The following is a 72,089-nucleotide window of genomic DNA, read 5'->3' as shown; positions in this document are numbered from 1 at the left end:
TATGGGAGAAATTTGTTTGGCACTCATTATTTTTGGTACTCATTGTGCCTCCTGGAACCAATTAACAAGTACTGAGGTACTATTTAATCTGATTCAAACACTTGGTTTGAAAGAAATTTTATGTACTGCATCTCATATTTTATTGTATCTCAAAAGCAAAATATAAAAGTCTGAATATTTTTTAAAATATTCATTTACAAGAAACATCATTCATAAAACCCTAAAAACTTAAACTGCATTGTTCTTTTTGTTTATATATTATATAGGCAAATTCTGTGTGAACACAAATGTTCCCCCCCACCATTTTGACTAGCATGACCTGAGAACAGAGAGAGAGAAAAATTAATCCGGTATAAATTACTCTCTTCAGTTTCTAAACTTGCTCCAGAGCCAAAACATAATTATGTGCCCAAATGTTATTTTTCCATATTTTGTGATGCCCATAGCATCACACATCAGTTTAGGAGAATGTTTCCCAGTTGAAAAGAGGGTTATGGAGAACTGTGTATGTTATAAACACTGCAGGAAAATATACACATATTCTCCTACAGATTTTGATATTTCATGTATTAATTCATAAATTGCCCCAAGGCAGCATACTATTGGAAATTAATAAAACTAAAATTCTTAGATTCAGCTGTCATAGCCAAGAAACCATTAATTTTATTTATTTATTTGTCATGTTTTTATGGCTTCCCATCTTAAATAATGACTCTTGCCTATATTATCTAATTAACAGTTAGCCAGGATGATTTTAGCTTCCTTTGATTCATTTCCTTATATAGAATCCCCCATCTCATTTGTGTCAGAAGCACTTTTAAGGGAGTTCCATGTTGAAAGGATTAGCCAATAACGTCACTTTGCATGGATGCCCAGTTGGAGCCACCTTTCATGTCCTTGTTAAGGAGCTGGAGCAAATGACATGAACTCACCCCACCATGCAGCAACAGCAGTCAGATCTCAAACACAGGCTTCTAACTTCCAACCCAGCATCCTAACTATGTGAGCCAATGTGTGCCTTTCACTTATATTGAATGAAATACCATGATAAAAAAGTATATACCTTAAAATATAACAACCTGGAATCAATATGAGGTAATTTTGATGTAAGTGCTAAAATGTTACATTATTACACTAGATTTTAAGGATGAACTGATAATATTTTTTCAGCATATTGGATGTCCAAGAATTAGTTTAGATTTTGGGTGAATTATGAGCTTGGCTCATACAATTTACATCTTAATGTTTAATAGATTTTGCTTATTTCATAATAGGAAACTATTTATAAACAAAATTAGTGCCATCATCAGTTTGTAAGAAAATCAATTAAAAATACTGTCTATTTGTTGAGGATAATAAACTACATAAATCTTAAATGATTCTGCATCAGCACAGATAAATGGCTACATTTTCTCACTTTGTCTAGGCGTCTGGGAGGAAAAAAATGAATTATATTTCTGTAATAATGCACCCAACAAAAGCCACTGAAATTCAAAGCAAATATAATGCTAAGCACTTTGGTATGAAGATATCAACAGAAACAATTACATTAATAGTTCCAATTTTAAGGACATTTTGGTATTTGGTAAGTTTCATTTCATCCAAATTATACCACCAGGTTGAAAAAAAAAACTTGAAGTAACAAAGAGTATTATTTGTTTTCAATCAATCAATCAAAATAGATCTGGAGGGACCTTGGAGGTCTTCTAGTCCAATCCCCTGCTCAAGCAGGATACCTTATACCAGTGATGGTGAACCTTTTCAGCACCGAGTGCCGAAAAGATCACATGGAAACCACGTGCGTGCTTGTTGAAGCTGCACTCCAGAAAAGTCAAACTTCTGGGTTCTAGTGCACATGCACACCCAACAATCACCTGGCCAGCATGCCCACGACAGGCTGGTTTTTAGCACTGTCGCATGCTCGAAGGGATTGCGCTCTGGAAAAGCCAAACTTCCGGGTTCTGGTGCACATGTGCACCCAACAATCAGCTGGCCAGCGCACATGCACACATCAGTTTTTGGCACTACCAAGCTCATGAAGGACAGCTGATGATCTGGCATGTGTGCCAGAAACCCGGAAGACAAACAGGCAAGGGTGCATGTTCCAGGCAACATGGCTTCACGTGCCACTCTGGGCACAGGTGCCATAGGTTCGCCATCATGGCCCTATACCATTTCAGACAGGTGGCTGTCCAGTCTTTTCTTTAAAACCTCAAATGATGAAGGACCTACAACTTTGAAGGCAAGCTGTTCTACTGGTTAATTCAGTGGTAGTCAACCTGGTCCCTACCGCCCACTAGTGGGCATTTCATCTTTCATCGTGGGTGGTAAGGGTTTTGTCTGATACTGAAACACTTTCCTTTTTTTTTAATTTAATGGACTTTTTTAAAAAAATTCATAGCATTATTTAAAAACATTTTCATTAGTTTTCATAAAATTCTCCATGACAATTTAAATTTCTGAAAATATACTATTTGTATCACCCACACATAAGTTTAGTTCACATTATGTAACTGAAACTAAATGGCACTATAGTGCGACCGCAAACAAAAGAGCCTCATCCCAGAATAGCTCGCGCATCTCCTCCCATACCACCCAGCTGTAACAGACAAGCAGAGCTGGTAGCCGGCGCCCCCTCAAACCCAATCCGCGATACGCGAGAGGCATGTGCAGACGACGATACACATTGCATTACTGTGGAACCGGTGGGTGGTTAGAAAGTTTTACTACTAACAGAGATACAAAAGTGGGTGGTAGGTATAAAAAGGTTGACTACCCCTGGGTTAATTGTTCTCACTGCTAGGAAGTTTTTCCTTAATTCCAGGTTGGTTCCCTCCTTGATCAGTTTTGTCTTGTCTTCTGGTGCTTTGGAAAATAAGTTGACCCCCTCTTCTTTGTGTCAGCCCCTCAAATACTGGAATACTATTATCATGTTACCCCTAGTTCTTCTTTTCTCTAGATCGACTTATCCAATTCCATCACCCGTTCTTCATATGTTTTTCAAATTTATCTCTGTAAGGTTCTTAGATCTGGCATGATATTAAATTAGCAGATGCTTTTAAATAAGAAACTCAAATACCAGAATACTGTTATCATGTTACCCCTAGCCCTTCTTTTCTCTAGACTGGCCATACCCAATTCCTGCAACCGTTCTTCATATATTTGTGCCTCCATCATCTTAGTTGCTCTTTGCACTTTTTCCAAAGTCTCAACATCTTTCTTGTAATGTGGTGACCAAAAATGGATGCAGTATTCCAGGTATTATACCAAATTATACTACTAACATGAAAAAAAATAATAATCGTGAACTAACAAAGAGTATTATTTGTTTTCCTATTTCTTTATTTGGAAAAAGTGGTCTCTGGTATACAAAACTAACAACTGAAGCAAAATCCTTAAAAGGCAATTGTCATATCATCTGATGGAGTTATGCATCAGAGTAGTAGTAGCTATGGAGTACCTATGGAGTAGAATAGCTATGGAGTAGTAGTAGTAGCTATGGAGTAGCTATGGAGACAAGCTAGAAAGGACATGCCTTGTGATAGAGGTTGTGTAACACAAAACACAGATCTGATGATTTGCTTGCCTGGTTTATGAGCTAATACATAAAGCTAATACACATTTATGAGCTAATACATTTTGTACTCTACCTGAACAAATTTCACCCAGGTAGATCCGTGGCCACACTTCAGCCCAAGCCATTATATCAGCCTGTAAGCTAGGTGAAAGCCTTGGAGTTTTGCCCCCAGCCTTCTTCTGGGATCCCCTAATCATCAATTTGTTTTTTTCCTGGCCCACCATTCCTACCCTAGTTGCTTTTTCTGATCTACTCTCTAAATCTACCTCCCTGCAGCTGAACTGTCTGTTTATCCCAGAGAGCAGGTCAGTTTGAGAAAGGCTACAGTATGAAGACTGAGCACCTGGAATCTACCCATAATCCTCTTTGTGTGATTGTGTTGATCCTGATGATTGGAAAGTCAATTCCAGTTAGGATGCTCCTGGACTCCAGCTGATGTCCCCAGACTCCCACTGAGCTAGCTAAGTTTGATCTGGGTCCCAATTCTTCAAAGGAAGGCATATCCATATACAAATAGCACCATTTAAAAAATGAGAAATAATAATATAATAAAATAAAAATTATAGGTTCCACGTTTGCTTATTAACTGAAAAACCATATTTGAACTCAGACCGATCAGTATGGTAAGCAAATCTGAACAAAATGAAAAGCCGAAAAGAATATAATTTTCCAGAAGCTCTTTGGCTTAGTGTTAATTTTTAAGAATACATGTAAAATCCATTGTTTGGAATAGGAAAGAATGATCAAAAGGAAAGTTAAACTCCAAGATATAGCTAAGGTACTCCTTTTTTCATTTTAAGAAGGTTCTAACTTGTGAAACAATGTCAGAACAAGAAAGTTCTTCACTTGGCATTTTCAGTTCATTTCAGTCTGCTGGAGAAGAACTAACATTGCATATGTGCCTTGGTGGATTAAGACAGGCAAAAGACAAAAGGATTTGATGCATGTTGCGCAACTATTTTTGTACCAAAGGCGCTCTTTCCAAAAGGAAACTGGACATTCTTGGGGTTTTTTTTTCCTTTGAAAAACATTTGGCTTCCCATCCAAGAAGTGAAAACGCACACACACACACACACACACACACACACACACAAAGAATGTCCAGTTGCCTTTCAGGGAAAAAAAACCACCTTTAGGACAATTGTGATATGGATGATTGAGAATCTCTATTGACAGCTACTTTTATAGTCTAATAATGCAGAATCATGTAAGGATTTGGTCACTTTTGAATAACTAAGGATTCTTCTTTTTTTACTGCCTCTTCCTCAGAAATATTTGAGTCACTAGTATTTGAATCACTAGTTTTTGAATCACTAGTAAACTGTTAGGAGTTAACTCTAGAGGTTAGGTGTGGGAATTAATGTAAAGAAGACTCCTCCATGTATCCTTGAATCCTAGGCCTACAGCAAATTTAGGTCAAATACTTACTATGCTTTTTACACAAGGGATGCAGTGGCTCAGTGGCTAAGACACTGAGCTTGTTGATTGAAAGGTCAGCAGTTCAGCAGTTCAAATCCTTAGTGCCGTGTAATGAGCTCCCGTTACTTATCCCAGCTTCTGTCAACCTAGCAGTTCAAAAGCACGTAAAAAATGCAAGTAGAGAGGCGTGGCCAGCATCGCAATGAATGGTCACAAGCCCCGAAAACTCTGGGTTAAGCACCGATATCCACCTTGAAATGGAGGTCCGTTTAGGACCATAGCTGCCCCATAGAGGCAGCGAAGAATGAGGGAGCTGCTGGAGCGAACAGGGAAGTTGCAAATTCCCCGTAGCTCTGGCCTTTTTCCCTCGATCCAGTGAGGAGGAACTGCAGCTGCCATCAGCTGCTCCAAAATCAGGATGGCCACAAGAATGGGCAGGAGGTGAAGCATAAAATCTGACCAGGATATCGAAGCCGGGTGAGTTGACACCAGCTCACGAAGAGGCATTTTTGTGGAAATAAGCACAAGTTTAAAAGAAACATTGAAATAGCGACTAACTAAGTGAAAGTGAAAACGGAAGGAAATAAGTTAAAAGATACCTGAATTCTGACAAAGAGGGCTTTGAATTGAAGTTTAGAGCCCCAACTAAATAAAGAAAAATAAGTTCTCTTCTAATTAAACAATTGTTTGACACTTTTGGAAGTTTTGATTGACTATTTAAGATATACATAAGAAAAGAAAAAAGAGAAAGAAGCCAAAGGAAATACTACGTTGATTTTAATGGAATACCCTAAATTCCTCTATTCTCTGTAATTTGGGACTAAAAGAAATATAAAGAAATTATTAAAATGGGATAAAATTTGGAAAAAGGGAAATAAGTGGAGACAAAGAAAAGGCGTGGTCTAATATCACAGAAACAAAATGGAGACTGTGTTATTTGTGACTGTAAATTAAAGAAGGACACCTAAAGGCAGAGGAAGAAATGAAAGAAAGAATTGTCTTTGCGATTTCAAGATAATTTCAAGAAAGATGGATATATCTGTGTGATTGCAGGATATTTTTAAGAAAGGATTTTGAATAAGAAAGCTGACCTTTATGATTTAAAATATCTAAGAACAAGAAAAAATTCAATTGCCATTTAAGCACGATTGAAACAAAATGGACACTTTGTTATTTGTGAACTGCAACTGTATTAAAGAGTGACATCTAGAGGCAGAGGAAGAAATATAAGAAGGAATTGTCTTCGTGATTTCAGGACAATTTCCAGGAAGATGGATATGTCAGTGCGATTGCAACACAGCTTTAAGAAAGGATCTTGGATGGATAACCTCAGATTTAGATATATTAAAGAACAAGCGGAGAATTTTGATACTTAAACAAGAATATAAGTGATAATTATAGAATAATTATTAATAATGTTTTGGAGAATTGAAGAAAGGATTATAAAAATAGTGGGGAAAGAGAGAAATGAGTGTTAAGGAATCTACGTTAAGGAAATAGTTTTTTTTTTTTTTAAGAATATGTGATGGAATTGAAACAATTTGTGACAAAACTTCCAATGGAGTAGCTGAACACAATGATGGAAATTCTTTGAGAAATAAGAAGTACTTGTCCCTTTTAATCTTTATGTTTCTTATCAAGAATTGATTATATGGAAAACTTTAGGTATATGTTATTTAGAGGCAGAGGAAGATGATAAGAGGGGAATGTCTCTGTGATCTCCAGACATTCCTAAGTAAGATGGATATATCTGTGCGAGTGCAAGGAACCTTTAAGAAAGGTTGTTTTTTTTTCTAATTAGATGGCTGACCTCTGATTTAAAAGCATTACAGAATAAGTTGAGATTTGTGATATTTAAGAATTTAAGAGATAATTAATAGAATAATTACTAATGATGTCTTAGGGAAACTAAGAGAATTATGTTAAATATGAAATTGAAACTGAAATAGTATCTAAGAGAAAACTGAGATTTTATGTTGATCTTTTTTGTTTCTCTTGGGTATTGGGCTATGAAATAACAATTGTCTTGATGAAATTAAAACTACTGTTATATTTGGAATGAAGGAGGGTAGGGTAAAATGGGGTTAAAATATGGGGACTAGACTTGATTTAAATATTGATTTCAGAATGGGGGGATGGAACAGATTTTTTGATAGATATGTGCAAATAATAATAATTTTAAGAGGGAGAATGAAATATATTGGATATAATACAATGGGGGTAAATTTTTGAATTATGTTTAATGATGTACCTGACTGATATCCTGTTCAAAAATGATTTTTTTAAAAATAAATAAATAAAAAATATTTTAAAAAATGCAAGTAGAAAAATAGGGACCACCTTTGGTGGGAAAGTAACAGCGTTCTGTGTGCCTTTGTCATTTAGTCATGCCGGCCACATGACCATGGAGACATTTTCGGATAGCACTGGCTCTTCGGCTTTGAAATGGAGATGAGCACCGCCCCCTAGAGTCGGGAAGGACTAGCACATATGTGCATGGGGAACCTTTACCTTTACCTATGCTTATTACTGCACTTTTTCTGTTTGAATCTCTGTAAGTTTATACATATCCATATTTTTCTTTTTCTTTTTCTTTTGTAAACCTGACAGACTACCCCTGTATGTCAGGGGATCAACAAAGAAGTTGCTTAGAGGATCTTTTAGAAAAGATCTTCCTTGCCTGCTTCATGGTCATAATCTCACTTGATCCCAAATATGCATTTTAATACCTTCCTTATGCTAGCAATATATATATATATATTTGTTTTCTGAGGTTTTCACGGGTGTTTGTATATAGGTCTTTGGTTGTTCGGGTTTTCTCCCGTGTAAAATTGGAAGTGTCTTGGCGACGTTTCGACAAAGTCTCATTCGTCATCTTCAGGCTTCAGCTTCGTGCTTCTGGGAGCAGTGTGCGATCGCAGCTGTTTCTTCCTTTTAACTGCTAGTGGGGGTTTGAACTGATTGGGTGGGAGCTTGGCTGTGCTCTGATTGGATGGGGGTTTTTCTGTGCTCTGATTGGCTGGGGGTGTGTCCTGTGTTGGTGGGGGCTTGGTTGTGCTCAGTCTAGTCTGTGCTGCAGGGGGATTTGAGCTGGTGAGCTGCATAGCTGTTGTTTGGCTTTGTGGTCGTGCTACATCTTCATAGTGGGTGTCAGTCTGCTGCATGAATGGATTGGAGGGGTTTGAAATGGCTAATGTTGCAGCTGCGGTCTGGCTTCTGGTCCTTGGTCGTACTTCATGATCAGTGTGGGTTTGGGTCTGCTTTCTGGGTGGATGTGCGGTGGTGACATCCTGTGTGGACCTTGTGAGTGTGGGTCTGGTGTCATTCCTCGTGTTAGGGACTCGTTTGTCAATAAGGGCGGGTTTCCAAATGGCTGGTAGGCGGAGGTGTCATCTCGCTTTGTTCATGCTGTGTGGGCGTTTTCTATCTCAATGGCTTCTCTGATTATTCTGTTGTTAAAGTGTTCAGTTTTGGCACTAGTTCTGGTCTTTTTAAGTCAATATCATGTCCTGTGACTTTAAAGTGTTGGACCAGGGAAGAAGTTGGTTCCTCTTTTTTGAATGAGTTCTTGTGTTCTTCAATGCGTGCACTTATTCTTCTGTTGGTTTGTCCAATGTATGTGGTGGGGCAGGCGGTGCATGGGATTTCATATACTCCTTGATTTTCTAACTCAATTTTGTCTTTGGGGTTTCTTAGGATGGTGGATATTTTTCTGTTTGTGCAGAATGCTGTCTTGATGTTGTGTTTGTGGAGGATCTTGCTGATTCTGTCTGTGGTGCCTTTTATATATGGGAGGAGGGCTGTGCCGTTTTCTTGTTCTCTGTCTTGGATTTTAGTGGGGGGTTCTTTTTGGATTAGCTTGGTAATCTTATTTGTTTGGAATCCATTGGATGTTAGAGCACAGAAAAAACCCCATCCAATCAGAGCACAGCCAAGCTCCCACCCAATCAGTTCAAACCCCCACTAGCAGTTAAAAGGAAGAAACAGCTGCGATCACACACTGCTCCCAGAAGCACGAAGCTGAAGCCTGAAGATGACGAATGAGACTTTGTCGAAACGTCGCCAAGACACTTCCAATTTTACACGGGAGAAAACCCGAACAACCAAAGACCTATATATATATATATATATATATATATATATATATATATATATATATATATATATATATATATATATATATATATATATATATATATAAATATATATATATATATTAGCAACCAGAAAGCAGAAGTGAGCTGGAGGAGTACAAAATGAACAGAATATCAGGGGCTAAAATGGCTTCTTCCCATAAGTAATATAAAGAAGCAACAGTGTTAAGTCAGGCAGCGAAATGCAGTTTGAGGATGTTCTATTTAGATCATTTTTTAAAAAACTTTCCTTGCAGCTAAAATGAGGAAATAGGGTAGCCTCTCTTTGCTTTTTCACTTTGTAAAATCGTTAGGAAGGGTTGGGGTTGTTTGTTTTATTAATGGAAAAATAAAGACAAAAAGGGACAAAATCTAAAGATACAACCATGATCCAAAAATACATAAGTGCTTAAAAATAAATGGAAAAATGCAACAGAAAAAGATGATATAGTAAGTTATAGAATATCGTATGTTGTTACAATAAGTAGTTATAGTTCATTAGGAACTTGCTGCAATTTTACTTGCTGCCAAAGTTATTAGAAAGTAGGGGAAAAAAGAACAGATGACAATTTAATGTCCTCCTCTTCTCTTGGAAGGAATAAAACAGAAAATGGGCCTCTTACACATCAGTGATATGGGATAAGTTATTCATTGCAACAGTCTTTGGTCCATTGTATGTACATGAAGGTGTGGTTAGCTGAGTACTTCTTACGTACTCAAAGCTGCTGAAAATCTGACAGATTAACTGAGGGTCATGTAAAATGTTTAAAGTTATTAGTCCATTAACTGGTGGAAGCAACAAATTACACATAGATATACAACGGATAATTGAAAATGTAGTGCAGAGTGTAATACAATTGTAATTATGCTAGAGCTGCTACAGGGATAGGCAACATACTCATTTCTGAATTGTGTCACTTTCACACAAAAATCCATATACAATGGTGGTACCTTGGTACTCAATTGCTTTGGAATTTGGTATTCAACTCATTTTGACACAAAAGTTTTGTCCAGGTACTCATCATTTGTTTGGTATTCAACTCACAAGCTAGAACCTATTTTGTCGGCTGCCTTGTGCTTGCTGCATTATTCCTTATCAGAAAAAAATTGTTTGATACTCATCATTTTTGGTATGCATAGTGCCTCCTGGAACCAATAAACATTGAGTACTGTATTTTGTCTAGCTCTGCTTCACTTTTGTTTTAAACAGTGATTTTTAATTTTTTTTAAAAAATCTCATCTAAAAGATGTGTAGTAAATACATATTTAAAAACAATCTCTTGATTGCCATTTCTAAATTTATATCCCTGACAAGCTATTCACTTTTAAATTCACATTCTCTCAAAACAAGCATTTTAAATGAATCAGATTTTCTTTTTCTTTTTCTTTTGAGTTCAAATTAGTAATAGAACATTAAGAAACTGTGAAAGCTGGTGGATCAGCCTTCCCCAGCCTGGAGAAATATTTGGAACTGAAGTGCATGGAAATTCAGGAAACAGACATTTTAGGCCACTAGAGGGCGTTAGGTTGGAAAATCTGGAGTGATTAAATAATTTCTAATCCCCAGATTAGTCTAGGAGCTTGAGAATGGGTCAATCCATATTGAAATCTGCAGAGATCAAATTCCTTGAGCATCCTAAATTCAACATTAGCACAGCATAAAATGGCATAATGAATTTTTAGAAATTGATTGAGGCACCGAGGCAAGATTCTCTTAATTAAAAGCATTTGGCATCTAGGAAATAGCTGACTTCTTAACCTGAGCGGCAGTTGCAATGCTACTAAAAGCATCTTTCTGCAAACTCCCAAATATAGCACAAGCCTACGATGAGATTAGATTTAAAAGGAGTCTTACAAAGACAGTTTTACATTGCAAATGCATTTATAATAGCATGTATATTAGCAATGCCTCGCCAATAAATCATTAGCTTAATATCCCATTATAGATAATTTATGCCATTTTTATTTGAAAAGTTGTTTAATTTAATTGATCATAAATGTATGCAGTGAAATTATTCATACTGAATAGGCACAAACCGTTTGATTTCCCATTTCAAATTAATTAGAAAAACTGAAATGCTACTCAACTCTCTCAGCTTGGAGATTCAGAGTTCAGCGTAAGCACGACTGAATGGAAGAATTTAGTCTCTAATTTCTTGAGAATCAAAGGGGAGTTATGTAAAGTGACAGGTTCCCTGGAAATAAGATTTTGGAATATAACTTGAATCTAAGCCAATCAAGAAAACCGAAATCAAAATAGTTTCATACTAAGCTATTATGTTCCTACTTGGGAGTGTGCATTACAGATATACAGATCAGTGCAAACCTAGTCCAGTATGGCATGTTCTTAGGTAATCCCTTGAAAGATCTGAACAGCAGAAGTAACTTCTACTCATAGATGGAGAAAGAGATTACTTCCTACTCCTTAGAGCAGGGGTGTCAAACTTGCGTTATCACAGTGGCGTCACGTGACATATCGTGACTTTTCCCCCTTCCCTAACTGGATGTGGGCGTGGCCAGCATGTGATGCATCTGGCCTATAGGCTGCGAGTTTGATAGTCCTGCCTTAGAGCTTCCTGTGCACCCGCAAAAGCAGCTCCTCAAAATATCTTCCGATCCTCGAAGGCAGGTTCTGTGGGAGGACAAAAAATGAAGGGGAACCTCATTACCTAAGATAGATTTATGGAATATCAAAGATTTTTTTTTTAAAAAATAATATTTTATTGCTTCTAAAATAATAAGAGAAAAACAAAAACAAACAGAAAACAACACACAAAAGGTAACAATATTATATATTTAAAAAAAATCTAACAAATGTTGTTGTTTTTTTTTAAAGTGGAAAAATAGAACGGAAAAAATAAAATAACATAAAATGTGTCATTACAGAAGTAAACAGTTACAATTCTATATATAATTATCAATGCAAACATTATGCAAGTATGTGTGTTTACACACACACACTCATACACACGTAATATTTAATTTCTAATACATATGTAACTATTACGTTTTCTTAACCTATTGTATTTAATATAAGTGAGTCCCATATTTCATTATGCTTATCCCTACAACCTCTATGTTTATAGGCAATCTGTTCATAAGTAGCAAGTGTAATTAGGTCATTAGTCCATTGAATAAGCAGGGACATACGTTTATCTTTCAAATTTGTAGTATGCCTCTTTTGACCATCGTAAGAACATAAAATCCACTTACATTGTCTGGTTGTCAAATTCCATGTACTAGGTATGTAACTCAAGAGAACATTATCCTCTGAAATTTTGAGCTTTTGTGCACACTGGTAATTATATAGTCCACTAATTTTTCCCCAAACCTAGTAACTATGGAAGATAAAATTTTGCCATTGTCCGGGGATATAGGACTGTGTAATTCATTCAACTTTAATATCTACATATATACTGATTTATTGATAACAAATATCTATAGAAACTAATAATAGGTGGGGTTGTTTTGCCCCCATGTAGTTTAAAAGGATTTAACAAGTTATTCTGAAAAGCTTGCAGCCCAGGTTTGAGACCTGGGCACCACATGATGGGGTGAGTTCCTGTCTTCACCCCAGCTCCTGCCAACCTAGCAGTTCGAAAGCATGCAAATGCAAATAGATAAATAGGTGTCACTTTGGTGGGAAGGTAACAGTGCTGTGATGTTATGCTGGCTACATGACTGCAGAAATGTTTTCAGACAGTGCTGGCTCAATGGCCTTGAAATGGAGATGAGCATTGCCTTCTATAGTGGCAACAACTAGCGGAGTAAAATCTGCAGGGACTCCTTTACCTTTTTTTCCTATTATCTCAGTTGTCTCAGAAGTTGAAAAAGCTGCTAGGCCAAACAGTTAACCAATGTAGTAATGAATATTTCCCCTAAATTACATCTGATACATCAATACATGCTTGTCTCTTAGCACAGCATATGTTAAAAGTTCATTCTCATCATCTATCAGTTGGTCCAAAGTCATTTCTTTCATTTTGATATTACATTCCATAGCTTTCTAACTGACATAATTGTTTCCAGAGGTATTAGAATTCTGTTGTATTTAGATCCTAATTATTATTCATCCAACCAAAGGTACCACCGTGTTTGCCCGAAAGTACAACCTACCCCCAAAACAAGCCTTATCCCACCTTTGCTTAATATAAGCCCTACCCCAAAATAAGACCTAGTTAAGCCCCACCCACTCCACCCCACCGTCTGGTTGCTTGCAGCTGCAGCAGGGCAGGAGGGCACGCGGCATTGCCATGAGGTAAGGCAAGGCAGGAGGCACATGTGCCCTCTGCAGCCAGGCCCACTCTCCACTCAGCGACCTTCCCCTGCCCATTCAATGACCCAGCTGTCCACCCACCTCTTCCCTTTCACTTCCCTCCTGAGCTGAACTGCCATGCTATGGAGGATGGGTGGGTGAGGCTCTGTCCCCTTACCTAGTCCCCTTCCATTGTTTTGAAGCCAGTGGGGAGTGACACACAAAAGGCCTCCACTACTGCTCTGCATCAGCTGCATCTGCTACTGCAGGGACTTTCTTCTGTCCCTGCCACTGACCCCACAGACAACCTGTCTGGCGGTGGCTGCCGCCACCTCCTCCTCCACCAGCCACTTTGGTCTTGTGGCACTGCCTCATGCTTCCTTGTCCCCATTCGCCATTTCAAAGGTGGAAGATCTGGAGGCCTGCAGCTCTGCCACCACATTTCAGTAGATGCTGGCCTTGCCTTGAGATAGGCCTGTTCAGTGCTTGGAGCCTTTGGGGAGTAGCCTTGCCACCTGTTTTTCAGCTCTGTTGCCACCAAATGCAGGGCAAGAAAAGTAGTTTGTGGGACTAAAAAAAAAGTATTCAATATGACCTTCCAACTTCGCAAGATCTTTTTTCTTTTTTTTTTTGCAAGAAATTGCAAGGTCTGATTGAACTTTTTTTTTTTTAGTCCCACAGACTTCTTTTGTTGCTCTGCACATGGCAACAGAGAAATGCAATGGAGCTGCAAAGCAGGGTAGTGAAGGAATGCTTTAGGGAAGAAGTGAGGGCAGCTGGGAGGGCCCGTCTCTCTCCAGCAGCTGTCCATAAGAATGAGGGAAACTGGCTGAGTGAGAAGCGGGGCCATCCTGGCCAACCAGGCACTTAGGCTCCAGGAACACTGCCGCAGCAAGAGAGCGAGAGAGCAATCCCATCCAACCTCTGTGTGGTTTTGTGTGTTTATGAGAGAGACAAAGCACAGCATGAAGTTTTGAGTCTCTGTCATTTCTCCATCTAGGTGAAAAGTGTGTCTGGCCTGGGAATCCCTGTAAACTGTTGCAGCCATGGGCAAGCAGATGGTGGGAGAGAGCAGGTGGGTGGCCACAAAACAAGACACCCCCAAAATAAGCCCTAATGCTTATGTTGGGGGCCTAAAGAAAATAAGACCCAGTCTTATTTTTGGGGAAACACGGGTATATATTACAAAATTGTCTAAATCAGAAAATTAACGCCAATTGTTGGCTTCCAGCATTTAATGCTTGACAATAGGTATGCATGATGATATAACTTCAGATTTGGAAAACCAAAACCTCCCTCAAATAATTAATTTAAAAAGTAATTGCATTTTTTTTGTAAAAATATTCTCGGACTCAAAGAATCCTATAACAATTTCTAAACGAAGAGTTTATTTTCTGAAAATATACATTCCTTTATTATACATACATACATACATACATACATACATACATACATACATACATACATACATACATATATAATATAATATAATATATATATAAATTATATATGTGTGTGTGTGTGTGTGTGTGTGTTTTCTGAGGTTTTCGCGGGTGTTTGTATGTAGGTCTTTGGTTATTCGGGTTTTCTCCTGCGTTAAATTGGAAGTGTCTTGGCGACATTTCGACGAAGTCTCATTCGTCATCTTCAGGCTTCAGCTTCGTGCTTCTGGGAGCAAGTCACATTGCTCCCAGAAGCACTAAGTGAAGCACGAATATATATATATATATATATATATATATATATATATATATATATATATATAGGTCTTGGTTGTTCGGGTTTTCTCCGTGTAAAATTGGAAGTGTCTTGGTGACGTTCGACGAAGTCTCATTCGACATCTTCAGGCTTCAGCTTCGTGCTTCTGGGAGCAATGTATGATCGCAGCTGTTTCTTCCTTTAACTGCTAGTGGGGGTTTGAACTGATTGGGTGGGAGCTTGGCTGTGCTCTGATTGGATGGGGGTTTTTCTGTGCTCTGATTGGATGGGGGTGTGTCCTGTGTTGGTGGGGGCTTGGTTGTGCTCAGTCTAGTCTGTGCTGCAGGGGGATTTGAGCTGGTGAGCTGCATAGCTGTTGTTTGGCTTTGTGGTCGTGCTACATCTTCATAGTGGGTGTCAGTCTGCTGCATGAATGGATTGGAGGGGTTTGAAATGGCTAATGTTGCAGCTGCGGTCTGGCTTCTGGTCCTTGGTCGTGCTTCATGATCAGTGTGGGTTTGGGTCTGCTTTCTGGGTGGATGTGCGGTGGTGACATCCTGTGTGGACCTTGTGAGTGTGGGTCTGGTGTCATTCCTCGTGTTAGGGACTCGTTTGTCAATAAGGGCGGGTTTCCAAATGGCTGGTAGGCGGGAGGTGTCATAATGGACAAAAATACAAACAAGTAGAAGGAGCACCCATGGGATCACCCCTCTCACCTGTCATTGCCAATCTCTACATGGAACACTTTGAAACCCAAGCTCTAGAAAAATCTGATCACAAACCCAAACTCTGGCTCAGATATGTAGACGACACCTTCATAATCTGGCCACATGGGAAAGAAAAACTTGACAACTTCCTCACACACCTCAATAGCCTACACCCCAAAATACAGTTCACCATGGAAACAGAAGTTAATAACCAACTTCCCTTCCTGGATGTCTTAGTCTACAGAAAACCCAATGGCTCCCTAGGACACACCATCTACCAGAAGAAAACACACACAAACCGCTATCTGCACGCACTCACACCACCACCCAGCACAGATCAACTCCGTAGCCAAGACACTCATCTCCAGAACAAAATGCTTAGCTGATGAACAACACCTAAAACCCGAACTAGACACTCTCACTAACGTACTAACATCCAATGGATTCCAAAGAAATAAGATTACCAAGCTAATCCAAAAGAACCCCCCACTAAAATCCAAGACAGAGAACAAGAAAACGGCACAGCCCTCCTCCCATATATAAAAGGCACCACAGACAGAATCAGCAAGATCCTCCACAAACACAACATCAAGACAGCATTCTGCACAAACAGAAAAATATCCACCATCCTAAGAAACCCCAAAGACAAAATTGAGTTAGAAAATCAAGGAGTATATGAAATCCCATGCACCGCCTGCCCCACCACATACATTGGACAAACCAACAGAAGAATAAGTGCACGATTGAAGAACACAAGAACTCATTCAAAAAGAGGAACTAACTTCTTCCCTGGTCCAACACTTTAAAGTCACAGGACATGATATTGACTTTAAAAGACCAGAACTATCGCCAAAACTGAACACTTTAACAACAGAATAATCAGAGAAGCCATTGAGATAGAAAACGCCCACACAGCATGAACAAACGAGATGACACCTCCGCCTACCAGCCATTTGGAAACCCGCCTTATTGACAAAAGAGTCCCTAACACCAGGAATGACTCCAGACCCACACTCACAAGCTCCACACAGGATGTCACCACCGCACATCCACCCAGAAAGCAGACCCAAACCCACACTGATCATGAAGCACGACCAAGGACCAGAAGCCAGACCGCAGCTGCAACATTAGCCATTTCAAACCCTCCAATCCATTCATGCAGCAGACTGACACCCACTATGAAGATGTAGCACGACCACAAAGCCAAACAACAGCTATGCAGCTCACCAGCTCAAATCCCCTGCAGCACAGACTAGACTGAGCACAACCAAGCCCCCACCAACACAGGACACACCCCAGCCAATCAGAGCACAGAAAACCCCATCCAATCAGAGCACAGCCAAGCTCCCACCCAATCAGTTCAAACCCCACTAGCAGTTAAAAGGAAGAAACAGCTGCGATCACACATTGCTCCCAGAAGCACGAAGCTGCAGCCTGAAGATGACGAATGAGACTTCGTCGAAACGTCGCCAAGACACTTCCAATTTTACACGGGAGAAAACCCGAACAACCAAAGACCTATATACAAACACCCGTGAAAACCCCAGAAAACATATATATATATATATATATATATATATATATATATATATATATATATATATATATATATATATATATATATATATATATAAGACAGCTGAGCTTGTCGATCTAAAGGTCGGCAGTTCGCCGGTTCGAATCTCTAGTGCTGCCCTGTAATGGGGTGAGCTCCCGTTACTAGTCCCAGCTTCTGCCAACCTAGCAGTTTCGAAAGCACGTAAAAATACAAGTAGAAAAAATAGGGACCACCTTTGGTGGGAAGATAACAGTATTCCGTGTGCCTTTGGCATTGAGTCATGCTGGCCACATGACCACGGAGACGTCTTCGGACAGCGCTGGTTCTTTGGCTTTGAAATGGAGCTGAGCACCGCCCCCTAGAGTCGGCAACAACTAGCACATAAGTGTGAGTGGAACCTTTACCTTTACCTATATATATATATATCCCAAAAAATTGTTTCTCTAGATGAGAATTTAACTGCAGGGAAACTTTTTTATTGTTAATAGATGGTTTTTTAAAATTTATTTATAGAACACTGTAAGATTTACTCTGCCTACATAGAGAAACAAACAGTATTCATATTTGAAGATCTAGTGCCCTGTATTTAATTGAGGTTATGCTTGCAACTGTTCTTGCCAGCATTGTAACAAGTAAAGGGTGAAACTGATAAGAGTTCTGTTATTTCCCATATCTCTGGGCAGGAGACTGGCAGCTGCAAAGCATCAGATTTCTTTTTGCAATTGCAAGGTGCTAGCAATTTCTTTCCTATATTTGGAAGGCAGGAGGAAAGATAGCTTTTTTCCTCCAGGACCATTTTCTCCTCATCCCGGCAGCTTTCAGTACCCCATTTCTGGTGCTTGTTGTAGGCACTCTATAAAATATATAGATAGGACTTCAGGGTAGTGGTGGGTTTCAAATTTTTTTATTACCGGTTCTGTGGTTGTGGCTTGATGGGTGTGGCTTGGTGGGCATGGCAGAGGAAGGATACTGTAAAATCTCCATTCCCACCCCACTCCGGGGAAGGATACTGTGAAATCCCCATTTCCTCCGGATCAGCTGAAACTTGGGAGGCAGAGAATAGATGGGGGTGGGGCCAGTCAGAATTTTTAATACCAGTTCTCTGAACTACTCAAAATTTCCACTACTGGTTCTCCAGAACTGGTCAGAACCTGCTGAAACCCACCTCTGCTTCAGGAAAAATCCTCTAACAGCTGGAGAGTAGGGTCTCCTTGCACCATAAAAATTGCATAAATTAAAAGCAATAAGCTTTTAAGCACAACTGAGGAAAGGTGTTTGTGTGGTTTTGCAGGTGCTGCTTTATAATAGCCACTTCTTTTTTAAGAAATTTTTTTTTTGCCAATGGACAGATAAAAGGACACAATATGTTTTGGAAATCCGGAGGGGGATATGGAGAACAATGCAACAGTTGTTGCTCTAAGACCTGCCAGACTCTAGTCATGATTACATGCTGGTTTTATTTTGTTTTTAATTTCCCTATTTGTTCAGTTGCAAAAAAATAAAATGAAAATCTGATTATATTGTCGTAGTTCAACTCTCAGTCTGCAGTAGCAAGGATATTTGGAGAGATTGGGACGTAGAACTGGAGCCAATGTGATCTTTCCCTTAAAGAAACCGTATGGGAGCCTCATTCCGTCTTTTCTAAATTGTGCATGTTTTAGAATAGAATAGAATTGAATAGAATAGGTTTTTTTTCAGTCTGGCTGTAACTAATTGCCCAAAGTTACATAATTTCTACATAAGCAAATGAGAATATTAGCAAAAGAGAAGGAGGAAAAGAAAAGGTGATCTCCTGCTGGGACTCACCATCTTGTTCTGGCAGCCAGAATTTATAACCTTTCTATAAGTCCCCAAGATATGCTCTGATTGCCCCAATCATACCCAAACATGAAGGTCATGCAGATAAATTTCATGTTTAATATTTTTAAAGAGATGCTGGCCCTAGACTTACATATCGGATGGCCAAATATTTTCACCAAGTTATACAACCGCACAAAACTTTTATTTACATATCCTGTTTTATTGTCCTATTTTTTCTCCTTCCCTTATAACTAATTGCTGTATTAAATTATTTCTCTTTTTATTGAACTCTTTTATTGTAAAAGCTGGCCAAAGACCATACTAAAGTTATACGGTTTGATTTGCTCCTAAATGTAAATATTCTTTATGTCTGCTGCAGTACACTAAACAAAATCCTGGTCCATGTCCAGAACAAAATACCCAAAATTTCATGTTTCGGTTCATGCACAGACCATCTAAAAACAGCTGCTTGATGCACAAACCAATTTGTGTGCAACCTGCTTTCACATCTGGTGTACTAATCCCTAGCTACTTACGCCTTAGGCCACACAGGCCACTCAATTCTTATTGAGACAAAACAGCAAGCCAATTTGCCTCAGTGAGAAAAGCACTTGTAGTCACTGACAATCGGCAATGCCAGAGGAGACCCTGAAGCAAAGCCAGGCAAAACAACATGGCTACTTCATTTTACTGTTATCTGTGAAACTTTTACACAGTCCTGGTCTGCCACATTTTCTCCTTGTACAGAAAATCTGACATAGCCGTTCCCATATTTGCCTCTATTTGGTTTGTCACATTATTAATCTGTATCATTAATCTGTATTGTGCATTCAAAGTCTAGTCCGAATCAATTCTAGAGAGGCTACATGCAAACAGCCTGACATCGCCCTCCAGGGTAGGACCTTTATATACTTTCTTGTGCCAGATATTTGCTGGCAGCATGTCCCAGCTGGCTCAATCAATTCTGAACAAATTGAGCCCTTAAAGTTTGGAAATCCTTTTTTGATCCCATGCCTTGAATTATATCAAGGAGTAATAAAAGTTCTGATCCCAGTTGATCCTTTTAGTTTCCCATTTTTTTCCCCTGACGGTATTTCCCAAGACATCGCCGTAAGTGGAACAAAAGAAGATCCACTTTGCTTAGAGAATTTGATGCTGCTTTGATAGGTACATGAAATTTTTAATGGCTTTATTGAGGAAGACATTTCAGTAAATGTAGCTTGTCATACAAGCCAGACCCTGCTTTTCTGCATGGAGGTTAAAAGTAGAAGACTCCTCTCTTGAACTTGATCATTCTGCTAAGGTTAAGGTATTCTATTTAAAGCTAAAATTCTCTGCTGGTCTACCTAGGAGTAAATCACAACGAACTTGGTCGGAATCCCTTCTAAACAAACACATGCAAGCCATTCATCTGAGGGTCTCATTAAAAGATGTGGGGAAACATCTGGTAAATTGCATTTTGTGGGATCGCTTACAAAATGCTTTAATTACTCAAATTACTCACACATGCTGTAATGTATTATTTAAAAATAGTCTCCACGCAACAGTGCTAGCAAAAACAACTGCCCATATTGCACCTTCCTTACTCCCATCCCACCAATGGAAGAGCTACTATATCAAATTACAATCCACCTAGCATATCTTATTTTCCCAAGTATAATAAATCTGGATGAGCCCTAAGAAGGCCAGTCTGTTGCTATCTATCCTGCATCATTTCTTCTGTGCATCAAATTGTTACAGTAGTTCTATCATGGAATATGCCAACTCATTCTTGGTATTTATTAGTAACCCTATTCTGAAAGATGACTGACCTTCTTAAAAACTCTATTTACATGATATCTCTCTTTCTCCCCCCCCCCCTCTCTTTCTCTCTCAAAAAAAATATTTACCTAAACCTTGCTGGTTTGTGTTTGTGCTGCTCCAAATGCACTACTGAGAAAATTAAAATTAAAATAATAACATTATTAATATTCTATGTATGAAAAAAATCATTAAGATATGACAGACAACTGAATAGGAATCTTAATGCAAAGGATATTTCACTAAGGTTGAGTCATGTTTGTTTCGATGAGCACCTTGTTCTAAGCTAGATATCCCCATAGTACTGTATCTTCACTGAGAAAGAAGTCCTTGCTGAATATGTTATTTGCCCTTTTCAATATTCTTCATTATTAGATTATTTTTAATAGAGGAAATTTCCAAAACAGTTCTAAAAATAAGAGAAAATTTCATTTTTAAAAATGAGATAGGTTGAAAACTATTAATATTAGATCAACTATTTATCCCATGGAGGAACTGTTTCACTTTATAGGACAAATTTTGTAAAATCTCCTTTGTAAAATTGTCAGGCCTCACAGTTGATTGTCAGGCCTACGCCTCTCACAGCTGATTGTCAGGCATTCCTGTTGCCTCACGCTGCCCTGCCTCTCTGCTCCCCAGCTGATGGGCCCTCCAAAGGACGTTCTCCGGCACGCCACTGCAGCCACTAGCTTTACAATCCCTCCCCAACACCAGGGGCCTCTCTCCTCCCCCCACCCAAGGCAAACCCCAAGGTTTGACACTCTGGATTGGAGTTATATGCAATAGGTCTCCCTGATATAAGAGAATATAGCATATTATATTCCAGCTTCATGGAATGTAATATGCTACTTTGCTTACAGAACCACTTAGGAAAACAAGAAACGTGGATAACTAAATTTTTTTACACCTGAGCAATGATATTGCTCTGAGCAATAGTACAGGGTCTCCTGTTTCAACATGGGAATTGGACTAGAAGACCTCCAAGGTCCCTTCCAATTCTATTATTTTATGTTCTATGAGGAAAAGTGAAATAACAATCTGGTTAAATATGCATTAAGTGTTGTATCATTAAGTGTTAAATTTGTACCCTATCATTAAGTGTTATAAGTGTTGCACCTTAATGAAGGTATCTTTTCTTTTATGTACACTGAGAGCATATGCACCAAGACAAACTCTTGTGTGTCCAATCACACTTGGCCAATATAAAATTCTATTCTATTCTATTCTATTCTATTCTATTCTATTCTATTCTATTCTATTCTATTCTATTTGAGCCATTTATTATGTTCCATGTGAAATAGTTTTCACTCCATACTTTGTTTTGCGAAAATGCCACTTCTCTCCAGTTTCAACTTTCTTACATAATCCCTACATTTCATTACCCAATAAAGAATACTCTTTAGAAGAAATATTTTCCCACATTTTTTTCTCTCTTTTTGGTTGATACTGTCAATTGATTATATAAATATGGAATGCATCACATACATTAGTAAGAGGGTGACATTTGACTCCAGACATTGCAGTCTCTAAAAATAACATGAAGTCATTAGCTGTATAACTAAATAGCACATTCAGGTGTCTCAAAGAAAGAACTTCATGCATTCATTCCAGAGAGGCTTTTTCAAATTAGTGATCCTCAAACAAAACTGAAATAATAGTAACAGTTTAATATTCAAGTTAATTAAATGGTAACCCAAATGTAACCAAGCAACTGGAAAGAGACCCAGTAGCAATTTTGGGAGAGCAGACAGGAAATTGTTAACCCAGATTGTTGTAATGGTAAACAATAGATTAGCATCATCCTATAATACTGAGAACAGTTATAGACAGTTTCCCTGACCCATTAAAATACAGGTATTTTTCTTTAAAACCCCAGAATTTGATATTGTTATATCAAATAATGGAGTTTTGATAGAATTTCATTGGTTTTGAATAGCATGGACTTTTTATAGAGTATCACAGGTTGTTTGCAACTTGTATCACAGGTTGTTATATATGTCTTTTTATTGGTTGTTCGGGTTTTCTCCCGTGTAAAATTGGAAGTGTCTTGGCAACGTTTCGACGAAGTCTCATTCGTCAAGACATTTCTAATTTTACACGGGAGAAAACCCAACAACCAAAGACCTACATACAAACACCGTGAAAACCTCAGAAAACATATATATATATATATATATATATATATATATATATATATATATATATATATATATATATATATATATATATACATACATACATACATATATATATATATATATACATACATACATATATATATATATGTATGTATGTATGTATGTATGTATGTATGTATGTATGTATGTATTTATGTGTGTGTATGTGTGTACACAAACAGACATATATACAGTCTTGGTGTGTGCCTTTCTGATAAAAGATGAAATATGTGTCTCTCTTCCCTCCACTCCTTGTCTCCAGGAGAACAGATTGACTCAATGGCCTATCTTAATTTTGCAAATCCTTCCAAAGAGACAAGCAGTGACAAAGCAATTTCATTTTACCAAAAATATTAGAGTCCTTGCAATTACTGATTCAGGTCAAGGGGTGTTCTTGCCTCTGTGAGGCAGCCAATGCATTTTGTACATCAGCAAAAAAAGAAAAAGAAATATACCAACCGACCAAGTGGATAGGTGTTGTAACCTAGGCTTATTGAGTTATTACAAGACACAATTAGTCCCAAACAAAGCTATTTTATTGTAACAGCTAAGAATTACATTTATTCCCAGCTGAGAATTAGTTTGCAACAATTAGTTGCAAAACAAGTCCTTCAGAAGACATCTTTTGGGATAATCACCAACCTTTATCTTCTTTGACACCCTGCCAAAGGCTTTACTTGGCAAAGCCCCACAAAGTTCAGAAAGAAACAACAGATGCCAACTGGAAACAGAGTTAGCAACGTTGCTTTCCTACAAAAAGGCCCAAGTGCCTCTGTTTCTCTTTTAATCCTTATGGGAGTGGCCAATCATCTCCTGGCCATACTCCTGAGTCATCCCTTTTGCTTTAGCTGCTCTAGGAACAGGCTCCTCCTGTTCCTCTGCCTCTCTGCTGTCTGACTCTGGGGGCTCCAGAGTGCATCACTTCCAGATAGCCCTGGCCCCATCTCTGCCTCTGATGCAAAGCCCTTGTCCAAGCCTTTTCCAGACTCCAGGACTGGCTCATGTTCCTTCCCAGACTCCTCACTGTCTGACACTGCTGCCAGCTCTGCAGGCTGCTGGTGGACCACAACAATAGGAGATTTAAGATTATATAACTTGGAAAAGAGCTTTTTGGAAATTGAGCTGGACTATACTTTGATCATGAGTGGTGGATTAATGGAAGGTGATATTTGTTTGTGTTCTCCAAAAACATTTACTGGTCCATTCCGGTGATGGGACAAATATGGTGCCCAGATTTTTATATGCTTATATTAAAGAGGGATACAATCAAGATCAAGTGAGGTACTAACACCACTCTATAAAGCCCTAATAAGACTACACCTAGAGTACTGCATCCAGTTTTAGTCACCACACTATAAAAAAGATGTTGAGACTCTAGAAAAAGTGCAGAGGAGAGCAACCAGGATGATTAGGGGACTGGAGACTAAAACATGAAGAAGAGTTACATGAACTGGGCATGGTGAAGAGAAGGACCAGGGGAGACATGATAGCAGTGTTCCAATATTTGAGGGTCTCCCACAGAGAGGAGGAGGTCAAGCTGTTTTCCATAACAAGGAATAATGAATGGAAACTGAGGAAGGAGAGATTCAACCTAGAAATGAGGAGGAACTTTCTGACAATCAACCAATAGAACAGCTTGCTTTCAGAAGTTGTGGGAGCTTCATCACTTGAGACCTTCAAGAAAAGATTGGACTGCCATTTGTTAGAAATGGTGTAGGGTCTCCTACTTGAGCGGGGTGGGGGTAAGGGTTGGACTAGATGACCTATAAGGTCCCTTCCAACTCTGTTAATCTGTTAAATATGTTAAATGCTTGCAGGCAGCTTTCTCTTGTATGCTTCAACTCCCTTCAAGGAAAAAGAAGGAGGAAGAAGCCTATATCTTGTTTTTGCTATGTGGGACTCAGTTCACAAGCAAGAGAAAAATCATTCCTCATTTCTCCCATAACAAGATTCAAACTGAACTACCTAATGACCTATCACATTTCTCAACATTTTGTCACCCCTGACTAGAGATGGATAAATCTGTCATGCTAGTTCAATTTATTTATTTTCAGTCTTAATCCAATTCCATCCCATTTCCTTGTTGGCTCTTGATTTTTTTTTAAATTTTTTTTTGAGAAAAGAAGTTTGGATATAAAGTTTGTTTTTATTTTTGCATTAATTTCTTCAACTATGCAGTTTCCTGCATGCTTTTCCCAATAAAAAATATTTTTGTAATGTTTTCAGCCATAGAGACATGGTTTGGTTGTTAAGAATTTCCCTAACATGCATATTTCTATATTGAAAATGCACATATATTGAGTGATGCTTGTTTTTTGGTTCATGAATTGGTTCAGAGAGTATAAATTAGGTTCGCATTAAAATGTAAACCAAATGAATTACTTCCCCAGTTCCTGGTCTTGTACTTTTTATATATTTTTTTTTTAAAAATCAATCCTTCCCTGACTTTCACTGCATGGAAAACCACAGTGAATTAGCATTTTTATCAGAGTACTGATCTCTTGGGGATTTCTTTCAGATTCTATGATAGGAACTAATAATTCACAGGTCTGATATTTTCTCACTTCTGTGTGGCTTTGCCAAGGGAGCCTCACAGGAGAGGTTTTGACAGACTGAAGACTTGGCACAGGGAATGTTCCTCTTGAACCTTCTTAGAATTCATGACTTTTGTGTGTTAATTCAACATGGTGGCCAATCCTTATTACTGCCATAATAATAACAGAAAAGCTGCCTTCCCTCAATTCACGAGAGACCAATAATTCATCTGGAAGCAGGTGCTCAAAGATCATTACAGACTAGTAATGTTTGTTAATGAGGCACCAAAAGTGCTTATGTTTTGTAAAACATATAAAGGCATATGGTGCTCTGCCAAGATTGCTTATGAAGTCCTCTTTGAAGAAGATCTGGCTTCTGATAGGACTTGGAAGTGAGGAATCTCAAAGGGCGATTGCCCTTGGATGGCTGGGCCTCCTCCAGGATTCTAGAAACAAGCACAAAGGAAACACATGAATTGCAAAAGCTCTTCTTTGTATCCTTTTCCATGATAAATATACTTGATGGTTGCTCCTAAGTAATAAACTGACAATAATCCAAAGATCTCCCATCAACTTTATTTTTATGACTGTGTTGGCTTGATTGGTAAGAAGAAATGTGCTGACTTTCCATAGAGAGAAAATTATGCTACTAATGGTTGAGGTATATATTATGGCTTTTGCTCTCCCCCCACCCCACCCCCATCAGTGTATCAAAACCCATCATTTTCTTTTTATAGGCCATCTGTTGTGATTGTTTCCTTGATTTGCATGCTGTTATTGTATATAAATTATGCACTTTTATCTAAAAAGCAAGTTATGAGTTGCTTTCAATTGTCACATTCAGCAAACTAACTTGGAGGCAGTGCAAATATTATTCATTCAGCCTGCCAACTGAAATACCTCCTCATCCAATATGACTCCTCTCCCAAAATTGAGATTTGTGTATGGTGTTTTTTTTATACCCTTCATTCCAGAGGAGTTGTGATTATTAAACAACACAATATTGTTTTCTTTGTCCTGGTTAGAGTGCTCACATGAGTTGTGCATACAGCCATTTTGAAAGGTTAACAACAGAGCCACCTCTTGTTTTTATAATGGAAGGAAGGGGGATGCAGAAAGGGATATAATAAAAGGTTTTGCATATCCTTCAGATTTACCATATTTTTGTCAAATATGTAATAAATGATGCCAGCAGGGGTGTAATGCTCTGAAGTCTGCTACCGGTTTGTTTTGCTACTTGTTTGCTGTGCACAAATATGCACAGTGCATACCAAATGTGTGCTTTGCATGCATGCGCATCACAGGGGCTATTGCACAACCTTGAAAAAGGAGGTTTAAGAAGCCTTTTCTAAGGTAAGTAGAACAGCAAGGGGGGGGAACAGCTGTGCTGCGCAATTTAGATTAGCTAGAAAGCAGGATTTCCTGCTTTCTAGCTAATATAAATCATGCAGCACAGCTGATTGTCGTAAATACCAGATCGTCCAAACTGGTAGCATTTTCCGGGTGAACCAGTTTGAACCAGTAGCATTTCACCCCTGGATGCCAGGCTTATCATCCTTAAGAATCAGGTTTTTTTCTCTCTCTCTTTCTATAAAACAAAAAGCAAAAAATAGTTAGATAAAAGTTAATGAACTTTCAGAATTTAGTAGAAACTAAAAATCAGAATAATTTTAACACACACATATAACTTCCCGATTGCTCTGAATGGAGTCCAAAACTAGGGAAGACCAAATTGCTTTTGCAGCAGTTGTACCACAAAGGCCATACAGAAATTGTGGATGCTCAGCACTGTAGTGTTTCATGACTTCCATCAGAGAAGATGTACTCCACTTGACTTGGAAGACCGTGATTTTCTACCTTCCAGGAACTGAGAGGAAACCAAACCCAGTTCTGAAGGTGAGATGGTCGGCAAATAAATCTAATACATAAATAAGTAAATATTCCAGAGTCCAAGAATGATGCAGGAGAGAACTTTCTCTGGCAAGCTTTGTAGGCAAGAACATTCACAGGATTTGGCAAAAATTATCAAGATGTTAAAGGTGGCATTTCAACTATGCATCCACCACGGCCATCTTGACTCTCTTGCCTTCTGCTGGTGACATTATACTGTATATAGATGAGCCACTAGGCAGGAACACAAGTGACTTACTTTATGGCAGGGCTACTGGTTGCAGCAGACTGGCTTTCCTTCCATTTCTATGTTGCCATTTCTGCACAAAGGGGACCTCAGGACCAGTGGCGGGTTCCAACTGGTGTTCTCACCGGTTCACTTCACGCATGCACTTTGTGCACGATTGGCATGCAAGTGCTCACCTCGCCCGCCTGCATGCCAAATTTGCGCTTCGCACAAGCGCATTGAATTCCGGAACAACTGAGGCATGGCAATCCGTTCTGCCATGCCTTTCAGCTGGGCTAAAGATGAAGGAATAAAGGTAGGTATAGCGCAGGGGCGGGCGGGAGGGCCCAGATGACGGTTGGAGCAAACCAGTTCGCTCTCACATCAACATCTCTGCTAACGGCTCTCCCGAACTGGGGAGAACTGGTAGCAACCCACCTGTTGTGTCTTGTCCGCTCTCACCGCAGCCGGGGTCTGCTTATCTGCTCCCGAACACGGAGGAATGTATGCCTCCCGGCCCCAGTTCTGGCTCCATGCCCAGACAAGCTGCAGAGGAGGGAGCATCCCCTGGCCCCAGCCCTGGCTCCATGCCCAGGCAAACGGAGCAGCTAGACCCCTCCCCTTCCTCCACAGCATGTGAGCCTGAGGAAAGTTTACTTCCAACAACAGCTGATTGGAGTGACCCTTGCATCAGAAGACTGGATAGGCGGAGGCAACAGAGGGAAGGGAGGGGCAGGCCTTAATGAGTGCTGAGTCATGGAGCCACACCCCATGGCCTATATAAAGGATCTGCTTTCTGGCAGTCTCTGAGTCAGGCAAAGTCGAACTTATCTTGCTGAAGTCACTTACTGGTCTTCTGCCTGCTCTGAGGACTTTGCTAGGACTTTGGGCAGAGCTGCAGAGGCAAGCCTGATTCGGATTTCCCTGACCCGGCCGTCAGCGGAGGAGTGGGACACGACACCACCACTGCTCAGGACCTACTTTGCATTTACCAAGTTCCTAAGTCATGATTATGCTGGGATGCATTACTAGCAATAGCAATAGCATTAAACATTATACTTATATAGTATTTCATAGTATTTTACATCCCTTTCTAAGTGATTTAGAGAGTCAGCATATTGCCCCCAACAATCTGGATCCATATTTTACCCTACCTCGGAAGGATGGATGGCTGAGTCAAACTTGAACCAGTCAGGCTTGAACTGCTGGCAGTCGGCAGAATACTGCATTCTAACCACTGTGCCATCATGGCTCTTGATCTACTATCTTCATTCACATTTGAAAGGTCAATAAGACACTTCCTTTTTCCAGTTAGGGTGGCAGCTTTATTATTTACTCCATGTATCAAAATTGCAGCTACCATGAAAGTCTTTCAAAGTTATTTGGCATGCGCTATAATGTAATGAGAAGTGATTATTTTCATTTAGGGAAAAAAAACTCAAAAAGCCAACCCAAATCCCCTGTTACAGAATTTAGGAAGAACTCATAAGAAGACACAAGCAGAGCAGAAGCCTCCACTGAACAATATCAGTTGCAGTTCCCAGAATCACAGAGTTATTAATTGCCTCCTGGGAAGTTTTATCGTCTAAAATTTCAAACCACTTAGCAATTTTTGCCCTCAGAAAACTCTCAGATGGTTCTATAGTTGCAAGCTCATGTGCTTAGTTATCTCTGGCTGCCTTTCCAGGGAATGTATTTTATTTACTCTGAGAAGATTAAATGAAAGGCAAAAGGAGATAAAGAATTTTACTATAAGCAACAAGGAATGACTATCACTTGTGGGCTATATGTTATAAATCTCTAATGTACATGGCAGCACCTATGCACATAAACTTGGAATTATAACCCTACTCCTAAATATTTAAACACACCCTTATGTCATTTAGACATTATTCCCAATCTTGAGTCTTTAATTTAGACTAACCAAGAACATCCTCTAAACCTTCATTTATTAATTCTCTGTTACCTTCTGAATTCATCTGCAACCTGATTTAATACATAAAAAACAGCTTGGTGTAGTGATTAAGGTGCTGACCTGAATACTAGGAGACCCTGAGTTCTAGTCCCACCTAGACATGAAAGCTGGCAGTGTGACTTTGAACCAGTTACTCTCCATCACACCTACCCACATCACAGTGTTGTTGTGGGGAAATAAAAAGAAGGAACATTATGTATGTTTGCTACCTTGAGTTCCTTATAAAGTAATAAAAGGCAGGATAAAAGGAAACAATGGTTTATAAATTATAATCTATTCTTGTTCAGGAACGTAAAGTACGATTCTTCAATGCTTCTCTTTTGATGTTGGATGTGAATCTGAATGCTGTATACCACGGGTGTCAAACTGGCTGCGTCACGTTCATGTCACATGATGTATCTCAATATTTTTTGCCTTCCCAGAGCTGGGATGGGTGTGGCCTGTGCGTGATGCATCCGGCCCACGGGCTGCCATTTTGACACCTCTGCAGGGTATACCATGGCTTGAGAAAAATCAGAAAGGCCATCATTTGCTAGTCTCCCTCAGAGACCTAAATGTCTAGTTACGGGTTACTTTTCATCAGATACAGATTAAACTCAAAAAGATGATGATTCTACTAAGCATATCCCACCAAGAACCAAGAAAAAGAAAAGATGAGCTGGCCCTTATTGTATTCCCCCCCTCCCCGTTTCTAATTGGTTCACTCTCACTACTGCTATAAAGTTGTTCCTCAAAGTAGAATCTCTGTTCTCCTTGGCAATAAAAAGTACCACCGCAAGATTTACTCTGTTAAATTCAATAGAGATGACCTTCTAAGTCAATTAAGGGCACTTGTCTGAGAAGGCTAGTGGCCTTTAAAGGCTGGAGAGTTCATATTCTCATATTAAGCCCATTTGCTAGCCTTTAGCAGGATTAATTTCATTTCAAAATGTTCTCAGATCTGAATACTGATTTAAAAGGCTTCTTCTCAGTCACATGTGTTGCTCCAAATTCAGTACAAGGCCCCTATTTAATAAAGCCAATGTATTCCCATAATTAGAACATTGCCCTAGATGTTTGCCTTTTACCTGACTTGGGTTCATTTATAAAACAATAAAAGTAGTACATACATCTGTAAATATTAAAAGAGAAACTCCCTGCCAGCAGACTTCCTTCCTTCTTTCCTTCCTTCCTTCCTTCCTTCCTTCCTTCCTTCCTTCCTTTATTTATCAACAAGAACAAGGAAACAAGTAACAGAGTAGACACAGACATGGATACATGAAAAAAATTGGCACACAAAAAAAGGATATAAATAGGCAAAACATAGCCATAAACACATAGAATGATTACATATAATTGGAAATAGTAGGACAGAGACAGTAGGCACGCTGGGGCACTTATGCACACTCCCTTAGGGACCTCTTAAGAAATGTGAAAGGTCCATGGTAGACAGTTTAAGGTAAAAGGTATGGGGATTAGAGAAACTATCAACAGGTAGAGTGTTCCAGACATTTACTACTCTATTGCAGAAGTCATATTTCCTACAATTAAGATTAGAGAGAATAACATTAAGTTTAAATCTATTGATAGCCCTTATGTTATTATGGTTGAAATTAAAGTACTCACTTACAGGTAGAACCTTTTGGTAAATGATCTTATGAACTAAGAATAGGTCAGAATGGAGGCGACATAGTTCGAGGCTATCTAGACCTAAAATTTCAAGCCTGGTGGTATAGGGAATTTTATTTCGAGCAGAAGATTTGAGCACTCTTCTAGTAAAATATCTCTGGACCCTTCGAAGGACCAAGAATCCTATAGCATAATGCACATTTAGATATAGTTAAGCTGTTAGGTTTTATTTCTTTTTAAGTAGCGATGGGTAGGAGAGCTTAAAATATTCTCCTAATCTAGGCTTCGGGTCCACATTAATGTTTTGTTGAAAACAGAACAACTCTGTAGCTGTTGACCCACCTGACCCAAAACATATTAGCCACAGCCACCCTCCAAAAGTGGCATTTTTATTTCAAAATTCAAATGAATATAATACATTTTTTTAAAAAAATAATTGGATGCCACGCAGCATAATGCTTCCTCCTTCTCCAGACAGGCATCCCAGTAGACTTAGAAAGCTAGGCACAGGGGAGGGGGTGTCACCTTTAAGATGACAATAAAGTATTCTTATTCTTTTTTATTTTTTATTTTTTATTTTTTTTTATTTGTCACAACATTATATATAAGCATAAGCATGAAATAACTATACGATATATAAGCATATATATAAGCATAAGTATGTAATATCTATATTAATTGGATATAATGAAAGGAAACAATAGGACAGGAATGGTAGGCACGTTTGTGCTCTTATGCACGCCCCTTACAGACCTCTTGGGAATGGGGTGAGGTCAATAGTAGACAGTTTTTGGTTGAAGTTTTGGGGATTTTGGGAGGAGACCACAGAGTCTGGTAGTGCATCCCAGGCATTAACAACTCTATTACTGAAGTCATATTTTCTGCAATCAAGATTGGAGCGGTTCACATTAAGCTTAAATCTATTATTGCTCGTGTATTGTTGCGATTGAAGCTGAAGTAGTCTTCAACAGGAAGGACGTTGTAACAGATGATTCTATGAGTTAAGCTCAGGTCATGTCGAAGGCGGCGGAATTCTAAATTTTCTAAACCCAGGATTTCAAGTCTGGGGGCATAAGGTATTTTGTTGTAATCAGAGGAGTGGAGAACTCTTCTTGTAAAATATTTCTGGACACACTCAATTGTATTAATGTCCGAAATGAGTTGTGGGTTCCAGACAGGTGAGCTGTATTCAAGAATTGGTCTAGCAAATGTTTTATATGCTCTGGTTAGTAGTGTATTCACTCCTGATTTTTTTTAAAGGATATTTTCCATGGAAATAGCCCAAATTATACAAAAAGCTGTGAAGACTTTACTCTGTAGGTGCCTGAAAATAAAACTTTGAGGTGGAAAACAATTGGAAGTGCAAATGATTCCAAATGAAACTATTTATCACTGCAGCTTCAAAGAAGTCTTTGATTCAAATAAATTTGTGTCAGCCCTGGATGCCATTTTTTTCTTTGGATCTTCAGGGCTGCCACACTTAATGCTGTGGGAAAACGGGAGGGCGGTTGCATAGAGTTGGCGGAGATATATAGCCATAACAACATTCCTTTCTCTGGGAGTCAAGGAAGAACAGCCTGCATCTGGAAAGGAGTGACTGGGGGATCATCTCCAGCTGGGATGGTGGATTCATTGGACCATGTGATGGACATGTGGGTGCAGGGGGAAGGGACTTGGACTTTCTTTTGAGTGGGGAAAACCTGGAAGTTTTCAGATTCAGATTTTCCCAGATGTGCCAATATGACATCTCTAATAAAATGGAACTTTGAGGAATTTCTAGTCTCAGAGTCTTCATTGGTTGGGGATGTTACTTGGCACCCTGGATCAAAGATCCCTTTCAGTGAGGACTTGAATTAAAGAAATATTTGCCTTGGAAGTACTGGATTGAAACACTTTTCTATTTTCTGTGAAACACTTTTCTGAAAAAGGTGGATTGCAAGTTTTTTCATCCAGAATAAAGCAGTTTTGGAGGTAAGTGGTACACAAAGACTCCTTTTCCACCTCAGTGAAAAGCTGGCCAAATCAAGTCATGCCACTTGGATGCTTCAGTTTAAGAAATTAAGGCAGGGTGATTTACTTTTCCAAGTTGAAGCACTGCCTCCAACTGAATTGCTGCAATGATCCAGAATCAGACATTATCCTGAAGCTGACCACTGCCAAATCATACAGAGGTGTAAGTGGGAAAGATTGCATGGGAAAGGAAATATTCAGATATTAAGTTCCCACAAGACTAGGTGGAGGGCAAACAATAAATTAAACATTTGAAAGAAATGTAAGAGTAGGGATGGGATGGAATTGATTCAGGAATTGATTCAGTATTGGTTGAAAAACTGAATCAGACAGTCCTCAACTTATGACCACAACTGAGCCCAAAATTTCTGTTGTTAAGTGAGACATTTGTTAAGTGAGTTTTGCCCCATTTTACAACCTTGTTTGCCACCATTGTTAAGTGAATCACTGCAGTAAATAAGTTAGTAACCTGGTTGTTAAGTGAATCTGGCTTCCTCATTGACTTTGCTTGTCAGAAGGTCGCAAAAGGAGATCACATGACCGTGGTCAGTGGTGGGTTTCAAATTTTTTTACTACCGGTGTAATGTATCTTTAAAAGTTTTGGCGGGAAAATAGCACGTTGCTGACTGGTTGAAGCCCCCGGTTAAACTGTATATAAAGAGAGGTTTTTCCCAGCACTGGTTGCTGGGTTCACCATATAGTAAAGAGCTGTTGTCACTATCCTGGTCTCCTGCCTCGTTATTGCCCGAATCTAACACTGGCGACGAAGGTGGGATCTCGAGGCTAAGAGCGCCAGGAAAAGAGCTGAACTCACCAGGAAGACGCGAACCCAGCAAACAAGGGGCGAAAAGCAGCGATGTCCGGCTACACACCGCCAGCGCCATTCGACCCAGCTAAAGAAAAATGGGGGTCATACATGGCTCGTTTCGAGTGTTTCCTCGAGGCGAATGAACTTCAAGGAGTTTCAGACAACAGGAAACGAGCGTATTTCCTGAGCCACTGCGGTCCAGATGTCTTCGACACCGCAGAATCCCTGGCTGAGCCAACGCCGGTACAGTCGGTACCGTGGCAAACTCTGCAAACTTTATTAAAAGCCCATTTTGCACCAACGCCGTCCAAGTACGTGCAACGGTTCGAATTCGGGGAGCGCAGACAGCAAGAGGGCGAGTCCATCAGCGCATACATGGCCACCCTGAGGAAAGCCTCAAAACATTGCGAGTATCGAGACTTGGATGAGGCATTGCTGGAGCAACTCATCCGCGGGGTCAGGGACATCCGTTTGCGGAGGCGGCTGCTGTCTAAAAGCAACCTAACGCTGGCAAACACCCTGGACGAAGCCAGGGCTCACGAGATGTCTTCCCAAGCGGCGGAAACCCTACAAAAGCAAGTCACACCAACGGCTGGTGCGAAATCAACCCCGGTCCACAATGAAAAGGTCCAGGCCGAGTCGGAGGGTGAGGAAGAGGAAGGAGTCTTCCACACCGGGAGGCCGGAGAATGAAGACCGTGGTGACTGCGCGAGTTGCGGAGGGCAACACCAACGACAACAATGCAGATTTAAGGATGCAACTTGTCGGCGATGCGAAAGGAAGGGGCACCTAGCACAGGTCTGTCGAGCTCCCCAACCTTCCCGCCAAAAATTCAAACCGACCAACCAGAGCGCGGGAACTGCGAAGCGGCCCGTGATTGGTCAATTCAAAAAAGGCGCGAAGTTGAATCAGACTGTCTTGAGAGTGGGTCATGCATCAACACGCCTAGAAAAAAAAATCTTTACAAAGGCAAAGATTGAGGGGGTGCCGTGCCGATTGGAGGTGGACACCGGCTCATCGATCACGATCATGTCCTGGGACAATCTCGTGAGAGCCTTACCCGCCATCGCAAAGCGCAAGCTGCAACCACAGAAATTAAAGGTACAAGACTACCAGGGGAATCGCATCCCCGTCCGAGGGGTAACGTCCGTCCACGTCGAGTATGGACAATACAAGAAAACCCTGCCCATCACCATCGTCGATGGGACCCTGCCAAGCTTGTTGGGACTGGACTGGTTCCGAGCATTGGGCATGGGAGTGACTGGAATCTTCAGGAACAAAGTCGACCTCAAAGACGCATTCGTGAAAGAATTTGGGGACGTTTTCAGAGACTGCCTGGGCAAGTACACGGGGACCCCTATCTCTTTTAACATAGACCCCCAAGTTGCCCCTATCCATCTAAAGGCTAGGAGGGTCCCGTTCGCCCTAAAGCCCAGGATTGACCGGGAACTGGACAAGCTAGTAAACCAGGGAATTCTAGTGCCAGTTGACCATGCTAAGTGGGAGACCCCTATAGTCACCCCAGTCAAACCGGACGGATCGGTCCGGATTTGCGCTGACTACAAGGCAACGCTTAACAAAGCGTTGCAAAAGAGTGCTTACCCCGTCCCGGTGGTACAGCACTTACTGCACTCAATGGGGCAAGGGCAAGTTTTTGCCAAGCTAGACTTGGCCCAAGCCTATCAACAGCTGCCCGTAGACAGCAGCACAGCCAAAGCGCAGACAATTGTGACTCACAGAGGGGCTTTTAAGTGTACCCGATTACAGTTTGGGGTTAGTGTGGCTCCAGGGTTATTCCAGAACCTGATGGAGCGGCTATTGCAGGGCCTACCAGGGGTGGTACCATACTTTGACGATGTACTGGTATCCGCTGAAAACCTAGAGGAATTAGGGGTAAGGCTGCGAAAAGTTTTGGGCATTTTCCGGTTTGCCGGTCTCACGGTTAAACTAAACAAATGCCAGATCGGGGTTGAGTCTGTGGAATTCCTGGGCTACCGGATAGACAGGGAAGGGATTCACCCCACTGAGAGCAAGGTACGGGCCATCAGGAAGGCCCCGGTTCCAAAGAACAAAACGGAGTTACAGGCATTCTTAGGTCTGATCAACTTCTACGCAGTATTCTTAAGGAATAAGGCAACAGTAGCCGAGCCGCTGCATAAATTACTGGCAAAGACGGCTGCATGGTCTTGGGGAAAGGCGGAAGCTAGGGCATTCGAAGGGGTAAAGAATCTCCTAACGAGTGATAGCCTCCTTATCCAATACAATGGCACGCTGCCATTAGTGTTAAGTTACGATGCATCTCCCTATGGGGTGGGGGCTGTGCTCAGCCACAGGTTACCAAATGGCACAGAAGCCCCTATTGCATACTACTCCCGAACCATGTCATCCACTGAAAGGAATTATAGCCAGCTTGATAAGGAAGCCTTGGCTATAGTCTCAGGAGTAAAGAAATTCCATGAGTATGTATTCGGTCATGATTTTGAAATCATCACGGACCATAGGCCTTTGCTAGGTCTGCTGGCAGGCGACCGCCCAACGCCCGTGGCACTTTCGCCGAGACTGACCCGATGGACTATCTTCCTGGCAGCGTACTCTTACAAATTACTACACCGGCCAGGAAAGGAATTAGGGCATGCAGACGCCCTGAGCAGATGCCCGTTACCAGAGACTATCGAAGACCCCACTCCGGGGATACCAGTTCTGCTAATTGACTCTTTGGACTCTGGCCCAGTCACATCCAAAGAGGTGGCTCGGGCTTCGTATAAGGACATTACAATAAGAACTGTAATTGGTTGGGTACAAAGAGGTTGGCCCGCTGCGCCGGGCGAGCGTTTTAAAGAATTTGTAAAAAAATGTGGGGAGCTCTCGGCTCAAGGGGGGTGCCTGCTATGGGGGGATCGAGTGGTGATCCCGGAGAAATTGAGGAAAAAGGTATTGGATCTCCTTCACGAAGGTCACCCAGGGATCGTGAGAATGAAGGGTCTAGCGAGAAGCTATGTGTGGTGGCCCTTAATGGACTCGGAAATTGCTGAAAGGGTAGGGAAATGCCAGGCCTGCCAGGAGTCCAGACCGCTACCCCCAACGGCCCCGATTCGGGAATGGGAGAGACCCCAGGGCCCCTGGTCTAGGATCCATATCGATTTTGCCGGCCCCTTCCACGGCCAAACCTTTCTGGTAGTAGTCGATGCCTACTCCAAATGGCTGGAAATCATTCTCATGAGATCCATGACAGCCGAGGCCGTGATTTCAGTCCTACGGCACCTATTTGTAACCCACGGGTTGCCCGACACTTTAGTCTCCGATAACGGCCCGCAATTCACGGCAACCCAGTTTGAGGGGTACTTGGCAGAGGAGGGCATCCGACATGTCCTCTCGGCGCCTTTCCACCCTGCGATGAACGGCCTTGCAGAACGTTTTGTTCGGAGCGCAAAAGAAGCATTGTCCAGAATCAAGCCAGGCGATTGGCAAACAAAAATTGATACATACCTAGCAGTCCAACACAGAACCCCCTGTGTAACAACTGGCCGCAGCCCGGCCGAGCTATTAATGGGTCGGAAGCTTAGGTGCCCACTAGACCGTTTAAACCCAAACTACACACCAGACGGGTACAAAGGGGCACACGGTAAAACAAGAGAGATGGCAATAGGCGACCTAGTGTGGGCACACAACTACAGCGAGGGCCCGACCTGGTTAGCAGGAAAAGTCCTAGAAATAACAGGGCCAAAATCATATCTAGTAGAGATAGAGGATGGCAGGGTATGGAAACGCCACATAGATCAAATAAGGAAACGCATAACTGATAACACAGACCCTGACTATTCAATGTATGAATACACAGCTGACTCAAACCTGGAGCAAACGCGGGACTTATCTGAGTTCCAAGAAGTCCAGCGACGCCAACCGGTTCCTCCTGAAAACAGCAGGGACGACTCTGCCAATAATCCAGGGCCGGATGGCCTAGAGGAGGAGCTGAGAGGAACGAACAGTCCCTCCGGTCAGCTCGACTCACTCCCAGAAAATGTATTACGCAGGTCCGAAAGAGTCAGGAGACGCCCAGTCTACTTGCGTGACTACGTTGACAAATAAGATGTTAATTTCATGTAAATAGTGGTAAAGTGTTTTCTGGGAGGGAAGGAGTGTAATGTATCTTTAAAAGTTTTGGCGGGAAAATAGCACGTTGCTGACTGGTTGAAGCCCCCGGTTAAACTGTATATAAAGAGAGGTTTTTCCCAGCACTGGTTGCTGGGTTCACCATATAGTAAAGAGCTGTTGTCACTATCCTGGTCTCCTGCCTCGTTATTGCCCGAATCTAACAACCGGTTCTGTGGGTGTGGCTTAGTGGGTGTGGCATGGCTTGGTGGGCTTGGCAGAGGAAGGATACTGTAAAAACTCCATTCCCTCCACACTCCAGGGGAAGGTTACTGCAAAATCCCCATTTCCTCCTGATCAGCTGGCTCGGGAGGCAGAGAATAGATGGGGGTGGAGCCAGTCAGAGGTGGTATTTACTGGTTCTCTGAACTCCTCAAAATTTCCGCTACCAGTTCTCCAGAAGTAGTCAGAACCTGCTAAAACCCACCTCTGACCTTGGGTCACTGCAACCATCATAAATATGAACCAAGCATCTGAATTTTGATCACATGATCATGGGGATAACTGCAAAGCTTGTAACTGTGAAAAATAGTCATAAGTCACTTTTTCCTGTGCTTTTGTAACTTTGAACAGTCACTAAATGGACCGTTGTAAGTCAAGGACTACCTGTATTAATTTGGAGGATAAACATTAGGAGGTGACATAAAGTGTTAATTATTTCTGTTTATGTGAGTCATATCAGAGAATGCAGAGTTGCAAAGCATATCTCTCTGTCGGGATATTGCTATCAACATTTTATGCTTAACCTGTTCCCTGTCAAGTTAACACCTGTCACGTACCATTTGGGGAAAATCCAATAGATTTAGGTGAGCCCAATGAATATGTCTAACAGTTTGCATATATTGTATAAATAAGTCTTCTGATCACATGTTGCCTGTTTTTGCCCTGCTCTGGTTGCTAAAATGAATTTTAAGGAAAAAGCCAATCCGGATGGATGCCATCTGAAAAATAGATAAGAAATTAAGTTAAATTAAGTTATTTCAAAGCTTGAAATAATCATGGCAATCTAAGTTACTCACTGGCTTTGTTCTCAAAGTATTATCTAATCAAAATGTGGATCTCTTCATCAAAGTAAAAATAAATAAAAAAGACCCTCCTGCTGTGTGGATTTTTTTTTCTTCCATCTAGATTTTTATACAGCTTTCATCAGCACAAATAATTTCAGCGCAGAAATGCTGAATCAGGAGCAGTAGCAGGGGAGGTTATTAGAAGCACAAAATAACTTTGAGTATGTGTGTGTTTAATCTATGCCACCCTCCTTATTACTTCATATTTCAAGGATGAAAATAAATATTTGCCCTATGGGAAAAACGATGCATTACTATATGGCACCTTACGGTAGATAGCCAACAGTACTGCAATTCTGAATTAAAGAATTGGCTGCTTCAGCATTCTGTGATGGGATTTAGGATATTTGGAAGGTCTCTGTTAAATAGATAGATAGATAGATAGATAGATAGATAGATAGATAGATAGATAGATAGATAGATAGATAGATAGATAGATAGATAGATAGATATCGATATCGATATAGATATAGGTATATACAGTATATATATCTTCAGAAAGAAAAAGTCCCATATTGAATTAACACATGATTTCATACCTTTGAAGTCCTGAGGATCTGATCTCAGGCAGTTCCTGGGTGACTTTTCCAGTAACATGTTCACACAATAGCCCCCTATTGATGGAGGACTGGGCTGTACATTTAGCTATTGTACTTAAATATTTTATTTAAGTACAATATTAGCTATTGTACTTAAATACAGCTTCATAGTGCTTGACGTCACTCTCTCAGCAGTTTACAAAAGTCAGCATATTGTCCCTCCAACGATTTGGGTCTTTATTTTACTGACCCCAGAAGGATGGAAGCTGAGTCAACTTTGAACCAGAATCAAACTCCTGGCAGTAGGCGGAATTGGCTTGCAATACTGCATTCTAACCACTGCTCATTCAGCTCAACACTCTTTTTTTTTTTATTTATTTACATTTATATCCCGCCCTTCTCCGAAGACTCAGGGCAGCTTACAGTGTATAAGGCAATAGTCTCATTCTATTTGTATATTTACAAAGTCAACTTATTGCCCCCCCCCAACAATCTGGGTCCTCATTTTACCTACCTTATAAAGGATGGAAGGCTGAGTCAACCTCGGGCCGGGCTTGAACCTGCAGTAATTGCAGGCTGCTGTGTTCTAATAACAGGCTTCTAACAGCCTGAGCTATTACAGCCCACTCTCTCCTGGAGTCGTGCCTCAGGTGTCTAGTAACCAGTGGTGGGTTTCAAAAATTTTTACTACCGGTTCTGTGGGCATGGCTTGGTGGGCATGGCATGGCTTGGTAGGCTGGCTTGGTGGGAACGGCAGGGGAAGGATACTGTAAAATCTCCATTCCCTCCCCAATCCAGGGGAAGATTACTGCAAAATCCCCATTTCCTCCCGATCAGCTGGGACTTGGGAGGCAGAGAATAGATGGGGGCAGGGCCAGAATTTTTACTACCAGTTCTCTGAACTACTCAAAATTTCCGCTACCGGTTCTCCAGAACTGGTCAGAACCTGCTGAAACCCACCTCTGCTAATAACTGCATGTGAAGCTCAAATTTTCCCAATGCAACCATTAGGATGCTTGGTTGCAGAGGTATCCTTTTTAAGTGAGGCTATCTGTCCTCAACAGCTCTTCAGTTTTATAGAATGGAGAGGTAGATTCCTCTACAAACTCAACATTCAGATGAGAATGTTTGGCAGGAAAGATACCATACTGAGCTAAACCTAATATTGTACAGCTTCAAGGATGGTGGGTTTTGTTTTGAGGATGCCTTGGTAATAGAATCTATAATTGAACAGAGACTAATCTATAGTAGCTGATCACTAGCACACCTTTGAATCCTTATAATTTTTGAAACTATGATTCTAAAACCAAAGCATTCTTCAAAACAATAACAACAACAACAAATCTAAGAATTTTTGTAAAAAATAAGCAAATTTAGGCAAATGTACCTGAGTTGTTAATGAAAAAGAGTCTTAATCACATTGAATTAAATATGTTTAAACTGAATAAATTTCAGCACTTTAGCAAACATTATTGTAGCAAACAGGTGGAAGACTCCATTCTGAGCAGGGTTTTTTTGGAATAATAACTGAAGTGAGCTGACTTACTGTTGTAAAAAAAGTGGGGAAATAAATACAGATTCATTATTCACAGTTGGTCTTTGGGGGGATAAACAAGCTGTAGATTCTGGATAGAATCAATCCAAAGATAAGTATCTTTATGTCATATTAAATTCAAGGGCAGGCTTAACCATGTGCTTACTTTACATTTTTTCTCACTTTAGGCAACCGAGGAAATATGTTTGTCTTTTGATAGCCCTTGCTATGTTTACTTTTTTTTGGTTACAAATTATTTTAATCTATTATATGGAATAAGAATGATACCACCAATAAAAAATACACTCCAGGCTTTGATGAATAAAAGAATTCTACCGAAGTAAATGTGATTCCTGCAAAATCAGTAAATTAGGACTAAAGCCACATGAACTTCTTCTCAATTTCATATAAAAACCACTGCCATAAACACAACAACTCTACTGACAGTAATACATTTGGAAAAGCAAATAATTATTGTATACCATAGACGGTCAATATTCATATATCACTTTCCTGGCCATCAAAAATATGAGTTTAATTCTGCTACCCTAAAGTTCATGGATAGATTAGGTTAGCAAGTTAGGGCCTCTTCAACGAAAGAGATAAGGTAAGCCCCCCCACCGCCCACTAAGAGGTTCATTCCACTACAACAAAGGTGTCTTCTAATCTAGCAAGTGATAAGCCTGAAAAGACACAGTTGTTCATATTCCTTTATCATTCCTTCAATCAAGCAAATGTTTAAAACCACATTATCACAAGATATGATATTCTCTGTCTTCCTCCCCCCTCCCTCCCCCCTCTCTCTCCAAGGTAGGGTGGCATAATATTCAATATTTAATGAGGAAAAAAATATCAAGATGCTTCACAATGCCAACAGAATACATTCCAATGCCTTTGGAAATGTCCTGCACCTTTGTCCCTTCAAAGCCAAAGCTCTAGTATCTTTTTTTAAAAAAAAAGATAAAGCAGATTTTACTCTGTTAGTTGTTGACAACTCTAGGGGACGGTATTCATCTCCGTTTCAAGGCCATTGAGCCAGTGCTGTCCGAAGACAATTCCATGGTCATGTGACCAGCATGACATCATGGAGCACTGTTACCTTCCCACAGAAGTGGTACCCATTTATCTATTTGCATTTGCATGCTTTTGAACTGCTAGGCAAGCAGGAGCTGGGGAGAGGATGGGAGCTACCCTGTTGTGCGGCACTCAGGTCTTGAACCTAGGCTTCTGGCTTTCCAGCTGACAAGCCCAGTGTCTGAACCACTGAGCCACCATGCCACTCCAATAATATCTAAAGATGGCTTAGAAATACTGCACATAAACCATTCTTCATTGTGTATTTCGATGCCATTAGCTTTAAGGAGCTGATGCATGCAGAACATTGAAATCACTTCTTTGTTTAGCATTTGGATCCATTCCTTGGAAAGCTGACTCCTATAATTTAGAAAGTAATAAGGAAATAGAAAGAACATTGCCTTGCAGGATTTAATTTTGGAGCTATGTTTCATGTAGCCCTCCAGTTATGAAAGTATCTTAAATCTGTCTTTCAATGTACATTAAAGCAGGGGTCTCAAATCCTTGGCAACTTTAAACCTGGCAGACTTCAATTTCCAGAATTCCCCAGCCAGCAGGGAATTCTGGGAGTTGAAGTCCACCAGGCTTAAAGTTGCCAAGGTTGGAGACCCCTGCATTAAAGGATCAGCACTGAGCTTCTCTATATGAAGAAGATTCGTTATCGGCTCCATTGTTAGGAATGCATAGTATATGCATGAACTTTTTTGACATAAAACTGTCCAGTAGTTCAGGGCCAATTACTGTGTCTACCACCTAGCAGCTGGTAGCTTTGAATATGTTAATCGTACAAGAAAACCTATCTATTAACACACTTCTTGCCCTTGAATTATGGATATTGATAACTAAGAAGAAAGGGAGGAAAAAGCTGCCTCCTTTCTGAATCCTACTTGGTGGGTTCCCCCCCCCCACACTTATTAAATATCAATTGGATAAGCATTTCTTCTCCTTAGCTTTCTCTGCCACTAACTGGAAATGCACAAGAGTAAATACAACCCACAGAATTACATAAACTATTCTGAAAGGATTAAGGAAAATCTGTTTGAGTGAACACAGCATTGTTATTCATTTTCTTGAGAAGCAGGAAGGATTATTAAATGCTGTAGGCTTTTCTGACTAAAGGAGCTAGATGTAGTGGGACATGTCACAGCCTACATTAATACGATGTTTAAACATTTGCTTCATAAGTTGAATTATAAAATTAAGCAACCTCGTTTAAAAGCTGCCAATCTATTCCATTCAAGATTTCCTATAAAGACTAACTATCACAAGAACTGGGAAGCTAAATGGTTTCCATCTCCCCCCCCCTCTTTCTTTGGATTTCCTTTTTCTGCCCCTTCTTACCTGCTATTATTAAAACTCTTTTTCTCCTGCATAGTCTTCTTCCAAACTAACATCCAGTACTGAATGCCTGTACAAACCACATGCAGATAGTCCTCAATTTACAACCAGTGGTGGGATTCAAATAATTTAACAACTGGTTCTCTGCCCTAATTACTGGCTGGGTAGGTGTGCTTGGGTGGCCATGTGACTGATGAGTGTGGTCAACTCAGCATCACTCTTCACACCCAGCCCCGCAACCCAGCCACTCATCTCAAAGGATGAGGTGGGATTCAGCCAGTTTGGACCAATTTGGGCTAATCCCATCACTGGCTGGCCCTTCCCCTGCCCATTTTTCGGCCAGTTTTGAAGTTCACAAATCTTAAAGTTGCCAAGGTTCGATATCCCAAAGCTAGATGTTCTGATAGATCAGTGTTATGTATCTTTAAATATTTGGGCGGGAAACAAGCACGTTGCTGATTGGTTGAAGCCGCCGGTTAAACAGTATATAAAGGGTTGTTTTTCCCCAGCTTGGTTGCTGGGTTCACCCTATATTAAAGAGCTGTTGTCCCTACCCTGGTCTCCAGCCTCGTTACTTCCCGAACTTAACAATCAGTATTTTTCAAATTTGGCAACTTTTAAGATGTGTAGATTTCAACTTCTAGAATGCTGTCTGGGCAATTCTGGAAGTCCACACATTTTAGGATTGCAAGTTTGAAAAACCCTGTCAAAAATGGGCAGATTAAAATCCTTTTTAGAGATCTGTGTTTTAGTCTCCTTTAAAAAAAAACACATATTACAGATTATCCTGAGCAGCATATCTATGAAGGAAGACTCTAATAAAAACATGCTTTATTCATAAAAATATAGAAAGGCATCTAAGGATCGCTAATCTCCCCACCTTCATGGATCATAATTTATGAGAAGAAGTTTGCAATGATCTCAACAGAAGTTTTCCTCAGCTCTGCTTTTCCTGAATATGCAATATCTATGCTCTGTCATTGATCTGTGATCATTACGGATGATCACAAATAGATATACAGTTCACAAATAGAGACACAGTTCTCTCAATCACAAGATTTGTCTTCCATTCTCTTTATTCATAGTATGGAACCTTAAAAATAGACACAAAGTTCTCCCAATCATAAAACTATCCTCCTCTGTCGTTATTTATATTCTGGAATAGTCAGATAATGAGGAAAAGCTGAGCAGGACAGACACTGTACATGAGACATTATTATGGATCTGATTTATCCTAGAACTGTTATCACTGGAAAAAAGGGACTTTTACACTGATACTTAAGATTCCTTCCCTACCCCAACCCATTACCTTTTTGGGGGGGGGCGGCTTAGTTTTCCTCCCTCCTTTCCTTGATTTCTTTCCAAAGAGTCTGCTTGTTGTCCAACTAAATGTACTAGAGACAGATGTGTGTTTTAAAGCAGAACCTGTTTTGCAAAGAGAAGTATTGATATGAGGAAAAGGTCCAAATGGGTGGAAGGAGTTTTGACCCTCTTTCCAGCTTATTTTCTCAGAATTGGTTCTAAAAGTGTGCGTAAAGTTTATTAGTACAGAAATCGTAATTGAAGCAAAGAAGGAACCGGGGGGCCTTTAGGAAGACAACATTATGACAATTCAAGTTTTTGATGAAGTTTTCTTGTTTTCCTTACTTTCATATCTTGGTTTTAAATCAACCCAAAGACATTACATTTGTTCAACAAAATCTGTATATGGGGTATGGGAATTTATATCAATTATTTTCACAAAGTTTTGTTATAGTCCAGATGTTACTGTGCTTAGTAGTGCGATTTTATACTATTTCATATGGTTGTGTAATAATCCAAATTCAGAAGGGGGAATATGCTTTGGGGTGAAGGCTTCTTTTGCGTTTGCCAGCAAATGTTTAAAAGATTTGTGCAGTGGGGCAGGGAAAAGCACAATGGATGTGAGGTTATTGAGAGGTCTGAAGTGTGGGCCCACACAAGCTACGAATTCCTCTTCCCCTTTCAAATCCAGATTGATGTTCAGCTTCAAGAGAGTAATTGAAGAATTGAAATCTTCATTTTTGGCCCATTTTTTTGGCTGTTTTCAGGCTGTTTTCCAGACCATTTTGGGCTGTTTTGGGGCTATTTTCTGGGCTGTTTTTGGACTATTTTCTGGGCTGATTTGGGGCTATTTTCTGGGCCATTTTTGGCTCTTTTTTGGCTTGTTATTTTGATCATTTTTGGCCATTTTCTGGCCAATTTGGGGGCATTTTCAGGCCATTTTCAGGCCTGAAAAAATGGCCTTCAGACAGCTGAAAACCAGGCCGAAAAATGGGTGGAGGGTCATACTTCACTGAACTGGGAAGTATTTTAACAAATGGTCACCTGAACCAGTCTGAACCGGCTGAAGCCCATCTCTGCTCATGACCATAATTGAGTCCAAAATTTCTATTGATAAGTGAGACAGTTGTTAAGTGAATTTTGGCCCATTTTATGACTTTTTGTGTCACCGTTGTTCAATGACTCACTGCAGCTGCAGACGGTTGTTAAGTGAACCTGGCTTCCCCACTGACTTTGCTTGTCAGAAGGTCACAAAAGGGGTTCACATGATTCGGGGACACTGCAACCATCATAAATATGACTCAGTAGCCAAGCATCTGATTTTTGATCACCATGGGGATGCTGCAATGCTCTTAAGTGTGAAAAATGATCATGTCACTTTTTCAGTGTTGTTATAACTTCGAACAGTCATTAAATGAACTTTTTTAAATTGAGGATTAGCTGTACTTTCACTCATGACTTTTATATGAGGTTAAATCAGGGGTCTCTAAACTTGGCAACTTTAAGAGCTGTGGACTTCAACATGCTGGCTGGGGAATTCTGGGAGTTGAAGTCCACAAGTCTTAAAGTTGCCAAGTTTAGAGACCCTTGATTTAACCTGATATAGCAATAACTTATATACCGCTTCCCAGTGCTTTACATCCATCTCTAAGCAGTTTACAGTCAGCCTATTGCCCCCAACAATCTGGGTCTTCATTTTACCCACCTCAGAAGGATGGAAGGCTGAGTCAACCTTGAGCCTGGACAATGCCTCCTTAGCGCTCCGGACGGAGCGCTCTGCAAAACCATTCGGCAGGGTGGAAAGGTGCAGAGAGGGCATGTCGGATGCCTTCCTCTGCCAGGTACTCTTCAAACTGGGCTGCCGTGAATTGGGGCCCATTGTCGGACACCAGAGTGTCCGGCAACCCGTGAGTTGCGAATAGGTGGCGCGGGGTTGCGATTACTGCTTCGGCTGTGGTGGACTTCATAAGTATGATCTCTAACCATTTGGAAAATGCGTCCACCACCACTAGGAATGTTTGGCGTGAAAGGGCCAGCAAAGTCAATGTGGATTCTTGACCAAGGCCCTTGGGGCTTTTCCCATTCTCTGACTGGGGCTGTTGGGGTAGCGGTCTGGACTCTTGGCAAGCTTGGCATTTCCCTACCCTCTCAGCAATCTCTGCGTCCATGAGTGGCCACCATACATAGCTTCTAGCTAACCCTTCATCCTTACGATGCCTGGGTGACCCTCGTGGAGGAGGTCCAATACCTTGCCCTTAACTTAACAGGAATTATTACACGATCACCCCATAACAGGCACCCCTTGAGCCGAGAGCTCATCACGTTTCTTAACAAATTCTTTGAACGTTAGCCCGGCGCAGACACCCTCTCTGTACCCAACCGAGTACAGTCCTTAACACAATGTCCCGGTATGATGCCGAGCCACTTCCTTTGATGTGACTGGGCCAGAGTCCAACGAGTCAATAAGGAGGATGGGTGTCCCCGGAGTGGGGTCTTGGTCGCCCCGCAGTGGGCATCGGCTCAAGCGTCTGCATGCCCCACTTCTTTTCCCGGTCGATGCTGCAGCTTGTATGAGTAAGCGGCTAAAATATAGTCCATCGAGTCAAGCGTGGCGACAGTGCCACAGGCGTTGGCGGTCGCCAGCCAGTAGTCCCAATAACGGTCTGTGGTCAGTCACGATTTCAAAATTCCGCCCAAAGACATACTCATGGAATTTTTTGACCCCTGATACAATGGCTAATGCTTCTTTGTCTAATTGGCTGTAGTTCCTCTCTGGGGAGGACATCGTTCTAGAGTAGAACGCTATAGGGGCTTCTGGGCCGTTTGGAAGTCTTTGGCTGAGTACAGCCCCACCCCATAAGGGGCGCATGAAACCAGCACTAGGGGTAGTGAGTCGTGATATTGGATGAGCAGGCTATCACTTGAGAGCAGGTTCTTTACTGCTTCAGAAGCCCTATTTTCTGACTTTCCCCAAGACCAAACAGTATTTTTCCCTAAGAGCCTATGCAGCGGTTCCATAGCAGTTGCTTTGTTCTTTAAAAGACCGCGTAAAATTAACCAATCCCAGGAATGCCTGCAGCTCTGCTTTGTTTTTGGGCGCTGGAGCCTTCCTAATTGCCTTAACCTTGCTCTCAGTAGGGTGAATTCCTTTCTTGTCTATCCGGTAGCCCAAGAAATCGACCGATTCGACCCTATCTGACATTTATTTGTCTTGACTTTTAATCCGGCTGTCCGGAAAATGCTCAAGACCTTTCTTAACCGCTCCCCAATTCCTCCATGTTTTCCCTGAAATTAGGACATCATCAGTAGGAACTACCCTGGGAGCCCTTGCAGTAGTCGTTCCATCAGGTTTTGGAACAGCCCTGGTGCCACACTAACCCCAAATTGCAATCGGGTGCACTTGAATGCCCCCTGTGCGTCTGTCGTTTGGGCTTCGGCTGTGCGGGCGTCTACTGGCAGTTGTTGGTAGGCTTGGGCCAAGTCTAACTTTGCAAAGACTTGCCCTTGCCCCAAGGAGTGCAATAAATGTTGCACTACGGAACCGTGCACGCGCTTTTCTGTAAGGCTTTGTTAAGCGTCGCCTTGTAGTCAGCGCAAATTCTAATTGACCCGTCCGATTTGATGGGGTGACGATTGGCGTCTCCCACTTTGCGTGATCGACTGGCACCAAAACCCCTGATTTATGAGCTTGTCCAGCTCCTTATCAATTTTGGTTTTAGGGCAAAGGACTCTCCTCGCCTTAAGCCTAATGGGGGCTACCTGGGGTCTAAGTTGAAGGAAATAGGGGTCCCCTTGTACTTGCCCAGGCAGTCCTTGAAGACATCTTGAACTCGTTAAAGAGAATGTCTTTCAAATTGCAGTCACTTCTGTAGATGCCAGTCACTCCCATGCCCAGGGCACGAAACCAGTCTAGTCCCAACAGACTGGGCAGAGTTCCTTCGACGATCGTGATGGGCAGGGTCTTTTGTGAGGGCGTACTCGACTCGGACGGAGGTGGTCCTCGAACAGGGATGCGATTCCCTGGTAGTCGTGCACTCGTAGCCGCTGTGCTTGCAGATGGCGCTTGCGACGGACGGCAGCGACCGCCAGGGTGTCCCAGGACATGATGGTGATCGCTGATCCCGTGTCTACTTCAAGCCTGCACCGTACTCCCTCGATCTTGGGCTTTGTGAAAATCTTCTTTCCACTTTGGTTGAGGCGCCTATAATGACAGTCGTTTGGTTAGACTTCGCCTTTCTTGTTTGAACCAATCGCGGCCGCCTTTCCGGTTCGCGCTTGATTGGTCGATTTGAATTTTCGGCGGAAGGTTGGGCGCTCTGCAAACCTGAGCTAAGTGTCCTTTCTTCCCACACCGCCGGCATGTTGCGTCTTTAAACCTGCAGCGTTGGCGCTGATGCTGCCCTCCGCAGCTTCCGCTCGTCACGGTCCTCAGTGTCGCGTTTCTCGTCCGGCAGACCCTTCCTCATCCTCGCCTCACCTTCGGATTCGGACTGAATCTCCTCCTGGTGTACTGGCGTTGGCTTTGCGCCGCCTTGGATTGAAGAGGCTTTTGCAGAGTCTCTGCTGCTTTAGTAGACATTTCGTGTGCTCTGGCCTCGTCCAGGGCGGTGGCTAGTGTCAGGTTGCTCCTGGCTAGCAGTCGTCGCCGTAGGCGGGTGTCCTTGACCCTCGGATGAGTTGCTCGAGTAGCACTCGCCTAAGTCTCGGTATCCGCAGTCCTTGGACGCTCTTCTCAACGGCCATGTAGTCACCGGCGGACTCGCCCTCCATCTGTCTACGTTCTCCGAATTCGAACCGCTGCACGTATTTGGACGGCGTCGGTGCGAAATGGTTTTTCAGCAAAGTCTGCAGAGTCGGCCACGATACCGATTGTATCGGCGTGGGGTCTGCCAGGGCTTCCGCAATCTCGATTACCTCGGGCCCGCAATGGCTTAGGAAGTAAGCCCGTTTGCGGTTATCAGGATCCCTGTAGTTCGTTGGCTTCTAGAAAGCTTTCAAACGGGTCATATATGTTCCCAATCAGCTCTAACTGCAGCAATTGAGATCATTTTCTCCACATCCAAAAGATTTTTCAGATGCTATGATTGTGTTTGTTCAAATAATGATACATTATTATCAATAACATTATTAATGGCATATCATTTGAAATATTAATGCCACTCTAATTTCTTGGTAAGATCACGCTTGGAATCCTGCATCCCTGTGATCACCATGAGACTCTAGAAAAAGGAGTGTCAAGAGTCATTAGGGGACTAGAGATTAAAACATATAAAGAACAGCTGCTGAAATTGAGTATAACTGGTTTAATGAAAAGAAGGACTAGGGGAGACATGATAGCAGTTCCAATATCTCAATATCTACCACAAAGAAGAGGGAGTCAAGCTATTCTCCAAAGCACTTGAGGGCAGGACAAGAAGCAATGGATGGAAACTAATCAAGGAGAGAAGCAACCTGGAACTAAGGAGAAATTTCATGACAGAACAGTTAATCAGTGGAACAACTTGCCTCCAGAAGTTGTGAATGCTCCAAGACTGGAATTTTTTAAGAAGAGATTGGACAAACATTTGTCTGAAATGTTATAGGTTTCCTGTCTGAGCACGGAGTTGGTCTAGAAGACCTCCAAGGTCATTCCCAACTTATTCTATTCTATTCTATTCTATTCTATTCTATTCTATTCTATTCTATTCTATTCTATTCTATTCTATTCTATTCTATTCTATTCTATAACTCTACTCTACTCTACTCTACTCTACTCTACTCTACTCTACTCTACTCTATTCTATTCTATTCTATTCTATTCTATTCTATTCTATTCTATTCTATTCTATTCTATTCTATTCTATTCTATTCAAAGTTCAGCTCCAATAATTGGGGCTAAGGAATCTGGATAACTGTGATTTATTAATCTAATTTAATTTTATTAATAATGGCAAAGTGTGCTAAGTACCTTAGATGCATGTTCTTCAGGATCTTCATCAGTCCTTCTTAGTTGTATATATGTAGATTGAACAGCAGCTGTGCAAGTATTCACTCTTGTCTTACCCATTTGTGAGGATCAATCCTATTTGTCATAGTTCCATTAACCTCAAGCAAGTGTTTGGATAAAGATGGCTGTCAGCAGTCTGGGTTCCATATTAAGGACAGTCAATCTCCTCCATATTATTTCTCTGCTTATTGTGTTAAATGCTGTAATAAGATCTATAAAGCCAGCAAACAATTGTTTCCCCTTACTGACGTATTTTATAATTTTATGGTTCAAGATTGACTCTGTCTAAAGCCAGCTTATTTTCTCAGAATTGGTTCTAAAAGTGTGCGTAAAGTTTATTAGTACAGAAATCGTAATTGAAGCAAAGAAGGAACCGGGGGGCCTTTAGGAAGACAACATTATGACAATTCAAGTTTTTGATGAAGTTTTCTTGTTTTCCTTACTTTCATATCTTGGTTTTAAATCAACCCAAAGACATTACATTTGTTCAACAAAATCTGTATATGGGGTATGGGAATTTATATCAATTATTTTCACAAAGTTTTGTTATAGTCCAGATGTTACTGTGCTTAGTAGTGCGATTTTATACTATTTCATATGGTTGTGTAATAATCCAAATTCAGAAGGGGGAATATGCTTTGGGGTGAAGGCTTCTTTTGCGTTTGCCAGCAAATGTTTAAAAGATTTGTGCAGTGGGGCAGGGAAAAGCACAATGGATGTGAGGTTATTGAGAGGTCTGAAGTGTGGGCCCACACAAGCTACGAATTCCTCTTCCCCTTTCAAATCCAGATTGATGTTCAGCTTCAAGAGAGTAATTGAAGAATTGAAATCTTCATTTTTGGCCCATTTTTTTGGCTGTTTTCAGGCTGTTTTCCAGACCATTTTGGGCTGTTTTGGGGCTATTTTCTGGGCTGTTTTTGGACTATTTTCTGGGCTGATTTGGGGCTATTTTCTGGGCCATTTTTGGCTCTTTTTTGGCTTGTTATTTTGATCATTTTTGGCCATTTTCTGGCCAATTTGGGGGCATTTTCAGGCCATTTTCAGGCCTGAAAAAATGGCCTTCAGACAGCTGAAAACCAGGCCGAAAAATGGGTGGAGGGTCATACTTCACTGAACTGGGAAGTATTTTAACAAATGGTCACCTGAACCAGTCTGAACCGGCTGAAGCCCATCTCTGCTCATGACCATAATTGAGTCCAAAATTTCTATTGATAAGTGAGACAGTTGTTAAGTGAATTTTGGCCCATTTTATGACTTTTTGTGTCACCGTTGTTCAATGACTCACTGCAGCTGCAGACGGTTGTTAAGTGAACCTGGCTTCCCACTGACTTTGCTTGTCAGAAGGTCACAAAGGGTTCACATGATTCGGGACACTGCAACCATCATAAATATGACTCAGTAGCCAAGCATCTGATTTTTGATCACCATGAGACTCTAGAAAAAGGAGTGTCAAGAGTCATTAGGGGACTAGAGATTAAAACATATAAAGAACAGCTGCTGAAATTGAGTATAACTGGTTTAATGAAAAGAAGGACTAGGGGAGACATGATAGCAGTTCCAATATCTCAATATCTACCACAAAGAAGAGGGAGTCAAGCTATTCTCCAAAGCACTTGAGGGCAGGACAAGAAGCAATGGATGGAAACTAATCAAGGAGAAGCAACCTGGAACTAAGGAGAAATTTCATGACAGAACAGTTAATCAGTGGAACAACTTGCCTCCAGAAGTTGTGAATGCTCCAAGACTGGAATTTTTTAAGAAGAGATTGGACAAACATTTGTCTGAAATGTTATAGGTTTCCTGTCTGAGCACGGAGTTGGTCTAGAAGACCTCCAAGGTCATTCCCAACTTATTCTATTCTATTCTATTCTATTCTATTCTATTCTATTCTATTCTATTCTATTCTATTCTATTCTATTCTATTCTATTCTATTCTATTCTATTCTATAACTCTACTCTACTCTACTCTACTCTACTCTACTCTACTCTACTCTACTCTATTCTATTCTATTCTATTCTATTCTATTCTATTCTATTCTATTCTATTCTATTCTATTCTATTCTATTCTATTCAAAGTTCAGCTCCAATAATTGGGGCTAAGGAATCTGGATAACTGTGATTTATTAATCTAATTTAATTTTATTAATAATGGCAAAGTGTGCTAAGTACCTTAGATGCATGTTCTTCAGGATCTTCATCAGTCCTTCTTAGTTGTATATATGTAGATTGAACAGCAGCTGTGCAAGTATTCACTCTTGTCTTACCCATTTGTGAGGATCAATCCTATTTGTCATAGTTCCATTAACCTCAAGCAAGTGTTTGGATAAAGATGGCTGTCAGCAGTCTGGGTTCCATATTAAGGACAGTCAATCTCCTCCATATTATTTCTCTGCTTATTGTGTTAAATGCTGTAATAAGATCTATAAAGCCAGCAAACAATTGTTTCCCCTTACTGACGTATTTTATAATTTTATGGTTCAAGATTGACTCTGTCTAAAGCCAGCTTATTTTTCTGCAAGAAGGCAATTTTCACCTACCTACCTCTCAATTCTACTCAAGAGGAATCTTTTAGCCACAATATGAGCCTGTAATTTCTAGGTTTCTTTTTAATGTGCCCCCCCACCAGTTTTTATATCTAGGAACTACTCTTTGGAGAGGATATTAAACAGTTGTGATGCCACCATGTCTCCCTAATAGTTACTCATCTAAACCTATCTATTGGACACTTCTAGAGGAAGAAATCTAAATATGATGTCTGATGTTCTTCCATCCTGCCTCATCTGGTGCAGTGGTTAGAATGCAGGCTAACTCTGATCACAGTCAAGGAGTTTGATCCTGACCAGCTCAAGGTTGACTCAACCTTTGATCCTTCTGAGGTTAGTAAAATGAACACCCAGATTGTTAGGGGCAATATGCTGACTCTGTAAACTGCTTAGAGACTGCTGTAAAGTGCTATGGAGCAGTATATAAATCTAATATGCTATTATTGATCTAGCATATATGCATATTGTATTCCAACTTCTCCAGAGTGTGACAATTTTGTGGAAGAGACTTGGGCAAAGCTGAGTCAACTGGGCCATGAATTTAACCCCGATGCTAAGTGGAGTTACAAATCATCAATTCAGGAGACACATTTGTATAGTGATCTCACCATTCAAAGAGGGGCTCAGCCTCCAATAATAGTTGCAGTGGCAGATTACTGAGGAGCTGATTTCCATGGATACAGCAGGTTAGGCTGTAATGGGGAAACATTCCATGGACCATTCATTCATACTATAGCACAGCTTTACAGAAGGAAGGAGCTACCCTCCATTACTTGCTTGATCTTGTCTGAACCGGCCTTATAAGGGCACATAATATGAAAATCCTGATGAAAAGGAGATGGATGGGATTTGTGCTAGAGTGGAGAGAAAGCAGGAAAGTGCAAGTGATCCTGTTCTCAAATTCCAATATCTAAAACCTTTATTAAGAGATAACACTAGAGTAATCCTTGATTAAGCAGAGACTACTCCTGCAGCTGTAGTAGCCCTGACGTGGGGTAAGCCTTTTTTTCTTCCTCTTAAAGATTGAATGAAGTTCTTAGATCAACATTACACTTCACAGGAGTATAATAATCCCATACAGCACCTAAATACCACTAAGCCATAATCAGTTCTGACATTTCCAAGTGAATTACAACAGCTGCTTTATGTTAAAGGGAAATTTTAATCATATCCCCCACCTTTGATAAGCTGGAAAGATAAACACGACCAAGCTGCTAATGTACATGCCATTCCATTAAGTTTCAAGCCGGATGGAAATGAGCCCCTGGCTATCAAATGGATGGTGTATATGGCTTTCAAACTGCCATGGCCACTAATCAGTCAGAGCAACCAGTCTCCTTCTGCCAATCTATCAAAAGGTAATCTTAATCCATCATTTAGGTTTGTGTTAAATCTTTCTCTCCCTCCCTGAATGAGAAAATGGAATGTCCCAGGAGGAATGAGAGAGCAATTACAAATGAGAATTATTCAGAAGCTGGAGTAGCAGTGTATTTTCTCAAGGTATTTCCTATCTTCCATTTTATTTATTTGCTTGCTTTGGAACATTAATGCCTTACCTTATCTCTAAGAAGCGACAGATAATATACTGGGAAGATATGCGATGCTGCTTTCTGTTTTTCACTCATCCAGTAGCATACATTTCACTTTCCAATTATTGTTAATTTACACCTAGCTGCCTATCAATGATGAAGGATGCCATCTACCATGTTGTTGTATCTGCGCACCCCGAGCCGTGCCCCGTGCCAGAAAGTGACTCGGAAAGTGAGGGGGAAGGGCTATCAGGACTTACCTCTGGAGCACCGGCTTCCCTGGCTCAGCTCCAGGAGCCAGAGGCAGGCCAGGTGGAGGAGATAACGAGGCCTCCGTCCCCTGACTCTCCCCCACCAGACCACGCCTCCAGACCTGGCTGATGGCAATCAGGCCTGGCTGGACCCTAGGTTTCGTAGGCAGGAGAGGTGGGAACAACAGAAGCAAGGGTGGGGCAGGCCTAGGAAGTGCTGAGTCATGGAGCCACACCCCACAGGATATAAAAGCAGCGAGGGCTGCTATATCCCTTCGTGGCAAGCAAATCAACTGCTTGACTAGAGCTGAAGTACTGTTTGTTGATTCATCGGCATCAAGGGTGATAACAGAGACACTTGGCAGACGCTCACTAGTTTGCTGCCAGAGCTGATAGTGCCGGCTAATTAAGTCATCGCTCGGGCTGAGGCGAGGAGGACAGAACACATGTTTTCCCGAAAGTAAGACCCTGTCTTATATTTTTGTTGAACCCTGAAATAAGCGCTTGGCCTTATTTTTGGGGAGGTCTTCTTATTTTGGGGCGTGTGGAGCAAGATGGGCTCCTCTTGCTGTCTTACCTGATTTCCAGCTCTGCATTTAAATATTTTTGGGGAGGGCTTATTTTTGGCGGCGGGGGGGAGAGGCTTATTTTAGTCCATGTGCTCAAAAGCCCAATTGGGCTTATTATCAGGCGATGTCTTATTTTTGGGGAAACAGAGTATTATAGTCCACCAACACCTAGGAGGTCTCAGCTTTCCAATCTTTATAATAAACTAACCAATTACAAACTAGAGGAATAAGAACTAAGTAGCTATTTAGCCATTTAATAATGAAAACAGTCCTTTAATTTGCAATATCACACAAAACCCAAAAATGACTACAAGAAATGGCAAAGCAAAGGCACCATGAGAATGTTTGAAAAGTTCTGAATTTTAAAAAAAGTGAAACTGTGTTCAAAGAAGGGAAGGGTTCATGAAGTTCTGGAAATTTGTCTATGAAGAAGATAGAACATGTTCTATTAGAGAAGATTCTACCACCTAGATTTTTCTTTTTTTTTACATTTATATCCCGCCCTTCTCCGAAGACTCAGGGCGGCTTACAGTGTATAAGGCAATAGTCTCATTCTATTTGTATATTTACAAAGTCAACTTATTGCCCCCCCAACAATCTGGGTCCTCATTTTACATACCTTATAAAGGATGGAAGGCTGAGTCAACCTTGGGCCGGGCTTGAACCTGCAGTAATTGCAGGCTACTGTGTTCTAATAACAGGCTCCTTACAGCCTGAGCTATTCCGGCCCTTGCCTCCGGAGTCTCTTTTATCCTAATCCTATTTAGAGATAACTCAGTGGGTGTTGGATGCAGAAGACAGAGCTTATCGCAATAGTCAAGGAGACTTGCACAGGAGAAGTCAGCTCCTTAAATATGTCATTTGTAATTTTTCAAGTTTTTAAGCTCAACATTTTCACTAGTCCACATCCCACTGAAAACTTGGAAAAGTCTCTTAATTTTCATAAATATAGAATGGAACCATCTTTGTAAAGATATAATACAATCTCATGCATGAAAGACAGTGGCCCTCTGGCTGTTCCATGAATCCCCAAAAGTATACCTAAAGAGGATGATAAGCAGCAGGATCAAATTTTTTGGGGCTGGATTTAACTTATTTATGTAATCAAAATATTTTTTGCTATGCTGACTTTCATTTAAAAGGCATGTGGTTTTTCTTTCTTTAAGACATTTGAATTATTGTCATTCAATCCTATAGGGCAGAGCAAGCCTTCCAACAGAGAAACGATTTAGAGGAGGATATTTATCTATAATGCTAAAACGATCTATTTATTATCCCGGACTTTTAGTGTTTAATAGAATTTTGCTACTTAAAAATAGGTATTTATCATTCAGATGTATACTATATAACACTATTATACGTCCTCTGCAATCTATCCAATATCCTTCTCTTTCTCTTGCTCAGACTAAAATCATAATGATAAGTATTTCATCTGATTTAAATGAACCGTACTCTAAGTCGTAGTCAATAACTGAAAAATACTGGAGAAGGAAGGAATACTAATGCCTATAGAGCTCTATTCAAGTCATTCCACCCCCCACCCCCTTCTAATAATTTTTGTTTCTAAAACATTCTACTTTTCTCTTGCCCAGCAAGTGAAAAAATCACCTTGACCTACTTTGGAAGAATGGTGGGGCTGTCAGTCAGGTTTAAAAGAAGTCATTAAAAAGGGACTGAGGTTCCTCCTGTCAGCTTTGTGAAATCCCCTGTTGTACAAAGTTGCCCTTCAAAAGTGACACCACAACTAATTAAAAGTAACTTGTTGAATCACAGCCATGACACTTATCAATCCAAACAACAGCTTGTTAAAGCATTCAGTTTCAGATCAAGCAGGTTTTGCTTTCTCCATAGGTAAGCCCAAAAGGAAAAAGCAGACTGCAAAGGATTGTTGATCAGAAAAGTGAATTCCAGCAGCGCAGTCCAAGCTGCCCAGCTGATTTCCGACAAGGAGAACAGAAGCTGTACATCCCTGAAAAACCAGGATTCCGATAGCTGATGACAATAAAGATATTGTAAGTTGTTCCGGGTAGAGATGAAAAGAAATCCACTCTTAGATTTCTGCAGAAGGAGATTTGTCCCAGAAGAGCACCAGCGTGCCTACCGTCCCTGTCCTAATGTTCCCTTTGGTTGTATTCATTTTGTGCGGTTATTTCATGCTTATATATATTGTTGTGTTTGACAAAATAAATAAATAAATAAAATAATGAACTCCACCATAGCACAAAAGGTGGTACTAAACTCAGCTTGGCAAATCTTGTTTATCTGCTTGAGAAATAAAGCCAAATAATTCAGTTTTCTTTTGAAAGATGCATGCAAAAACAAAACAAAACCCTATGGTAACAAAAAGAAAAATATATATATGAAGAAATTATGTAAGCAGCACTAAGAGAAGTTGCATACAAAAGTTCCAAAGAATGAAAAAGGATGCACATTTTTTAAAAAAAAAAAAATCCACAAGCAAGTCAGGGTTTAAGATTCTGTCTACTGAAACGTAATGTACAAAATAGAATTTATAGAGATCCATCTGCAGAGCCCTCGTCTTATGTTTTAATGTATTGGTTTAAATCAGCATTCCTAAACTATTTTAAGAAGCATCTCAAGGGTAGCAATTCCAAACTGGATCCTCCATTCACAAACAAGCCATTACAAGTTGCTTCATTATCCCCAGGATACACCCCAATCACCCCCAGTTTAAGAACTAGTGGTCTAGTTTGTGAAATCTAACTTTTGGGGTTATGACAATCTGGGAGAGGCATATGGCTAACATAAGATCCATGAACTCCCAGGCCATCTCAGACCCCATTCCTAGACAGGCAAATTGAAGTCCCCCAAGCCCACAGGTCTAGAGAAATCCACTGCGACTCTAGAAATGAAGTCAAGCTACTTAGGAAGAGAGGTTGATATGCAACAATCCCAATTAATCCCTAGAGTCCAACTTAATGAACACGGTCTCCCATGTGGTGACCTGTGATGCAGCACCTCTGAGATTTCCAGTGGACAATCACCACATCTGCAAAACGTTAAAAAAATAACATTTAACTTGACATCAATCTTTATGGGCTTTATTGGAAATCCCTTATGTATTACTATTAAGACCTTGGCAAATACTTGGATCAACATACAGCAAAAAGGGTCTTTTATTTCCTAGTTTAGAGGAACTATACTTATTTGAGCCCTATTGGAATGTAAATTGGATTTTGATGCTGAGTCTCATGAATATTTATCCGTATGGAACAATTCCTCTCTAAAAATAGGTGGAAAGTATGACTAGAGTCTGGAATTGTAACTTTAAATTAATTGCTCTATAATGATTAGTTTAAGGACGTTCAATAACTTCAAGTAGAATTTTCCTTGTTTAATGCACAATGCTGGCAATATAACCCACTGCACAACAACAGCAGTATGTATCTATTGCTGCATGAATATCACACTGTAAAAAGATTACCCTTATCCCAGGCAATGGGATAAAATGAAGTGGAGTCTTGAGGATGGTTCTGTTAGATGCATCCAGTGGGGATGACTGAGATAGCAGGTTTTGGTTTTATGGATTTTAATCGTTTTATGGGTTTGATTATTGTTGAGAGTCCTCCAGAATTGTGTTCTAAGATTGGTAGTCATACAAATCTTTTATGTAAATAAATAACACAGAATAACTCAGCAGCTCAGGCAGGTTTTAATAGCTCAGTATGGACCAAATGCTTTAGCTGCTTTGAAGAAACTTGAGATGCTTTCATTTTTGATGGAATCTCTTTTGAAATAAAATTGATTTCATAACTCCCTCAGAAGCTTAAAAATCTTGAAACTATCAATGTTTATGATGAGTTAAAAAAAGAAATGGGATATCTAGTAATAGAACATGGGTGGATACTCATTGGCATCCTTCAGTCTCAAAAGACTACGGTATCGCGCTCTGAAAAGAGGTCCTAAAACAGCATCTAGTGTGGCTAAAAAGGCCAATTCGAGAGTGGCAATCCCTTCCACACTGAGGGCAGAGACATTCTGTCCCCTGCCCAGCCCCCAGATTTTGCTGGTTCCCGGACTGCCTCTTTGCCTCAGCCTGCTGAACAAGTGTCTCTTTGAATTGGAGAATGCCATGGCATTCTTTAGTCTTTTCTTAGCATCTTTAGCCTCCAAGCTGAATGATCAGAGGTCAGGGTTTCCCAGTTGTTAATGTCCATTCCCAAGGCCTTTAGATCCCTCTTGCAGATATCCTTATATCGCAGCTGTGGTCTCCCTCTGAGGTGCTTTCCTTGCACTAATTCTCCATACAGGAGATCTTTCGGAATCCAACTATCAGCCATTCTCATGATATGCCCAAGCCAGCATAGATGCCGCTGTTTCAATAGTGTATACATGCTAGAAATTCCAGCACATTCCAAAACTGCGCTATTTGGAAATTTGTCATGCCAGGTAATGCCAAGAATACGTCAGAGACAACGCATATGAAAGGTGTTCAACTTTCTTCCCTGCCGTACATAAAGGGTCCAAGACTCACTGCAGTACAAGAGTGTGCTCAGGAAGCAGGCTCTATAGACCTGGATCTTTGTATGTTCCATCAGCTTCTTATTAAGCCATACTCTCTTTGTAAATCTGGAAAATGTGGTGGCCGCTTTACCAATACGTTTATTCAGCTCAGTATCTAAAAAGAGAGTGTCGGAGATAGTTGAACCAAGTTACACAAAGTCATGGACAACCTCCAGTTCTTGTGCAGATATAAATCTTGAAAAATATTAAGTTCAAAACCTGAGGTTGAGAACTAACCAAAAGAGCTTACTCCGAATCATATATCAGAAAGGATAGGATATACATTTTCTTTGTTTGTGATGTAAGAAATACATTAATTCATATTATCTGGTCTTTCTTGTCTCATTATGAATTGATTTTTTAATGCTACTTTGAATTATGCCCCAAAATTCTGGAAATTGACTCTTTTTGAAAAATTTCAGTTTTGCCATCATGGGGAATAGCCAAAAGAAATATATTGAAGAACTGGAATGGTACTACTGTTCCTGACATCCAGGACTGGATTCAAGAAATGTGTAATTTATCCATTTTTAAAAGCCTATCTTTTCACTAATTAAATGTGACATTTCCCTCTGACATATTTTTAGATGACTTATATGAATGTAATGTGCTGATTATTGTTATGTTTTCTTTATTCTTTTTCTCTGTTTTGGTAACAGCAATAGAACATAGCATTTAGACTTATATACCACTTCACAATGCTTTACAACCCTCTCTAAGCGGTTTATAGAGTCTGCATATTGCCCCTCAAAATCTGGGTTCTTATTTTAAATGTGTTGAGTACCCAATGAGTTTCAAAGCAGTTGAGTACCAAGATATGACTGTATAGAGAGACAGACAGACAGACACACACACACACACACACATAGAGAAAGAGAGATAGGGAGGGAAGGAGGGAGGGAGGGAGAGGGAGAATATATTAGTCTATTTCCCACTTACGTTTGTGTCATTCAAAAGTGCTGAAAGGAAGAACTTATCATAATCTTTAGAATAAATGCAGTGATTGGAGAATCTGGGCTTTTAATATTTATTAAATTTTTGAGCCAACAGATTTTTTAAATGTTAGTGTATGTCAACTGTGTAATTTAGTCTGAATTTCTAAGAATGGGGGCAAAGATACGAAGAAAAGGGATTCTGGAACTATAAGTTTTTTTTCATGGGAATTTTGTCTTACTTGACTAAACTGACGACAAATTATAATAAATATAACTGCATATAAAGTAAAGGTAAAGGTTTCCCTCGCACATACGTGCTAGTCGTTGCCGACTCTAGGGGGCGGTGCTCATCTCAGTTTCAAAGCCGAAGAGCCAGCGCTGTCCGAAGACGTCTCCGTGGTCATGTGGCTGGCATGACTCAATGTCAAAGGCGCACGGAACACTGTTACCTTCCCACCAAAGGTGGTCCCTATTTTTTCTACTTGCATTTTTACATGCTTTCGAAACTGCTAGGTTGGCAGAAGCTGGGACAAGTAACAGGAGCTCACCCCATTACACGTATTATATAATATGTATATGTAAATATATATATATATTTTTCTGAGGTTTTCACAGGTGTTTGTATGTAGGTCTTTGGTTATTCGGGTTTTCTCCCGCGTAAAATTGGAAGTGTCTTGGCGACGTTTCGACGAAGTCTCATTCGTCATCTTCAGGCTTCAGCTTCGTGCTTCTGGGAGCAATGTGTGATTGCAGCTGTTTCTTCCTTTTTAACTGCTAGTGGGGGTTTGAACTGATTGGGTGGGAGCTTGGCTGTGCTCTGATTGGCTGGGGGTTTTTTTGTGCTCTGATTGGCTGGGGGTGTGTCCTGTTTGGGTGGGGACTTGGTTGTGCTCAGATTAGTCTGAGTTGCAGGGGGATTTGAGCTGGTGAGCTGCACTGCTGCTGTTTGGCTTCGTGTTCGTGGTCGTGCTACATCTTCGTAGTGGGTGTCAGTCTGCTGCCTGTATGGATTGGAGGGGTTTGAAATGGCTAATGTTGCAGCTGCGGTCTGGCTTCTGGTCCTTGGTCGTGCTTCCTGATCAGTGTGGGTTTGGGTCTTATTGGGACTTACCCGAATAACCAAAGACATATATATATATATATATATATATATATATATATATATATATATATATATATATATATATATATATATATATATATATATATATAATATGTAATAATATTACATATATTATAATATTGCATTATATTACTGCTTATAATATATAGTAAATAAATAAACTGTATATAATAAATATAACTGTATAAGAGATACATGTTTTCAGGTCATATCTTTGTAACTGAGCTCCTGGTTCTTATTGCTTTTGGTGGCTATAAATTATCTCTGAATACATAAGCAGCACCATCTGTATCTAAGGAGGCTTTTGAATTATATGGGATTTCTTGTATTTATAGCCATGCTGTTCCTCTTGGTGGGTTTTCCAAAAGCTCATGAAACCTTAACAGTAGTTTCTACACATAGGAATGTAATGAAACAAAGATAGGGATCCTAAAGTCCTCTAGATCTTTTGAATCAAATCTCTTGCAATGGGTTCTTGATAGCTGAGATCAATAGAAACTGAAGTCTGATACATCAAGTGAAATTTGGAAAATAGAGTTACAACTAGGCAATAAAGAGCTCAGCATCACATTTCAAAAGTCCACTTCAGTCAATAGGTTCAAAAACTGGCTATTAACTGAAGTTGCTGGGAAAAAAATAAACAGTGGTCCTAACCCTTACAGCCTGTCCTGAAACAGGAGTATCATTAAGCAAGTTGTTGCAGGAAAAAGGGCAGTCTCTTAGCCTACTAATCAATCTCGTCTTGGTTTAGCAGAACATAGTCTGTATACAAAGTAAAACAGGAAAGAGCAGCTCCTAGCGGAAGAAAATCTAAGAGTGATTTGCCCATACAACTCATAACACGTCATTTATGAGTTCAGGGACTGTCTACATTGCCAGCAGCCTATGGAGGCCTTCTGAAGTTCTATGGAGGTCCTTTTACCTAATATACCAAACGTCAGTAACCGCGTAGATTACAAACACAGTTCAATCCTTAGTATGGTAGCTTGGCTGGGATCCTTTGTCACTGGTCTTCCAATCCTAGCATTCTAATCTGAAGGAAGGAAAAGGAAGAAGACAGAAACAGAGAAAGGGAAGGGAAGGGAAGGGAGCATCAAAAATTGTTTTGGGTTTAGTCTTCTCCATAAAAGTTTATACAGCATAGCCCCATGCTGCAAAAGGAAAAATCTTCAATCTCAGAGGCAGGTGGGGAAAGATTTGGCTCTGTTATGTAGTACCAAAGGGACTTTCTCAAGAAGCAACTAGACTTTCTGGTTTTTCTTTGAAGACATTTCACTTCTCACCCAAGAATTTTCTTCAGTTCTGACAGAAGCTTCTTAGATGAGAGGTGAAACATCTTCAAAGAAAAACCAGAAAGTCCAGTTCCTCTTGAAAAAGCACCTCTGGGACAAAGATGACCTGGATTGCTGAGAATCTCCATAAACATCGTTATGCATTATAAAACAGTCAGGTAGACTGCTCCTGGCACATCAGGATCAAAGGGCTCCCTGTTACCTCAAAAAGTTATCAGTGAAAAGAAGCATTATTCTAATCCATGATCAACACCTAATTGAAAAAGCAAGATGAGGATGTGTATATCTGTCAAATTACATAAGGTGGCTGATTTTTTTTCTTAATCAAAGGCTCTTTTTTATCAATTCATCAACTGTAAATTGTTTAATTTAATTTAATAATAACAAGAAGAAGAAGAAGAAGAAGAAGAAGAAGAAGAAGAAGAAGAAGAAGAAGAAGAAGAAGAAGAAGAAGAACAACAACAACAACAACAACAACAACAACAACAACAACAACAACAACAACAAGAACTGTAATAATGTGCTTAAGGTGCAAGAAAGAAAACAAGCTGAATTGAAATCTAAAAGTCCAGGTATCTTCTTTTGCCAGGTGAAAGAATTTGAATTACTGTTAATGCTTCCCTTCTTTTCACACTCTTGCTACTTATTGGTTAGTCAATTTGGGAGTCAATGAGACTATTTTAAGGAGGCAGTTTGAAAATATTATGCACAGGGACCAATCCAAACTGCCTTGCTCCCACCTGGTAATTATTTATATTGATTTCAGTGTGGTTATTGAACAAAGCCATCAGCATCCAGCTGATTTTCGAAATGGGAGAAAGCACTCTATGGATCTAAACCAGCACACCACTTCAGCATATGAACAGCCTCTGTTCAGATCAATGGAGTCAGGCACACTGTTGCATTAAAGCATAATCTTTCCATTCAGGTCTTTGTCACTTGCATTGTTAAAACTTTCTTTCCCCAGCTGTGTGAGGGAACTATTTGTATTTGGGAAACCAGGCAATGGCGATGGCTTTTGGAACAAGACAAAAGCAGCCACAGAATAAAATGAGCAGAGCCAGGGGTGATGCTACCAGTCTCACACAATCGGCATCGTCCTCGCTAATAGGTTTCAGAAGGCATTTAGAGTTCCATTCCATCAAACTGCTAACATGAAGCAAAAGCTCAGAGAAACCTCTGCTTTCAGCTCTCAACAGTGAGAAAAGAGGTGAGGGGGAAGAGGGCAAAGAAAGAATCCAATGTTAATCTAATGAACACTAGTTGCCCTGTCTAGATCCTCTGATTGATAGCTCCAACATCCCCTATTTCTGGTCACATTGTCTAGATCCAAGGTTATTTATTAAAGCCAAAACATCTGGAGGGGCTCAGGCAGGGGAAGAGATACAATATTTCTTCTATTTTCTGTGCAGCACCTCTGACTGAAGCTCAGCCTATCTATTTGGTGACTAAAAGAAGATGCCCAATACTGTTTCAATGTACGGTTCATCATTATTGGCCCTTACTGGACAAAGCCTTTCAAAGTCTGGAAGAAATTCTTCTTCTACACTGCTATCTCTTCTGAAATCCATGGCTTTCATTGTGGACTAAAAAAAAGTCGTTTTATGGTATAGTGGGGATGGGTGGTGTGAGTTAGCAGGGCAGACTGGCATAGAGTTTGGCATATTATGCTTTAAATACAATAATGATACATTCCCATTTTGGTAAGTTTGAGCGCTCCTCCATGCCTTTATCTGAAGGATCAAAACCAGATCCAGACAGGAAATATAAAAGGGGAAGAACTCTTGTACAATCACTGATAAACAAACAGAGGTATCTGTTGTGATCTAGACTTACTGAGTCATTACAGGACATAATTACTCCCAAACAAAGCTATTTTATTGTAACAGCTGAGAATTATGTTCATTCCCAGCTGAGTCCCAATTAGTTGCAAAACAAGTCCTTCGGAAGAATTCCTTCTGGATAATCACCAACCTTTATCTTCTTTGACACCCTGCCAAAGGACTTACTTGGCAAAGCCCCACAAAGTTCAGAAACAAACAAGAGATGCTGACTGAAAACAGAGCTAGCAACGTTGTTTTCCTGCAAAAGGCCCCAAGTGCCTTTGTCTCTCTTTTAAGCCTTATGGGAGGGGCCAATCATCTCCTGGCCTTACTCCTTTTGCTTTAGCTGCTCTTGCCTTCTGGTAGTTCTACACATGTGTGCACTAGGAACAGGCTCCTCCTGTTCCTCTGCCTCTCTGCTGTCCGACTCTGTGGGCTCCGGAGTCCACACATCGCTCCCAGATGGCCCTGGCCCCATCTCTGCCTTCGATGCAGAACCCACATCTGAGCCTTCCCCAGTCTCCAGGATTGACCCATGTTCCTCCACAGCCTCCTCACTGTCTGATTCCACTGCCAGCTCTGCAGGCTGCTGGCGGACCAGAACAGTATTAGTGAGGGTGGGAGAATCCTGATCCATTAAAAAGCTGCAGTTTGTATAACCCGAAGTTTTATTTTTCTCAGCTGATAAATTCCTCCTATGATTTAGACTCCATTTTTTGTCCTCACCAAATAAGGGTATTTCTGTCTTTTTTAAAATGTAGATTAGGGAATACTATGTGCAAATAGTAGTCCAGATTGGAGTAGTTTTGCTGCAAAACACATTCATTGGAGAAAGCTACATGCAAAAAGGCATTTTCCTTGTCTTCTAACAGAACTCGTTATCGCAGGCATCCACAGCAAACCACAATGACACCAAAATGGCAGCATGTGTTAATAATGTCAACACATGTTTGCATCCTGATGTCTGATATTGGTTTGTACATTATAGCATTTGTGAGACAATACCATTTGTTTTCCCCTTGCCACCCCTGGGCATCCATCAATGTTACTTTCCTTCTCTTCAGGCGGAAGGTCTGCTATCTTAACCATTTGTACAATTGTTGCACTTGCATGAAGGGATATGGGAGCCTTCCCCCCTCCTAAATTTCTGCAAGATTTATACTGTTTGTTAGATAACAGGTTATATTTTTCTGCTAAGGCTCAAAACTTCAATTAGGTTTTTTGATGATGCAATTTTTCTCAAAAAACCTATTGTTTGAATTGCATAGCATATTGCATTGGATATAGAGGGAGTAAAATACAGTGACTCTGCATGGTGACATATTGATTAGAATGGAGTGTTGCAGGCTAACTCTGCTCACAGCCAGGAGTTTGATCCTGACAGGCTCAAGGTTGACTCAGCCTTCCATCCTTCTGAGGTTAATAAAATGAGGACCCAGATGGTTGGGGACAATATGTTGACATTATAAACTGCTTAAAAAGGACTATAAAGCACTGTGAAGTGGGATATAAGTCTAAATGCTATTGTTATATATGTCTCATGATCTACATGGGTTCTTGAGTTATGTGAGAATCCACTCACCCATTCTTACCAGTGGTGTAAGATCAGCTCCCAAATAGGATGTTTTTGCTGCTTTCACATTATTACTGAATTCAGGATTTGGGGGAAAGGCAGAGGTTTTTCATACAGTTTATGAAGAGGAGAATTTGTTTTGCTAATTGGCTTTTTTTCTTCACTACTTGGCAGGTATAGAAGGCAGTAGGGAGAAGCTGGCTCTCCAGAATAAATCAAAAAGAACTGATTTGATCTTTCCTTATATGAGCCATGGTGGTGCAGTGGTTAGAATGCAGAACTGCAGGCTACTTCTGCTGGGTGCTGGCTGCCTGCAGTTCAGCAGTTTGATTCTCACTGGCCTAAGGTTGACTTCACCTTCCATCCTTCCGAGGTTAGTAAAATGAGGACCCAGATTGTTGGGGCAATATGCTAACTCTGTAAACTGTTTAGAAAGGGCTATAAAGCACTGTGAAGCAGTATATAAGTCTAAGTGCTATTGCTATTCATTGCCAACAGATGGAGAAAACAGAAAACACTTACAATTGTTTGGGTTGCTGGGCCATCAAATGCTAACCAGAGAAATTGGATTGGATAGTGAGTTGGCCCATCACCATCTGAGCAGTCAACAAGAAAAATTAAACTATGTTTAAAAGAAGATTGAATAGAATAGAATAGAATTTCTGTTTGTTATGATTGTAGACCAATATTAGTAGAATGCTTTGTGGATATATATAAAGTAAGAGCCAAAGCAGTTCCAGGGTAGGTGGGAGTGCTTGTGGTGTGACTCCTAAGGGGTGGGGAGTAGCTCCAACAGATCCCAAAAACAACATCAAAGCTCTCTGTCCAGTAGAGGGCAATGCCAGGAACAGCTACGTGTGTGTGTGTGTGTGTGTGTGTGTGTGTGTGTGTGTGTGTGTGTGTGTTTATGTATGCACGCCTGTCTCAAATCTTTTTGTAATTTAACAAGTTTGCAATTCTTTATCTACTCAACACATGACTTGTATCTTCTTCATAGGTGGTAGGTAGGTGAGGAAAACCATGCATGTTAGAGAAAGTTGTGAAGGATAGTGAATGCTCTATTTCAGTAGGTTATTCAATCACACCCTCAAAATACATAATGGAATAATACAAGGAATAACACAGCAAAGACATGAATTGGATTTGAACTGGTCACACATTCCTATTCCTACATTGTTACTCAACCAGAACGTGAGAAGGAAATAATGGTGACTATATAAATATCTGAACAATTTTCCCCCATAAATCAATTCTAATTGCTTCCCAAATACACATTGGGAAGAATTCATAAGATTTATTCTATTCACTCTACTCTATTTATTCTATTCCATGTTCTTGCAATGTACTAAGAACAGGTTGGTTCCTCTACCCACTTACTTCATCAAAAAAGTTTCCAGTTACTGAGAAATGCCCCTAATTTTGATACCTGGACAAACAGGAACATTTTCTAAGCACATCCTTGAGTTCATTTTTAAAAAAAAATATAAGGTAAGGGGGGCTTGTTTTTGTCCCCCTCCCCACTTTTCCACTTTTTTTGGAAGAGCAAGTAATATTGCAGCATACTCAGAAAATGAACTGGCCTTAAGCTAACAAGAATCAGTTATTACTTTTGCTCCCTATGAAATCTTTGTATTTTCAAGAGCAATGGCTCCAATCAGCTTGAGATCTCGGAATATGTCCAGGGTTGCCACAAGTAAGATGAAAACAGGTGGATTTACTACTCGATTTTGATTTATCTGACTGTACTGTCCAAGCCACAGAGGCTCTCAAGCATTCTAGTAAATGGACCTGCCAAAAAGGTTTGGCCTTTGTTCATGAGCTGCCAACAGGCTGGATCTCATTATAGAAAATGCCTTGGGACCATCAGCTGTCCCCATGCCTGCAACAGCACCAGGGTTTCTTTGGTTTGGAAGAAAATCCACAACAAGATGAGTTACAACAAGGAGCAATGGAAAACAATATAATCAGGTAAATGCCAGTATTCATGGGCTATTAACCATCTCTTTGAGCATTAACTATTTGGGGTAGGAGATCAGTCTTGTAAAAAAATTCCCACATCAGGATAGCAACTGAAATGTAATATATCAAACAAACATACAGTATACATATAAACATATAAACAATGTTATATAAAATATTTTTTCTGCGCATTTTGGACATTTTCCTTATGTTGCTTTCAACTTCTTTCCTCCAAAAGTAGCAATAGCAATAGCACTTATATACCGCTTTGTGGTGCTTCATACCCCACTCTAAGGGGTTTACTGAGTCATCATTTTACCAACCATAAAAGGATGGAAGGCTGAGTCAACCTTGAGCCTGGTGAGATTTGAGCTGCCAAATTGCAGTCAGTTGGCAGTCAGCAGAAGTAGCCTGCAGTACTGCACTCTAACCACTCTGCCACCATGGCTCATGCAGAGTATCGCTGTTCAAGAACATAATCACTGTGCTTATGATTACGTCTGAGTTTTCCTGGCATTCAACAAGCAATCATTCACTCAGTGGTCTGAAGATCCCATGACTTGTCAAAGATTAATTAAAATTAAATCTGTTTATCTTCCTCCACCCAGTGGTGTTTTCCAACTTGTGTTGGTGTGTGGGTTTGTGTGTACAAATACCTCCTCAGGAACTTCCCTAAAAGGTTTGGAGGAATCTAAGAACAGATTTCATTTCACCACTACATTAAAAAGATTGTTGTATATTTTAGGAATCTTCTGTCAATGTGATAATAAAGAAGAATGGTGTGGTGTACTACAGCTGTCACCGCATATTGTCCTCTGTAACTTCCTTGCAGATTGCTTGAAGCAGAGTAGACAGGTGGACTGATTCTTAACACATGAACTTCCTTGTGAATGAACCACTGAAAATAGAGTTGTTACCATGCTATTGATCTATATTGCTAGCTAGGATTGATGTGGGAGCAATTACAAATGGACACCAGTCATACTACTTGACATAATCAGCAAAGTACAAATTCACACTGATTACAGGGGCTGTTCACACTAATGTTCTCCAAGCTGGAATTGTAGTGTCTAAACTAGACCAATGATTCTAATAACACATTTAAGAGTAGGTGGATAAGGATGATCTTGTAACAATTCAGATCAATGGTGGATAGACGAAAATCAAAGAAAACTTTGAATAAGAGAGCATTATGATTGGGTTAGTCAAGCTTCTTTCATGATAAGACTTTGATTAAGGACAAGCTGACTAAAAGAAGAAAAAAATATTCTTACAATATGAGTTATTCTATATTTGGAGGTCATTAATGCTATACACTTGGAAAAGGGACAACCTGCTGAGAACTACTTGACTTTCCTTTATAAACTTAAGAACAGCCATAACTGTAGTAGAGGGGAAAATGTCACTCAGAGTCTTTTGATATTTTGCTTTCTATAACATTTATAGAACCTTATTTCTGTACTATATATATATCCTCTTATTTTTTTAAAAAAAAATATTGCAAAAAGATTGTCATACATTTCCTCCCTATTTCTGTTAATTTGCCATTTCCCTAATATACTGACTTTCTAGACAATTAGCAATAGCAATAGCACTTAGACTTATATACTGCTTCACAGTGCTTTACAGCCTCTCTAAGTGGTTTACAGAGTCAGCATATTGTTCCCAACAATTTGGGTCCTCATGTTACCCACCTCGGAAGGATGGAAGGCTGAGTCAACCTTGAGCCTGGTGGGATTTGAACTGCCAAATTGCAGGCAGCTGGCAGTCAGCAGTAGTAGCCTGCAGTACTTCACTCTAACCACTGCACCACTGAGGCTCAATTTCCCATAACCCAGTACCCCTTTGGATATTCTTTTCATAACCAAGACATTTTCCTGTGCACTTTCCTCAAATATGCTCACATACAGAGGAATTATTGAGTCTGTCATTTGCACCTCTATAGCTGTCTGGTTTGGTTCTGCAACCCAACAAGAAAGACACAGACTTCAGAGGATAATTAGAACTGCAGACAAAATAATTGCTACCAACCTGCCTTCCATTGAGGACCTGTATAACGCACGAATCAAGAAGAGGGCCGTGAAAATATTTACAGATCCCTCACATCCTGGACATAAACTGTTTCAATTCCTACCCTCAAAACGACGCTATAGAGCACTGCACACCAGAACAACTAGACGTAAGAACAGTTTTTTCCTGAAGGCCATCATCTAAACAAATAATTCCCTCAACACTGTCAAACTATTTACTAAATCTACACTACTATTAATCTTCTCATTGTTTCCATCACCAATCTCTTTCCACTTATGATTGTATGGCTGTAACTTTTTGTTGCTATCATTAAGAGTTAAGTTGTACCCTATGACCATCATTTGTGTTGTAAATGTTGTACCTTGATGAAGGTATTTTTTTCTTTTATGTACACTGAGAGCATATGCACCAAGACAAATTCCTTGTGTGTCCAATCACACTTGGCCAATAAATTCTATTCTATTCTATTCTATTCTATTCTATTTTATTTTATTCTATTCTATTCTATTCTATTCTATATGTGTATATTTAGAACAAATACCCATAAAATTAAAAGAAATATCCCATGATGCACAGGAACAGGAAATCATCAAAAGGATTCTGCAGAGCCATAAGAAAGAAGAATTCAAAGTGGGAAGCATGCTTCCATATTTATTAGCTTTCATAAGGATTACACATACACACATATAATATTGAAAGTCTCTAGCAACATGTACTGAGATCAAACTCTGATCTGAGTTTGATCATATAATCAAACGCTATGTGATGAAAT

Source organism: Ahaetulla prasina, chromosome 1, assembly GCF_028640845.1.
Source record: "Ahaetulla prasina isolate Xishuangbanna chromosome 1, ASM2864084v1, whole genome shotgun sequence".
Classification (NCBI taxonomy): domain Eukaryota; kingdom Metazoa; phylum Chordata; class Lepidosauria; order Squamata; family Colubridae; genus Ahaetulla; species Ahaetulla prasina.
The sequence above is the reverse complement of the archived record's forward strand: the minus strand, read 5'-3'. Positions refer to the sequence as shown.